Source organism: Sorghum bicolor, chromosome 3 (genome assembly GCF_000003195.3).
Source record: "Sorghum bicolor cultivar BTx623 chromosome 3, Sorghum_bicolor_NCBIv3, whole genome shotgun sequence".
Lineage (NCBI taxonomy): Eukaryota > Viridiplantae > Streptophyta > Magnoliopsida > Poales > Poaceae > Sorghum > Sorghum bicolor.
Window position 1 is genome coordinate 6,069,729 of NC_012872.2, and position 69,169 is coordinate 6,138,897.

At 41.3% G+C, this 69,169-nt stretch overlaps 8 protein-coding genes across 11 annotated transcripts in view; 5 read left to right on the plus strand and 3 right to left on the minus strand.

Annotated features, from left to right (window-relative positions):
* On the minus strand, window positions 3,491-6,412 carry LOC8060798 (very-long-chain (3R)-3-hydroxyacyl-CoA dehydratase PASTICCINO 2A). Its single transcript, XM_021455714.1, has 9 exons — window positions 6,284-6,412; window positions 6,069-6,180; window positions 5,092-5,110; window positions 4,783-4,871; window positions 4,475-4,528; window positions 4,200-4,270; window positions 3,981-4,062; window positions 3,823-3,871; window positions 3,491-3,680 (listed from the first exon to the last, which is right to left on the minus strand). Exons 1-9 carry the CDS (start codon window positions 6,388-6,390, stop codon window positions 3,604-3,606), a joined length of 660 nt encoding a protein of 219 aa, XP_021311389.1. The 5' UTR covers window positions 6,391-6,412; the 3' UTR covers window positions 3,491-3,603.
* On the minus strand, window positions 7,745-15,739 carry LOC8060799 (geranylgeranyl transferase type-1 subunit beta). The gene is made up of 20 exons (XM_002457320.2): window positions 15,424-15,739; window positions 13,931-14,006; window positions 13,770-13,828; window positions 13,549-13,688; window positions 12,980-13,035; window positions 12,819-12,895; window positions 12,686-12,731; window positions 12,426-12,550; window positions 12,076-12,143; window positions 11,901-11,988; window positions 11,669-11,809; window positions 10,410-10,558; window positions 10,169-10,280; window positions 9,700-9,718; window positions 9,383-9,471; window positions 8,904-8,957; window positions 8,684-8,754; window positions 8,506-8,587; window positions 8,317-8,413; window positions 7,745-8,227 (listed from the first exon to the last, which is right to left on the minus strand). The coding sequence occupies exons 1-20, from the start codon at window positions 15,577-15,579 to the stop codon at window positions 8,157-8,159; spliced, it is 1,776 nt and encodes a 591-aa protein (XP_002457365.2). The 5' UTR covers window positions 15,580-15,739; the 3' UTR covers window positions 7,745-8,156.
* Window positions 18,087-22,625, plus strand: LOC8060800 (very-long-chain enoyl-CoA reductase). The gene is made up of 4 exons (XM_002455150.2): window positions 18,087-18,288; window positions 18,472-18,511; window positions 21,421-22,175; window positions 22,255-22,625. The coding sequence occupies exons 1-4, from the start codon at window positions 18,220-18,222 to the stop codon at window positions 22,321-22,323; spliced, it is 933 nt and encodes a 310-aa protein (XP_002455195.1). The 5' UTR covers window positions 18,087-18,219; the 3' UTR covers window positions 22,324-22,625.
* LOC8073300 lies at window positions 26,406-32,087 on the plus strand. Of its 4 annotated transcripts, XM_021457806.1 has the most exons (6): window positions 26,406-26,842; window positions 28,567-28,826; window positions 29,090-29,169; window positions 29,592-30,834; window positions 30,943-30,981; window positions 31,173-32,087. In XM_021457806.1, exons 2-6 carry the CDS (start codon window positions 28,670-28,672, stop codon window positions 31,784-31,786), a joined length of 2,133 nt encoding a protein of 710 aa, XP_021313481.1. In that variant the 5' UTR covers window positions 26,406-26,842; window positions 28,567-28,669; the 3' UTR covers window positions 31,787-32,087. The 4 variants fall into 4 exon arrangements, with proteins under 4 accessions (XP_021313481.1, XP_021313482.1, XP_021313479.1 ...); XM_021457807.1 differs by lacking the exon at window positions 30,943-30,981; XM_021457804.1 differs by having other exon boundaries at window positions 26,407-26,842; window positions 29,592-30,981.
* LOC8073301 (metallothionein-like protein 2A) lies at window positions 38,913-40,783 on the plus strand. Its single transcript, XM_002455152.2, has 3 exons — window positions 38,913-39,109; window positions 39,590-39,676; window positions 40,295-40,783. Exons 1-3 carry the CDS (start codon window positions 39,045-39,047, stop codon window positions 40,395-40,397), a joined length of 255 nt encoding a protein of 84 aa, XP_002455197.1. The 5' UTR covers window positions 38,913-39,044; the 3' UTR covers window positions 40,398-40,783.
* LOC8073302 (receptor kinase-like protein Xa21) lies at window positions 42,398-46,007 on the plus strand. The gene is made up of 2 exons (XM_002455153.2): window positions 42,398-45,507; window positions 45,610-46,007. The coding sequence occupies exons 1-2, from the start codon at window positions 42,723-42,725 to the stop codon at window positions 46,005-46,007; spliced, it is 3,183 nt and encodes a 1,060-aa protein (XP_002455198.2). The 5' UTR covers window positions 42,398-42,722.
* Window positions 53,096-55,681, plus strand: LOC8073303 (G-type lectin S-receptor-like serine/threonine-protein kinase LECRK2). The gene has a single exon (XM_021456077.1). The coding sequence runs from the start codon at window positions 53,096-53,098 to the stop codon at window positions 55,679-55,681; it is 2,586 nt and encodes an 861-aa protein (XP_021311752.1).
* LOC8073304 (E3 ubiquitin-protein ligase PRT6) overlaps window positions 58,430-69,169 on the minus strand; it is a 14,218-nt gene continuing 3,478 nt past the window's right edge. Inside the window, exons 3-19 of the mRNA XM_021457486.1 lie at window positions 68,872-69,169; window positions 68,595-68,735; window positions 66,644-66,887; window positions 65,808-66,566; window positions 65,271-65,465; window positions 64,409-65,052; window positions 63,784-63,835; window positions 63,058-63,703; window positions 61,679-61,887; window positions 60,843-61,378; window positions 60,648-60,752; window positions 60,493-60,559; window positions 60,211-60,288; window positions 59,701-59,769; window positions 59,334-59,431; window positions 58,802-58,891; window positions 58,430-58,710 (exon numbers count right to left, since the gene is read on the minus strand). The exon at window positions 68,872-69,169 is cut by the window's right edge and continues 928 nt beyond it. Coding sequence (XP_021313161.1) covers window positions 59,363-59,431; window positions 59,701-59,769; window positions 60,211-60,288; window positions 60,493-60,559; window positions 60,648-60,752; window positions 60,843-61,378; window positions 61,679-61,887; window positions 63,058-63,703; window positions 63,784-63,835; window positions 64,409-65,052; window positions 65,271-65,465; window positions 65,808-66,566; window positions 66,644-66,887; window positions 68,595-68,735; window positions 68,872-69,169 — 4,112 coding nt within the window. The 3' untranslated portion in view covers window positions 58,430-58,710; window positions 58,802-58,891; window positions 59,334-59,362. The remainder of the gene's footprint in view (window positions 58,711-58,801; window positions 58,892-59,333; window positions 59,432-59,700; window positions 59,770-60,210; window positions 60,289-60,492; window positions 60,560-60,647; window positions 60,753-60,842; window positions 61,379-61,678; window positions 61,888-63,057; window positions 63,704-63,783; window positions 63,836-64,408; window positions 65,053-65,270; window positions 65,466-65,807; window positions 66,567-66,643; window positions 66,888-68,594; window positions 68,736-68,871) is intronic.

The window sequence follows — 69,169 nt, forward strand, 5'->3', positions numbered from 1 at the left end:
AGGAAGAGGGCACTCGTCAACAGCTCTAGAAGCAATAAAAGCATTACTCACCCAGCCATGTAGCTAAGGCCTTGTTTAGTTCCCTTGCAAAAACTTTTCGGGTTACTATAGCACTTTCGCTTATATGTGGCAATTATTGTCCAATTATAGACTAATTAGACTCAAAAGATTTATCTCACAAATACAGGTAAATTGTATAATTAGTTATTTTTATCTATATTTAATACTCTATTCATGTGCGGTAAGATTCTCGATGTGACGAGGAATCTTGAAAGGTTTTTGGCTTAGACCTTGTTTAGATGCAAAAAATTTTGGGATTTTGACACTGTAGCATTTTCGTTTTTATTTGACAAACATTGTCTAACTATGGAGTAACTAGGTTTAAAAGATTCATCTCGTGATTTACAAGTAAACTGTGCAATTAGTTATTCTTTTTATCTATATTTAATATTTTATGTATGTGCCGTAAGATTCGATGTGACGGAAAATCTTGTAAAGTTTTAGGTTTTTCGGTGTATCTAAACAAGGCCTTAGCTTTTGGAAGGAACAGACCTAAGGCTTCTGGAGTCCACTTTTTTTTTTGTGATTTTTAACAACCAAGGTGAGATTAAATCCTTACATGCTGCTGGAGTTCGCTGCCGCTTCCTGTTGCTGCCCGGGGTCTTCTCGTGTACGTCTGGTGTCGCCGGCAGGAGCACCGGGGCCGCATGAGGTCATCTCGGGCACCTTCCCCGTGGAGCCCACGCCGGCGCAGAGCGCTCAGCCTGGGGTTGGTAACTGCCTCGGCACTCCAACGCCGCGGGGGACAGTCACGCCAAGGCGGCTAGCGTTCGATGGCCCCGAGGATGCTGCATCGCTTCTCGCGTGCGAGCTGGACTACCCACCGGGCTTTGAGCCGACGTCTGGGGCCCGTTCGAGCCGCAGGGAGACAACTGCAAGACCACCATTGTCGACGACGACGACTTTCAGCGACGCCTTCTCCAAGAGTGTGCTTCGCAAGCTGGAGCCTCCGTTGGTTCCTGTGCCTCCCCAGCCGCCGTCTCCACGGCCGCCCAGGACGTGCCAGAGCAGGAGGCGGAGCAGGCGGTTGGCAACTCAGCCACTCGCTCGGGTGCCTACTTCCAAGCGTGGCGAGGTGTTGATCATGCAGCGCATGGGATACATCAAGCCGGGCCAGCCTCCTACTGCAGCGGCGATCGAGAGGCTCGATAGGCAGCTCGGAGGCGACATGTCGGCGAGCGAGGCCGAGGCGCTGGATGCGCTCTTCCCAGCGGTCCAGACACGTAGGCGTAGGCGCAAGGCCGCGTCTTAGGCAGGTTTAGGCCGCCGCGTAACACCGGTTGTTCATTTGTGTAATAGCAAGCTAGGGTCTTTGTGGTGGGTTGGTCCAGCTACGGCTTGTTGACCTCCGGCGCTCTAACCAAGCGCGTTGTATGTTCGATATTTTCTTCTTAAATACAATGATACGCAAAGCTTTTGCGTATTCGAGAAAAAAAACATACATATGGGCCACTATAGGCCAAGCGTCATAATAATACTATTGAAAATTAATAAAATATTCCTATGTCAAGAAGTATGTCAACAAGGCCACAGTAGCGCCGAGCAGTGCTCTCCAGCGGGCACAGTGCTCACCCAGGCGGCCAGGCCACGGTGCTCGGTCAGCAGCTTTGCTCGCCCGCACTGCCAGCCGGCCAAGCCGGTTGTTCAGCAGGCTGCAGCCACACAAAATTCAGTTAGGCCGGTCCTCTAACCAGCCAAGCCAGCTTGGTTGCTCCGGCTGCTGCTCGTGTTTTTCGTTTTTGCTTGATCTTGAGCTCCAGTGTTCCGTTTCGCGTGCCGTTTCTTCCATTGGACTCTGGCTGTGTTCGGGATTGTTTCCTCAGTCCTCTAACCAACAGTTGGTTTAGGGGATTTCGAGTCGAGCTCTTGCTTCTTTGTGATAAAATTGGAGAGCACCGTTTTTGGTGTGTGTTAGCTTTTCGGTCTTTGTGCTGTCCCGCTGTGTTCTTAGTGAACATTCAGCCATGCCTAAGGGCTGTTCGGTACTTTTGATGGATGATCTTGAAATAGTGACCATTTCAAAAGATAATATGATTCTCACGCTACTTGCCCGCTGGAGAGCACTGGGGACACCATCTCATGCCTTTTAAATTGGCTCTCATTCACCCTCCTCCAGTCACCTTGTTCAGTCCTTTAGGTAGTTAAGATAATATGATTCTCACGCTACTTGCCACTTGAAAAGGCATGAGATGGTGTCCCCAGATGGGCAGGACAATATGGGAAGCACACAAGTCGCCTGAAGCAAATGGTGACTGTATCCTTCTTGCTTTTTGCTATTCATGTCAAGTGACTCCATTAACAGAAATTTTACCTTTTTTATCAGGAAAAAGTATACATAACCCCCCAAACTATCTAGTGTGGACTACTTAACCCCTCGAACTATTAAACCGGATATTCTACCCCCTGAACTTTCAAAACCGGTCAAATAACCCCATCGAGTGGTTATAGAGGGTGGTTTTGTCTTTTTATTTTTTATTTATTTTCGCTGAATCTTTGAAAAATCATAATAAATCATAAAAAATCATAAAAATGAAAAATTTAATTTTGTTAGACTCCTGATGAGTTGATCTATACAGTGAATATATAATATGGTATACTTTACTACAAAGTTTTTGCTGTACCTTTAAATCTATGTTTTTCTATAATTAATTTTAATAATTCATATATGCAGTTCCTGTGGTCCAATTGTGGTGAAATTTTTATGGTGGGCTCATTATTATATGCTTGAACTATGGTAAAAAGTTCATACTCATTGGATCAGATATAACAAGAATAAAACTAAATAAATTGATAACTAAGTTATACGTGATCCACTAGGTAGGAAACTTTTACCATAGTTCAAGCATACAATAATGAGCTCACCATAAAAATTTCACCACAATTGGATCAAAGGAACTGCATATATCAATTATTCGATTTAATTACAGAAAAACGTAGATTTAAAGCTACAACAAAAACTTTATACTAAAGTATACCATATTATATATTCACTGTGTAGATCTACTCATCAAAAGTCCAAAAAATTGAAATTTTCATTTTATGATTTTCTATAATTTATTATGATTTTTCAAAGATTTAGTGGAAATAAATAAAAAAAAGACAAAACCACCGTCCAAAACCACTATAGGGGGTTATTTGACCGGTTTTGAAAGTTCAGGGGGTAGAATATCCGGTTTTATAGTTCAGGGGGTGAAGTAGTCCACCCTTAATAGTTTGGGGGGTTATGTAGACTTTTCCTTTTTTATCGGGGGGGGGGGGGGCCGGGAATGGAGAGAACTAGACATGATCTGAAAAGCCTGGCATCAACACCAAAAACCGAAAAGCTTTGTACAAAAAGTATCCACTTATATATGATTTTATAACGTTTGCCAATGGAAGAGCTATTTATTCAGTATTCCTTTCGTACAACCACGGTGTTATTGCCACCTGATAAGAGCAGTGCATTCTAACATTCCGTGGTCTATAAAGAACCGGGAAGCGCGTCCTCCAGAGAGGCAGAGACACTGGTTACTCTGTCTGGTACAGTGAGGCTCGTCTGGAGCGTCATGCGGCTTTCGCCTTGGACTTGGACAGGTTCTTCTTCCTCTGGGCGAGCATGTAACGGTACATGCGTGGGAATCCTGAGAGCCAAAAGAAGCAGCATGCAGAGCATCATGTCATGTCAGATCCTACTCTGCTAGGATGAAGATCGGCTGCTAAATGGGCAACACAATGATACACAATTCTCTTGCGTATTCGAGAAAAAAAGCGTGGGAGATGCACCTGGAATGTAGATAGTGGTCAATGCAGCGCAGATATAGAAGGATCTTCCCTGTAAAGTTGTTGCCAAGAGATAGGTCATCAAACTAGTTACCCAGTTGAGCTCGAGCAACATATATGGGCTCCCTCCTGGTTTCTTCAGTTTACTCAGGTTTACTTACCTTCATGTGAGGCATAGCAGTGAAGATTAAGCCGACCTCACTGATAAGCCCGATAGGATAGAGTACAATGAACGTGCTGTACCTTCAGAAACCAAAAGGTTGGGCAAGCAACAGGGAGTGGTTCAATTTAAACAGAAATTGCAAAAAGGTGTATCACCGATTTGCTTCAGGTCTGTGTGGAACAATAGTGGGATGTGTTCAGAAGCTGTAAGTACCAACCTGAGCCATAGGAGCCAAAAAGGTGTGATTCCAAATGCCTCCCTCAAACCAAAGAAAGGATATCTGATGACCTGCAATCAGTCAGAGATTTCTTGCTTTTGTTATAAAATATACTCTGAAATTTAGGAAACACTAAGTTCATCATAAGAAACTCAGGGGTACTATACAACATAAGAAACTTCACAACATGCCATTTTTTATATTTTTATACTTTAGGAACTCAGGGGTACTGCAGGTCATCTGCTCAACGTTTGTTGCAGTTAATATTTACGTACCTCAGTAATGGACCAGCTTAGGACCAAGGAAGTAAGACAGACATGAGACTGTGTCTGCATGACAAACGTGCACATTGATCATAAAGTATTCTTAGCTTGAGAACCCAACCAAGGGAGCAGTCTCTTGTTTTTTTAAAAAGAAAAAACAGAGCAGTCTCAAAGATGCACTCATGCGTCTTATCTGTGGCATAATTAACATTGTAGTCTAGGAGTTGAACAGATCACTATGTTCTCTTTATTTAGAACGTCCATTAAAATCCAGAACCTGTCTAATGTTTATATGAAAAAAAATCAAGAGCTAATGATACCTCAGGAAATCTCCACACGATGAACCAGAGAACTGATGTCCTTATACCAACTTGTGGAAGAGTTGCACTGATTGGAGAACTCACAAACCCTTTGAGCAGTACAACATATTATCATTGCAATTTTTTTTAAAAAAAAAATCAAGAGAGTCGATTTTTGAAAATTAGTACTTTCATGTTGAAATCTTTGAGGAATTATTTTCATAATACGGAAAGTAAGTTCTGATAAAGATTGCATGCAATAGCTAAAATATCATGACTAACAAGGATAATGAAAAAAACATAAATGGGGGAGGAAGAAGAACCACTTACCTGTAATAGAATGAAGAATCTGTGCTACCAGAGACACCATCACCAGTGAAACTCAATTACTTAGTAAATTAGTACAGATGTGCAAAGAAATATAAAAACTGACAATCCACGGTTAGGATGATACAAGGAATTCCACAAAGTTTCTTGTAGGACCACAAAGCTATAAGTGCATAACAACTAAATTGAAAGATTGGATATAAAGCTCTCTTTATATTGTTAATAAAGGAATGGATAAAATGCTTTGAGCGGCCTTCTCCAAATATTGGCATTAATACATAAATTATATTGACAAAATTTTAGTCTCAGATGAAAACTTGTCTAAGTATCTAGTTTACCAAAACATGGTCATGTTAATGTTCATCACATATTAATTAAATGCAACATTTTCTTTTTCCAAAAATGTTCATCACATGTATTAATGATTCAAACAGATAGATTTCCATTGACTAATTTTTACACGTACGTGCAAGTGGTTGGACAATACAATCTTTCTAGCAAAATATGTACCTGATCTGTTAAAAACACAAACAGAATCTGCAGCTTCTCCTAGTGATGTAGGGTTCTCCTAGTATTTAGCATTCAACATTTAGTATGAGCTTTTCCCGACCAAATGCCTCTAGGGAGGATTCCCATGTGCTAGGACTGGTGATAGTGTTCTTATTGCACAATTAATCATCATGCCATATGGGCAGTTTAATGCAAGTTTTAAAAATTTTAATCTAGTGATATAATTAGCAAGTGTAGCATGACAAAAATGCATCTTAAGAGTAACGGGACTTCAATGAATATCAACGGCTGTTGACAAAATTTTCTTTTATCGAATCTATGTGGGCATCATGAGCCAGAGAAAGCTGCTCATAACACTGAATCCATTTCGAAATGACCAACGGGATGAGAGAGTTTCAAATCCTAGACTTGTGATCTTCTCTAGAATTACATTAAGATGTTCGATAAAACATGCGGCTAGGCTAGGTTACCTCTGCTAATGCAGCAGTTTGTGAAAACAGGAGTGGAAGCTTGACAGCATCATAGACGGCCTCATGGCCACCGCCTAACAGCGCCAAGATTGCATGGTATAGCACCAGCAACCTGCAGAATTCAAATCCAAGAACCCAAATCAAACTAACAGGCTCATGTCCAATCCAAGAGAGACCTGATCAGGAACTGAAAATAGGCGAATCTATCTACTAACCATCCGAAGAAGCTAACCCAGTTGTACACAGAGAGGTAGAGCCGCCGAACCACCGACCCGTTGTCGCCCGCCATTGAAGAGTTTTTTTTTGAAGGAACACCCTCCATTGAAGAGTTGCATGGAGGAAGACACTGAGCCCATGGCTTTAAGGAGGTGGCTTTTGACCTAAAACATATGAATCAGACGCATCAAAAAACTGAACTTAGTTGGTCAGTGCAGAATGGCAATAACTGTCGTTGCTGCTACTGCTTACCAGCCACCACCCAGGCACCCACGCTAAATCCAAGCATATGACCTGCAAATTTCCTCTGAACAGCTGGTAGCATATGGTACCATACAACTTATTTGTTCAAAAGAAGTTTGAGCTTATCAGCTGAATCTTCAAAAGTGTTTTTCTCTCACAACAAATCAGCCAACAGTACTTTATGCCGTAGCTTATCAGCCAAAATCAGTCAATTAGTCATATGTGAACTTGCGAAAAGGGTTAACACCACCCTTTTTTTACGCTAATGACTGATCAGGAAAGTAACAGCCATATTCAAGACAACTCAAGTTTGAATCAATACTCAGGTTGGTTATAACTTGTAAAAAAAGAAAATGTGCATAGATGCCACAAAATATCAGCTGAAAAACATGCAGTGGTGTATTACACTAAGACAGTGTTAACATCAGTCATCATTCAGTAATTCAAGTCGAGACTAGTGATCAAGGCTGTTAGGATTTTGATCCAATCATTAAACCTTACGATATTACAATCCTATCAAGCAAAACAATATCGATCCTATGATGTACTGTAGATTTCATAATATCTTGATCTTAGGCCTTGTTTAGTTCGTAAAATTTTTTTGGCTTTAGCTACGGTAGCCAGAGTTCTTAAGGCATCGCCTAGGCGTCCAAGCGACCTCCCAGTGCCTTGCAAAATGGTCGCCTAGGCGGGCAAGGCGGGCGCCTAGGCGTCCAGGCGGTGGCACATTGTCATATCTCGCCTTTACGCCTTAATAACTATGCTTGTAGCACTTTCGTTTGTATTTGACGATTATTGTCCAATCACAAACTAACTAGACTCAAAAAATTCGTCTCACAAATTACAGGCTGTGCAATTAATTTTTTGTTTCTATCTTTATTTAATCCTTAAGGCATGCGTCTAAATATTCGAAGTGACGGAGAATATTGAAAAATTTTGAGATTGTGGGTGGAACTAAACAAGGCCTTAGCGATGGGGTTTGAACTAGAAGTTGACTGAGGCCTGAGCAAATCCTCAGTGCCAAATGATATTCATTTCCTCCAAAAAAGAGATACTAAAATGACACTCATCTCAACTTATCAAGAGAAAATAAGTACTATACAAAAAATAATACATCAACTACTATAACTAGAGCATGAAAATGTTCATGGCACTAGATTATCAATCATACATTGTTTGCTAGAAACAAGAGAAGTAGAGAACACAGTACCAGATGAGAGAAGGATGCGAAACATATTGCCATATAATCAACATGGAAATTCACCCAATTGGGGGTCGGTCGGAGCAAATTACAATTTAACCATGCAACAGCCGATAGCTGAAATGATTCCAGCACAACAATCATACATTATTTGCTACAAATAAGAGAACACAGTACCAGATGAGAGAAGGATGTGAAACACATTGCCATATAATCAACATGGAAACTCGCCCAATTGAGGGCGATTCGGAACAAATTACAATTTAACCATGCAACGGCTGATAGCTGAAATGATTGGGGCAGTTCATATGAAGAGCTCCATTCTAATAATATCCCCAATCACTAGATTCTACCGGAAATGTCGAAAACTTGAGCCGTGAGGCACATTTCGACATCACACAAACCATCTACAGAGCCCTTGAGCAGCATTAAGCCGCTTTGGCCTTTGATAGTGCCTTCTTCCTCTGTGAGAGCATGTAACGGTACATGTGCGGGCTTCCTGCAGTGGTCCAAAGTGAAACAATGCACCATCTTATAAGGCACTAATGAAAATAGCAAAATGGAGAAGATTGAGGAGGGAAGGCTTACCTGGAACATAAATCAGGAGGGCAAGAATAGACGAATAGAAGTAATCGTATGAAAAGTTCCATTTGTTGGGCATCCTAAGACAGTATTTCTCCGATGCCTGAAATTGGTCCCACAAAAAAACAGTTAAAAACGATAATTATAAGATGAACAACATGTGCACCTCTTAGTTTTCTTGTAAGATCAGTGTACCTTCATGTAAGGCAAGGCAATGTAGATCAGACCAACTTCACTAGAGATACCAGTAGGATACAACAACATAAAGGTGCTGTACCTGCAGGCAATCAGTGTACAAAAACACTTTTAATGAAAACTTCATTAATAAAGGTGGTAAGATTACTTTCCAGCTTCGGAGCAAATCCAAATTTACCTAAGCCATAATAACCAGGAAGGTGCAAAGCCAAATGCCTCCTTCATTCCAAAGAAAGAGTATCTGATGATCTGCAAGAAACCAGCAATTCCTATTAATATTACTTTTAAGTTCAAATCATAACAAAATTTACTCTAGGTTTTATAACATATAATAAAGTACTGAATTCAATGGTGGTTACAAGTGAGCAATTTAGAGAATTACATCAAGTAAATTGTACCTCAGTGATAGACCAGCTTATGACCAGGGTAGTAACAAGAAGATGTGACTGGGTCTACAAAACAAGGTTCACATTGTTAAGAAATAATACAAGTGTTTTACTCACAATAGAAAAAAGTTGAAATAGGATGCAAAAGGTAAAGGTAAAGGTGCTATCTATCCTTTTCTAATATGCCTAGTGTAGAAACTTGTACATGCCCACTCATAGTTGCTTATTCCATTATCAGACCTGAAAATTAAATAATTGGCTAACCTTAACTTAGTCCTGAAAGTCACAAAATCATCTCTAGTTCTAGCAAATGCTTTTAAACCTAGAACCATGTCATAATTCAAGGTCCCAGCAAAACAGCAACACATAGATATGTATCTAAAATATGAAATTATAAAAGTGAAACTCTAAAGTTCATGAAAAAAAATTAAGACATATTCCAAAAAATGGATGTCATATATGAAAACATGAAGACTTGCTAGTGATGATACCTCAGGAAAACTCCACAAGACACCCCACGTAAGGAACAGCCTGGATCCAATCTGTGGAAGAGTTGCAGAGACCGGAGACCTCACCAACCCTATAAAGAAGACAAACTTATCAGAATAGTGAAAAAAAAGGCGATAGCCCAATAGTGAAGAAAGCATATTTTTCTTATATCTAACCCTCCTTGGAAACTTTCTGACAAATAAAATAAAATGTCTGATGTGTTGAAAATCTAGACTGATGTTTGTGTATCATACTGCTTTGAGTAGACAGACTATATATAACAAGAAAAAGAGATAAATGTCCACCAACATCACCATACCTACGAGCCCATGAAGAATCTGAAGCACCAACATCGCCACCACCAGAAAACACAGAAAGGTCAGTTAGTACCTCACAATCTTCATGTGTGTAAAACATGGACTTGAACTACGGCACTAGTAATTTCAGAGTTTATCTAGCACAGGAAAAGCATATTACTGAATTTGAACCACTACAAGATTTTGCTGCGACCATAAGCAGAGTTTATGTAATTGCACACATCAATCTAGTTGATTAGCAGTTCTTCCTCCCAAGAACCACAAGACAATTTTGCTTGTAGTATCCTTACTCAAACTTCACAACAGCAATCATTTCTACTAGGATAGATCCAGACTTCATGAGCTGAGCAAAAATATGAAATTGAGCCCAAGTTTACAGCTTTACTGTGACCGTGGGACCGAGAAAACTGAAGTGTCCTACCAAAGTACTGCAGCTAAATAAAAATGGGTGAGGAAAAAGAAACAGCTGACCTCCATGATGGCGGCTGTCTGCGCGAACTGCAGCGGCTTCTCGACGGCGGCGTAGACGGCCTTGTGCCCGCTCTCCCGCAGCGTCAGGACCGCGTAGTACAGCACCTGCGCCCTGGGACACCCCCAGATCAAAGAAACACCAAATCAAATCCCAGACACGGCCAACGGAGCAAGAGGAGGAAGATCCATCCGGGACCCAACAAGAACAGAGGAGCACGCAGCGGGGGCAAAGGCAACGGACCATCCGAAGAAGACGACCCAGTTGTAGACGGAGAGGTAGAGCCGCCGCAACGCCGAGCCCACGCCCGCCATCGCCGGAGCCGCGGTGAGGAGGGAGAAGACGCCTGGATGTGCTCTGACCAGGCTCCTGAACTGGGTACTACTGATGATCTAGTAAAAGCAGAGACGCCACACGCATCGAATCAGATCAGATGGCATGAAATATAGCTTCGGCGTCTCGGTGGTGGGCTGCATGTATTGAGAGTCCGATTCGATCTGGCAGCGGCGGGCCAACCACTGGCCGGATTGAATTTGGTATTGAAGGACAGGTGAGCCGGTGGGCAGCGGGAGTTATTGCCGCTGCAGCTGTGTAACTGCCAGCCCGCCGCCCGCGCCAATTCCATCCGTGTGACCAGCAAATCTGTCACACAAGTGTAGAGTACTGGACTAGTACAATGAACATGCCCTTTCTATTTTCTTCCCTTTTCAGTTCTCCATTCTCCAAGAAAAGGTACATTTTTTAATTTTTTTTTCCATCGGCAGTCGTCAATCTTTTATCTATTTGATAATTATTGTTTAACCATAAACTAATTAAGCTTAACAGATTTGTCTCGCGATTTACAGATAAATTGTATAATTAATTTTTATTTTCATCTATATTTAATACTCTATGCATGTGTCACAAGATTCGATGTGATAAAATCTTGAAAAGGGTTTTGGATTTTAGAGAAACCTCAGTCACGGTAACCCTGTGACCAAAACAGTAGCTGCTGTTTGATCCAGAGCTCCAACTGATTTTTCACCTCAATTCTGAGAGAAAAGCGAAGAGTGCAGATGTCTAAAATGCGTATTAACTTAAACAAAATGTAGTGATGAAGCATGGTATATAAAACTGTTCCAAGTCAGCAGCCGCAAGTCATTTAGTTATGCCAAACAGACGCAAGAGAAACATCAAACATTCGAGTAGCTTTCCAAGTGACAACAAAGCCGTTCAGCTAACTCAACTGTCAACAATTAGCTCAACTAACTGGGAAGAAGACAGTTCGGTTAGCATGCTCATCGCACTTCTTTTGCAACAAATTATCACACATCTTTAAAACTCACAAAGTAATGTTACATGATCTGCCCAGCCAAACAAGCACACTGACAACACAGACCAACTTACTCTATCCATAAATTAACTTCCTTGGCTTTCAGTTTCAGCTGTATAGCCTGTATGAGGTACTGGATTACCCCCAAACATTGTAGACTAACTGGATTTGGTAGAAATGCGAGTTTCTATAATGCAGCGGACAGGATCCCAAGATCGACGTGGAGGGGTTCGAGCCCATCCTCTTCCAACAAGGAAAGGGCTGCCAGGCCATAGTAAGAATGGTAGATGTCTGGTATCCGATCATCTGGGAATTTTGTGAAGCCTCCATACTGTTGCAACAGTGAACGGAAACATATCCTGAGTTATCTGACAATGTGATTAAGGCATTATAAGCTGATACAAGAGATTGAGATCAATTACAGGTGACTGGCAGGTGAGCAAAAATCCCCGCAGAGCACAGCGATCGATCAAGTGATAAGCACCCAAGATCTTCAAGACACCTCCAACCCTGTACAGTGAAATGAAAAGCAAGAAAATTACTGAGGTCTTGTTCACTTGTCGGATAACTAGTACAGAGATCGCAAATTAAATTTACCAAAAAGCATAGCAGGTATCATTGGGCTTGTTTCTTCTCCCTTGAAACCCTCCATTAGTGACTTGTCTCTACACAAGTAATAGAGAAATCAGTTTGTAAGGTTCACCATTGGGTAAAGGCGATCTAGTTCTATTTTTGCTATTCTGCTTATGTTGATTTCAGATACATGACATGAATGGAAATGTGTGGCACAATATTCAGATGCATAGAAATACTACATTTATCCAGCATGGGTAAAGAAAAAATGGTATGTTTATGTAGTAGATAAAAAACTTCTTATTGCTACAGAATCACATGAGAGGGCAATCTCGATGGCTAATTGCAGAGACATGGTTGAGCACAAGTTTGACCTGAAGACACCATTCGAGGAGCATGCATATGTTGATTGACGAGGAGTCTCTTAAGTTAGATGCCAAATCAACTTGAATGAAGCCCATTAGATGGAGAGCCGCAACAGCACAAAAAGTTCCTCCACCTGACTCGCTAACACAAAGGCAAGCAATGAGAACCTAAAACCCATTGCTCAGTGGCAAGCAAAAATTAAATTATCCAAATGAAGCTGATAAAGTAGGTAAAGCAACACATCAAAAGGTCAAATAAAATTGCTTACCATGAGATTCAGAACCAGGAACCATACCAAAGCCTCCATCATATGACTGCATATGGTAACAAGAATTAGGCAATAGGCATATGTACGTATTTCAATGCAAAAAGTGGTGCATTCTAAATTTTCAGAAATCAACCTGGCAGTTAAGAATGTATTCCTCTGCCTTTAACTTGTCCATTCCTGTCCAGTCATCTAGCATTGAGCAGATTGCAGCTGCAAAGACACATCATATGCACTAAGTTAGATAAATAAAAATACCGAAATATACTAATGTACATAAAGGACAGTGCTCCTCACCTGCACAGTATACAAAGCGAAGGTCTGTTTCAGCACCAATATGAGTAGGCATGAAGCTACAAAAATATGCTTGTCAAATAAAAAAATGCATTAAACAGGACACAGTATTCATAAAACGGAAGCCTCCTAGGCTGACTAACAACTGACTTGTCCAACCAAAAGCTCACTGATAAGCAAGATCACATGTAACAGCAGTATCTGTAGCATTGGCATTTACTCATATCATAGGATCTTTAACATTCTGCTTGAACAGGGTCACTAAGGCACCCAAAAGTGTAAAGATATGTAAAGTAGTAATGTATAAAGTATGTCTCCACAAGAGAACATGACTTGGGAGTAGCAAAAACTGAGCGCAGTAAATAAACAAAGTAGCAATCATAAGTTCCTGAAACCCTAATACAATTAGAGATGTGAACAATTACATCATGATACAAAAAATCACAATGGAGCAAGTAAGGTGTGTGAAACTTTTCTCTTGAATTGTAAGCAGATCTGCAGATGTAAAAGTAGAGATACATTGAGGGCCAATTTACAAGCCTAATGACCATGATATGGGAATAAATGCCTACCTTCCATCTGGTTGTTGGAGTTTTTTCAAAGATAATAGAAGTGCCTTGCAGTCAATATTTGCTAGATCGTAGCCAATTATCTTGAGGATAGCAAGGGCAGAATAAGTGCTTGCAAGATGACTAACATCGCAGCAAGGATCCTGAAAAGGAGCATGCTTTCATATTTCAAACTATCACAAAAAACATATATAAAAGGTAGAATCAGCATTTGCCATTCATACCTTCGTATTAGGCAAGGGAAATTGAGTCGATCTAGAACCACAGAATCCATAGAACAAACCTAGAAAAACATGAAATGTTACATATCAAGAATATTACAGCTGGAAATAGGAACATTAGATATCATGGTAATTATTTTTAACATAATGTACAAGAAACTTACCGACACCTATATCATCATTTGCTTCAGGATGAACTTGAAAAGACAAAATCCATTTGGCTATTTCATCCTTGTTAATCTAAAGAGAGAGAGAAAGAGATGCACAACTTCTCAGATCACTACATCAAATCTTACTTTAAGTTAAGGTATCACAGAGTACTACAAGCTACATTTCACTCCTTTAGCAAACTATATGTCAAACCTGAGGCTACCATGGTAAGCAATAAAAAAGACTAGCATAAACTTAACCGGTAACCATATAAGCAGCAGCCAACTGTATGAAAGCATTTAGACAACTGCCCAAACTGCCTAGATAGAGGCAAGCAAAATTTAGACTATGAGCTCCGCATTAAGAGCACTAGTGCCACTTGGCTACTACACTGTCAACATCACATGGGTTTTGGGCTCCCATTCTCCTAAAGACAGAAACATAGTATTTACATTTTATATGGAACAAAACCACGGTGAACATAATTGTGGCATGTATAGGCAAGAAGAGTTATACCTCCTACTAGTCTGTTGTTAACCCCCTTGACTAGATTAATAGATTAATTAATTATAGGTCAGATGTTAACATCACTCATAGAAACATTGAGAAGTCCGCTATCTCTCCATAAGTGAATTCTGCTATCCCTGTATTTGCAACCTCCTGCATTTATCATCATGAATACTACTTGTGCTTACCGGCATGAATTCTTCAACTACTTTTTTAATACTATAATTGCTTGCACCCGTTGCCCCAGCTGAACAAATTTAATAGCGTTAGCCAGAGGGCTACGGCCTTGTTTAGTTCACCCCGAAATCCAAAAAGTTTTCAAGATTCCCCGTCACATCGAATCTTGCGGCACATGCATGAAGCATTAAATATAGACGAAAACAAAAACTAATTACACAGTTTGTCTGTAAATCACGAGACGAATCTTTTGATCCTAGTTAGTTCATGATTGGACAATATTTGTCAAATAAAAACGAAAGTGCTACAGTTGCGAAATCCGAAATTTTTTCGTAGCTAAACAAGGCCTACGATTCTAGCAGCTTTACTTGTCACGACCTTGGGATGTTCCTCTTCTTCCTCCTTGTCTCAGGTACTCCCTTACTAACCAGCCTACCATCTAAAAGCTACTCCTAAAATAAGTACAAATTCCCTACTTTTACAAAGGAAATGTGTGTTTAGGATGAGAATGTTACAATTCTAAAGCGTGTTAGCTTTTCTGAAAAGCCATGGCAGCTGATTTATTGTAATAGAAAGTTCAAATGAACATGACCTAGTGCATAGATCTACTGCAGCCTTAGATCTATGTTATTTTTTTTGCATACAATTCGGATTACACAAACTGCAATGAGAACAAGCGCACAGAGCCCCTAACAAGCAATAAAGATCCAATTTTTGCACTCGGGTGAATCCAGAACATGACAACCCGCCGGCAGAATTCTTCAAGCTGATCGATCGATAAAAGACGCGTCACGGCGGAGCGGCCGAACGGGCGGGATCTTACCCGGTCGAGCTCCCGGAGAAGGGAGAGGCCGCCGACGGCGAAGTAGGCGAGGGTGAGGTGGTTGACCTCCTGCGACGCGTATTCGTCGGGGAGCTCCGTGGCCATGGCGTCGAAGAACGCCACGTGGCGCAGGCGCTCAAAGTCCCGCTTCCCCATCTCCGGCGGACGGCAGCCGAGCGCCGGCGCTAGCCCCCGAGATCCTGTCTGCTGCCTGGGTCCGCCACGAATCGAAGGCCGGCCACGCGGACGCGGCGACGAGCCCGGCTGTGCGCGAACTGTTTGGGGGAAAGTATCTCCCGATCCGACTCGCACTCGAGTGCACATACGGTTGAGTGTTGAGTTCGGGGCAAATTTGAAAATCACATACAAGACTTTTTTTTTTTATGTTGTCGTATTCATCTAAATCCACATGTGTTGAGGTGGATTGGGGTGAAATTTAGTTTAAGTTACACTTCAACTCACCCCAACGCATGTAGATTGATACGAATCTGACTACATCCAAACAAGCCTCAAATCTAAGAATAATTCCGGCGAATATACTTTTATTTCGAACCGGGAGTGGGTAAACTGTCAGATACTGCACTCATAATGGAGTGTCTTCCGACTCCCATACATAAAATTAGGAAGTGTTACAAAATCATGCTACCACGTCACATGCGTTGGCATAGCAAGATCTGTCATATTAGAAGATGTTTCCGACGAAAAAATTGTTCATTACTTTCGTTGGCGTGAAAGTATTATTTGTCACGCATCAAGAGAGGCGCGACAAGACTCAATTTTATAAAAAACATAACTCTTCGATACGACGTCGAGAAAGATGCTTTTCATATAAAAATTATAGACTTAGATGAAATCTATAACTTTCTAATTTTGACTTTTCCATTTGAAAACGTTAAGATTTAAAAAACTAAAATAATTTTTTTAGCAACACATTAATCGTGTACTAACACTTTCACATTAGAAAAAATATATCTTTTTGTATAGTGTCAAACAAAGATACTTTCTATATTAAAGTTAGCTCTCAATGAGATCTATACGATTATAGTTTTGAGTCTCTACATTTAAATCGTTAAGATGCTTAAAAAATAACATAAAGTTTCAACATCATATAATTGCGAATCAGGGCTTATCACCTCAAAAAATCATATCTACTTTATATATCAAAGTTGTAGCCTCTCATTCGAGAATACTAAGATGCTAAAAAATAATATAAATTTTTAAGGGGCATATTAATCGCATAGTAGACCTTACGTTTTTTAAAAAAAATCATATATTTTCATATGATGTTGAATAAATATATTCTTTATATGAAAGGGTGTAGCTTTCAAAAATAAAATTTTTGATTAGTCTAACGCTATTAAATTCTTCTAAGATCACATCGTAACTCAAAAGATCAAACCGGATACCGACCTTCATTTCCACGCCAAACTCTGCAAGTGCTGTGCTGGGTAGTAGCAATTCTTTTTTAAGGCCTTGTTTAGTTGGCGAAACGAAAAAATTTTGGTCACTGTAGCACTTTTGTTTGTTTGTTATAAATATTATCTAATTATAGACTAATTAGGCTCAAAAAATTCATCTAGTGATTTACAAACAAACTGCATAATTATTTTTTTAAAATTATATTTAATACTTCATACATGTACCGTAAGATTTGATGTAACGGAGAATTTTGAAAAGTTTTTTGGTTTTTGGGTGAACTAAACAAGGGCCTTGTTTAGTTCACCTGAAAACCAAAAAGTTTTCAAGATTCCCCGTCACATCGAATCTTGTGGCACATGCATGAAACATTAAATATAAATAAAAAAAACTAATTACACAGTTTAGCTGTAAATCACGAGACGAATCTTTTGATCCTAGTTAGTCCATGATTGGATAATATTTGTCACAAACAAACGAAATTGCTACAGTACCAAAAACTTTTCATTTTTCGGAACTAAACCAGGCCAAGGCCTAACTCAAAAAAGCTCACAGCGAAAAGTCGAGAGTTGACGTGCACGGAATTCGGTGCCGGCGAAACGACACTGGCCGTGCGAAGCTGGGTGCCGCCGGTACCGTGCTGGTGTGTACGGAGGTGGCCGACGGGCGGCGCCAAGGACGGCGGCCGGCGAGCACGGGGCCGACGAAGCGGGCACGGCAAGAGCGTGTGCGTGCGGGTGCCGCGGGGCCCGGGCGGTCGTTTGGGGGGAGCCGTTGGGCCGCCCGCGCTACTCCCCAACTAACTGCCAGGCCCTCTTTACTCCGGCGCCCTCGGTTCGACGGGCCCTGCCGTGAGCTTGCCATGGACCCGGTCCATGCACCGGCCCCCGGCGTTTCCACTGGCCAGGCTGGCTTGGGGCAGATGAGAGAGACACCCATCATCCATCCATGGCGTTTCCAAGCTTTGGTTTCTCCGAAACGGGATCTTTCGCTTCAAGACGTCGTCGTCGTCGTCGTCCAATTAGTATCACCTATCCGTTGTTTCACAAGCTTTGCGCCGGTATGCCGCCGGTATCTGATCCGACTCCCAAACCAAGATCTCGTACACCGAGTTCTGCTGCTGCTGGGACGCCATGGACGCGGTCCACATCAAGATGCTGAGCCAGCCACATAACTCCGGTGGGTCCAACGCCCCCCACCTGCACGCGGGCCCACCTCCCCGCCGCGGGGATCAAATACGCCACCTCCGCCCGTCCACTCCCTCGCCGTTCCGTCTCCACTTCTCTCCACGTCTCCACGGCCACGCCCGCAGGCAGCAGCAGTCCTAGTCGTCTCTCTCTCTCTCTCCCCGCTCTGCCTCGGCTTCCCGCCGGCGGGAGGATGAAGGTCACCGTCGTGTCCCGGAGCGGCCGGGAGGTCGTCAAGGGCGGCATCGACCTCAAGGACTCGGTACGTTGTGCTCCCTCCCTTCCTCCGGCCCGCCCGCTCGCTCGCCGCCGCTGCCTCTTGATTTGCTCCGGGGGGCTGGCTGGGGTTTAGTGCCGTCCGGGAGGTTTCGGTTCTCCGTTGGGGTTCGAGATCTCTTGCAGAGGTTTCAGCTTGGACTGATTCGTTCCTGGGTTCCTTTCGCAGGCCAAGGTCGCGGATCTGCAGGAGGCCATCCATGCCAGGAGTAAGGCCTTGTTTAGTTCCAATAAATTTTGGGAAATGGACACTCTAGCACTTTCGTTTGTATTTGACAAATATTGTCCAATCATGGACTAACTAGGCTCAAAAGATTCATCTCGTCAATTCCGACCAAACTGTGCAATTAGTTTTTATTTTCGTCTATATTTAATACTCCATGCATGCGTGTAAAGATTCGATGTGACGGGAATGTGAAAAATTTGCAAAATTTTCTGGGAAGCTAAGGCCTTGTTTAGTTCTAAAAAATTTTACAAAATATGAATAGTAACGCTTTCGTTTGTATTTGACAAATATTGTCCAATTATAGACTAATTAGGCTTAAAAGATTCGTCTCGTCAATTTCGACCAAACTGTACAATTAGTTTTTATTTTTATTTATATTTAATACTTTATGCATACGTCTAAAGATTCGATGTGACAGTAAATCTGAAAAATTTTGCAAATTTTTTGGAGAACTAAACAAGGCCTAAGTGGATTCCCCGCTTAAATTTCGCCACTTTCTTCTACTCTCCGCAGTTTCTGTATTCCATTCCTTTCTTGCAACAAAGAACTATGGGGTGTTCACAGTCACAGTGCGCGGTGTGCCACTGTCATTCAGCAAGCGGGGAATCTAGGGAATCTATGGGCACTTTTATCTTCCATTGCGCTAGTAAACGACCTGTGAGAGTATAAAACCTTTATTCGCGTCCAGCTGTAAGTAGCTATTGCTTCGTGTTGATTGCTGAAAAGGTTGGAGATTGGTTCAGAATTGCTTTGCCAACAGTTTTGTTCTGCATCCTTCTAGAGCTCATGTTTGTATTAGAAACTGTTCTATACGTCCTGTCCTGAGAACTACAAACTTTGCTAGCAAATTCCAAAGTTTAGTGCTTGCGTGGCCACTATGAAACTGCAGTGCAGGGTGCAGCCCATGCTTATGTGATGTCGCAGGTTTACCGTGCTCTCCTGAATTCCATGTGTGCGCGCTAAAGGGCCGCAATCAGTGCCAGTGGATGTGGTATGCAGTTTGTGTACTTTTCATCCTCCTCCCCGTTCAAGTCTCGACATGAAAGTAGGAAAAAGTGAGGGAAGCTGCTGCAGATACAAGATGCTTTAGGCTAGCATTCATAGGGTTGAAGAGGCTAACTTAGCGAACAACTGGTTCAGTACTATGCTGCAGCAGTATAGTATTTGCAATTCAGTCCATATGACCACATGTCAATGACTCTAGTCAACCTGGGATCGTTTTGATTGGTTGCTCTCCTTGTTTGCCCTGTTTGGTAGGGATTCTTTTTGGGGTTTCAGTGCTGCAGGTCGTTAGGATCTGTTTAGGTAGGAGGGAGTTGGCCATCAGCCTCAACTCACACCCTTTGTGTTTTCTTTTCTTTTCTTTTTTATATGAAAAATACATACACTTTTGTCGTCCATGGGATGTGGAGAACTAAATCTTAAGGGAGAAATTAGATGTGAGCAGGAAGTATAGTTGAAAAGTACTCCCTCCATCCCAAAAAGAGTGTCGTTTTAGGTTTTTGTGCCACAAGTTTGACTCGATTTGTAGAAAATATTTGCAATATTTATATCTCTAAATAAATTTGTTAAAAAACTAGACTTAAAGATCTTTCCAATGATACTAATTATGTACTAGAAATACTAATATTTTTTACTATATATTTAGTTAAAGTTATTTCTCGGGAAGCGAAAACGACACTTATTTTGGGAAGGAGGGAGTATTTGGAAGTTAGCTCTGGGACATGTTATTTGGCTTTTCAACTTTATTTGCAAATAGCATCCATACTGCGTTCAGTAAATGTTTATTAGTACATTTATTACAGTTTATTTCAAAGTATGTAAGCATGGTTGTTTTTTTTCAAAAACATACCTATTTAATAGGAAAATATGTACTTAACAGTTTGCACAACTCCTCTCTTTAATATGTTTGTGTCTCGGGTAAATATAGTTAGAACTTTCTTGTTATTGGCCTATTGCTTGACGGAACCAGAAACTGTTTCTAGAATCTGCATTCCTTCAATGTTGCTTTCTGTTTTTCAAGCTCCAACTGACGTTGGGATTCTAATTTTGTATGTTAATCTTCTTGAAATATCACATCTTAGCTGCATCTGTGATGAAAATTTAAGAGGTGGCTTGTGCCATTGTGACATTTATTGTCACATTCATAGGCACCGCCTTCTCAGTTGTACACTCTGCAGATTAGTTGATCAGCATGCTATTCTATTTACTTTCCATAATGAGGTGGTGTGCACAAGCAGTTATTGTTCCTGTTGGACCACTAAAGAAGTTTTGCTGGCATGTTCATGCTGCCATGTGGTGGAGTGGGACTTGAGAGTATCTCATCATGTATGGTTTGTTATGCAGTGCAGTTTAAATGCTCCAAATGCTACTAACATGGATTGCTTAGCTGCTATGGCAACCTGGTGGTGTGGTGCTCTCCTCTCAGCTTTTAGACCTGTAGCATAGGCAGATATTGGCCGAATGTGTTGGAATAGCCAGCACTTCCTAAACTGGCATGCTGATTTTGCAGCTTGTTTACATATCCTAATGTAGCTGCATGTTGCTCTACCAAAAGTATACATACCAGAATAGGTAGACTGAGAAGTGAACTTATAGTCTTTCAAAGTAGAGCTAGTAAACATTACAAGAGTGCTAAAATCGTTTTACTGGAAAGCTAAGTGTAGTAGGTTTTATTGGATGCAAACTAATGCTATTCTAACTTTGTGATTGTGCCATTAGTTGGTAATATTGGGAATACTACTAGAATGTTTAGTTTGGGTTGGATGGAAATATTTGATCGTTCCGTTTTGTAGTTTCACTTTCTCCTGTCACATTTTCCTTCCTGTGGATGTAAAGCTTTTCTCCTTATGTGTGTTATTTGCTAACCGGTTCTCTCTCTGTACAATGCAGCAAAGAAGTATTATCCTTCTAGGCAGCGGCTCACCCTCCCTCTTCAACCTGGAAAAGGTGGGAAGCCAGTTGTCCTCAATCCAAGGGCCAGCCTGTCAGAATACTGCGAGAAGGGTTCTGGATCATTGACAGTGGTCTTCAAAGATTTAGGAACACAGGTCTACTACAGCACACTGTTCTTCTTTGAGTACTTGGGTCCTCTCATCATCTACCCCATGTTCTATTATTTGCCCGTCTACAAATACTTCGGGTACGAGGGAGAACGGATCATCCACCCTGTTCAGACCTACGCCATGTACTACTGGTGCTTCCACTACTTCAAGAGGATCATGGAGACATTCTTTGTGCACCGTTTCAGCCACGCAACATCACCCCTGTCAAATGTCTTCAGAAACTGTGCCTACTACTGGACCTTCGGCGCTTACATTGCTTACTACTGCAACCACCCGCTGTACACCCCAGTAAGTGATCTGCAGATGAAGATTGGGTTCGGTTTCGGGATCATCTGCCAGATTGCAAATTTCTACTGCCACATCCTGCTGAGGAACCTCAGAAGCCCAAGCGGCAGCGGCGGTTACCAGATCCCTCGTGGCTTCTTGTTCAACATCGTGACATGCGCCAATTACACCACTGAGATCTACCAGTGGGTCGGGTTCAACATTGCTACGCAGACTGTGGCAGGTTACATCTTCCTTATCGTTGCAGCAGCTATCATGACCAACTGGGCGCTTGGCAAGCACAGCCGTCTGAAGAAGGCAAGTGTTGTTCTTCCCTGCATACTGACCATTACCTTTGGAAAATTTCATAGCTTTACTGAAACATCTTCTTCTGCAGCTTTTTGATGGCAAGGATGGAAGGCCTAAGTATCCTCGCCGCTGGGTGATTCTCCCTCCATTCCTGTGAACAGGTGGTGGCTGTTGGTCGGCCCATTGGGATTCAATGTCTACAGCATCCCCAGCACACAGAAGTTCCAATTCTTGAATGTCATGCGAACAATTGTACTAATCACGCCTTTTTAGGGGTTGAACTTCGACTCTGTTGTCCAAAATTTCTAATCCGAAAGATGGATTTTATTTTATTGCCTTGGTATTTGTTTCACAACGTTACGTGGTCCTGTCTTAATATGATCGAAGGTTCATGTGATGTTATCATCTTTCTCGCCCCATTTGTCCAAGCAGAAGTGAATGCAGACATAATTTCGTTGACATTTGGCGCTGCTCTCCTGTCCTATAACCCTGCTTGTCTCATCTGAATCTTGTGGTGCTTGACATTGTTGCCGTCAGTTTTATTGCATGGCATACAGCTTCAAGGAATCAAGGTGAATGATGACTTGCAGACTTTTGTGGCCCCACTTATGTTTGATTCCTGGATGGCACAATTAACAGTTATCATGTGGAGTACCAACAGCATTTTACTTTTGAGGTTGCCATCCTCGTTAAAAAAAAAAACTATTGCTATGATTTGATGTGAAGAAAAACTGAGATCTCCTCGCAAGCAATGCATGACCTTTTCCTGAATCCTGTCTTTTTCTTGTGAAAATGAATTGATCCCATAATTTTTTTGGTATGATTACTGCAAAATTCTTGTGTTCCAAAGGGATCTGAATGTTCATCATGCAATGGCAAGTTCGTGTATTTTGAAATGAATGGGCTGGCAGAAATTTGTTGAAATGAATGAATCCCCTGAAATTAAGATCAGAGTTGGGCTCGGCCGAAATCCCTTGAAGACAACTAATCCTCTGATGATCAATGCATATTCTGGAATATCCATATCCAAGTCATATACATGAACTGCACATTCATGGCCTAAGATGGTTGGTGGCATTTCACCAAATTAGACCGGAAACTTTCTTGTTGACCGCCACTTCCGTGGCGTGCTCTCTTGTTGCCGGTCTCTTGCGACCATTGACCTGTACTGCTCTTATCGTCAGCTACGACCACAAGCGGACAAGCTCGAAGAGCAGTGACCAGTCAATTGCAGTGTCTCCAGCGCCAGCCTTTCAGCTGTCAGTTCCAACATCTGTACTGAAAGTTTTCCATGCACAATTTGACACTTTAGGTCATCTCAAGCAATCCACAGCCACACGATCTTGGGATTTTTCCCCCTTGATTTTTAAACTTTTCTTTGTTGATTGATGAGTTATATATGATCGTCGGAGTTTGACCGGATTGACCAGTTGAGCTGGCCATTTTGCGTCTGCCTGATACTGCCTTGCGGATGGTACATATTTAACAATTGGCACTGAAAAGGTCAGCTTGAGCCAAACATCATGAGCCTCTAGAATTTCTCCAGAAATTCCAAGGTTGACTTTTTCATTATTTTTCCGTTATACCCATCACTGGTGTGGTAGCAGCAGTCGGTGCCCAAAAGATGGTGCAGCATGCAAATCACAATGTAGTCATGGATCAGCGAGAATTGTTTAACTATGACATCAGTGTGGCAGCAATCTCGAGGCTGACTTCACATGATTGCTGGACCTGGGACGCTAATCGTCTTCCAAGGAAGATACGGATGCAGTTGCCATTCAGAAGTTTTGGCCTTGTTTAGTTCCTAAAAAATTTTGCAAAATTTTTCAGATTCTCCGTAACATCGAATTTTTAGACACATGCATAAAGTATTAAATATAGATAAAAATAAAAACTAATTGCACAGTTTGGTCGAAATTGACGAGATGAATCTTTTGAACCTAATTAGTCCATGATTGGACAATATTTGTCAAATACAAACGAAAGAGCTACAGTGTCGATTTTGCAAAATATTTTGAAACTAAACAAGGCCTTAGTAGTATTTCCTGCATGTTTCAGAAGTAGAAATATCCGTGATCCCTCTCAACTCTGATGATGAAGACTCCCCACCTGCAAACTTTTGCAGGATATAATGTGGGGTCTAATAGCTAATTCTTTTACACATTTTAGTCTCTAGAACAGCCCGGAATATATGCAATTTATATGGAAGAAGCAAAGGATCTACATAAGTAGAAGAGGTCAGCACAAGGACACCCCAAGTTTATCCTTTCCCATCACTTTCTTTTCTTTTCTTATCTTTTTCATGATGATTATGACGCACTCCAATGAAAATCAGCCAAACATCATGCGAGGGAACCGCACCTGCTACTCCATAAGCATTGACCAGGTCAACGCAAGCAAATCGATATATTTTCTTACACTTCAATTTCTTTCTTTTTCCCCCTTTTTGATGAAATCATTGCTCACTGAACTTTTTAGATGTAAAAATATCTTGGGAGGGGTCAGTCAGTCAAATTCACATAAGCTTTCTTCTCCATGGCCCACCACGACGCCAATGGGGCCTTGTTTAGTTCCCAAAAAATTTTGCAAAATTTTTCAGATTCTCCGTCATATCGAATCTTTAGACACATGCATGAAATACTAAATGTAGACAAAAATAAAAACTAATTGCACAGTTTAGTCGGAATTGACGAGACAAATCTTTTGAGCCTAGTTAGTCTATGATTGGACAATATTTGTCAAATACAAACGAAAAAGCTACAGTGTCTATTTTGCAAAATATTTTGTAACTAAACAAGGCCACGGTGAAGTCCACGGAAACGGAGTCTGAAATCAAGGAGAAACATGAGGCTTTATTTGTTGGAGCACACACAAAAGCACACGATTGTTTTTATTTATATCACTGTAAAAAAAAGGCATTAGCTGGACGACAACGCCGCCCTCTGTACTCTCACCACATCGATTTATGCGTGTTGTTGGTGGCGTCCGCCTTAATTTTGCTCACTAGGCGGTTGACAACGATGACAACCGTCATCTTTTGGATTCACTATTAATTCTCAGTAGTACTCTTACAAGATTAATAAATCTAATCACATAGGAAGATGATAGCCTCCGCCCCCAAACATAAGGCATAGACGTATTTTAAAATTTAAATTTTATTATCTTTGACTTACAATTAGTCTAATTACATCAACAATTTATATTACAAAAGTAGTTACATTTAATTTGTATTTAGAAATACTCTCTAAGGAGTAAGGATCAAACTTTTATTTCTAAGACGGCATCAAGACAAATCGTGTCTTATATTCATGGACAAATGGAGTAATTCCAGTGTCCATAGGTAGAGAGAATTTGGATCATAGACATTCAAGAGTACATATATATATATAAAGGAAATACACATACATTTCTAGCCTATTCAGTCATTCTACACAGTAGGACCTTGCTGGCTACACCGCTCCAAAATGTAGACATAATAACCCAGGTTCGAGGCAATCCTAGACCAAAATGTTTTCTATGTTCATCAATAAATTAGTAACTAAAGTAAAATAGTTACGTGGTATTAGAATTAAAAACCAAATAATAGGAAATAGTTTCTCAGAGTCCGAAAAATATAATAAGTCCGCAGATGATAGGAGAGACACGTAATTAGATGACAGTTTATTTTCAAAAAATCATCCAATAAGAATATAATTTCTATGTATGATTTTATAGTATAGAAACTACTCATCTATCTCAAATTGTAAGTCGTTTGACTTTTTTAATATAAAGTTTGACCACTTGTCTTATTCAAAGTTTTGTACAAAATATCGTTTTTTTGTTGTGTATTGGTTTATTAATAAAAGTTCTTCAAGAATGACTTAAATTTGACTATATTTGCACAAATTTTTTGAATAAGACGAGTGGTCAAACTTGGAATAAAAAAAGTCAAACGACTTACAATTTGGAATGGACCTCAAATTTTCTATTTTAGAAGTGTGTTAAGGTCCGAGTGATTCGTTCTTCTACCTTTCCTTTACCTTCCTATTTCGGCATTTCGCCACTAGCGTCGGCAAATAACCAATCAAACCCTTATTGCATCTGTCATTTATTAATTATTATTATAAGACACTGAGATTTCAGATCGCAGCACAATTTTTACTTCTTTGCCAAAAAAAAGAAAAGAAAAAAAACACTCAACTGTCCAAGCGGCGGAAGTTTTCAACTACCAACACGACACCCGCCACCAGGGGGACATCCAGGCAAAGGCCGCCACGGACCGGAATTTAACGGAAACCCCCTCGCATTTGCTCTCCCTCGCTTCTCGGATCCACCGTTTCTTTCCATTCCCGTTTCGTTCCTCACCAACTCCTCCTTCCAGAAGAACTCAGTCTCCGATCCTCGGTTCCCAAAACCTGCCGGATTTGCGGCTGCAGGCGTCGCGGTCGCCGCCGTCGTATGAAACCAACACCAACCAGGTCAGTTCCAGAGGAGAAAGAGGAAATCTTTTAGGCCGCCGTTCCGCTGCGTGTTTCATTCGCGACTACTTCTTGGTGCCATGGCGGCGCAGGCGCTGCTTCGCGCGCGCGTTTAATCTGTTCGTGGAAAGGCGTCCATAGGCCCCTGTTGGTTTCAGGGACCAACAGGAGCCGCGGAGAACTGCATGCGAGCGCTGTTGTTAGCTCTGGAGTCTGCAGGTGATTTGTTTGTTTGTTTCCGTCCCTGTTAAGTTCTTCAGAACGCGTTTTCGTCCTGTGCTTAATTTGGTTGCGTTTTTTTTTGTTCCGCGCTGATTTTATTGTTATGAAGGAAAAAGATGCTTTTTTTTTTCTTTTCATCGTTTTTGTTTGGATCGGTAAGAGAAGATGTGTAGCGGATGCCACCGTTTGGGCTTTGTTGACTGAAAAATACTGCTTGTTCATATCTGTTTGTATTTGTATGCGCATCAGGATTAGTGTTTCCCTCTGTTTTATGATTGTTTTCGAGTTCCGTGCCTGATGGGGACATTAAGCACTAGTAACCAATAAATCTGTCACGTTTTACGGAACCTGTTGGAGACGTGGGGCTAAAAAGTGATTTGTTTTTTTTTTAAAAAAAATCATGGTTCGAGTGACATGTGGAGTCATGTAATTGCTCCATCAGTGTTTCTCCCACTTGTGAAACTTTGAGCAATCATACTGGTGTGTGTATCACTCTCCCTCTTCTTGGCTTTGTTTTCTTCTGAAGATAGGTTTCTAGCGGATCATGATCTGATTGATTGAAGAAATGAAAAGCTTATGTTAGTCAGTAGAGTAATAAGAAGTCGGCAATTATATTTCTCTTAGAAGTTGAAACAAATTTCCTAGCTTAGCACAGTTTCGATGGACTTATAACAAGACATGTGATTTGAAGGCTTTCCTTCAATTGAACTGTCACAGTTCTCGCTAGTTGGTCTGGTTTACGGAATTAGACCAGCGGTGTGGTGACATATTAGTACTTCAACTCATTTATTTCTGGATTTCGAAATTTTGTACGGGGTAACTCACATTTCGGCTTTGCCCCTTTTTTCCTGGCACTCTTAAATTTTGTAGTGATGGACATTTTTTTTTGGGTAGTTCATAAGAAAGGTATGCGCTTATGTTTGCTGCTTCATGCTCATGTTCATTTCCTAATTATGCTGGCAATAAAATACTGGATATAAGCTTAGCAGTACATGTTACTTAACACGTGGCTAATATTTCCCAAAATTTGCTTTTCCCCATTAGAAGCTTCCTCGTTCCCATGTTTGCACCGACCGTTTCTTTTCTTTTCTTTTGTTTCTTTAGAAACGTGCAAGAGAATTGCCGACTGAAATGCACTGAGGATGTTTGGCCATGGCCAAGTACTTAGGTAAAAGAAGGCCTGAAAATCACAAAGTTTTTCTTCATCTGGGTGGCTATACTGGTGTATAGTTCATTCCTCTATAACCATCTTATCATTGATGGGCATTAGAGACACTAATCTGATTATTGATTAGCAATGGATACACGAACTAACACGGATAGGGAAATATATCTTATAATTATCCTGCCTTAATAAATGCCTCCATTGCAGTTGGGGATTGCTGTCTTCATGTTTCCGGAAAGCAGAGTGTTATGTCGGCATCTTTGGTTCATTAGTCTAGAAAAGATGGGGGAAAAAAAGCTTTGTTAAGTTGGCTTTTATTCGCACATTCATCGATTGTGGTGCAAATTATATTCTATCTTACTTTATGCGTTTTCTCAGGATTAGCTTCCTCCTTTAGCTTACTGAATTTGTGGACACTTGGTTGGAGACCATCTTTTCCTGTATTAAGTTTGTTCGGCACATAATACACTTTTCGTATATGGTTTGGAGACAATGATTTATATGGAGTTGGATTGGCATTAGGTTTGTTAATCAGTGGACAGTCTGTTCATGACAGGTGGGAAAGTGAGCAAAGCTGAAAGCGTGTCCCTTATTTTGCAAGGGTGGTGCTCATAAGGAACCACCCCCACCCCTCTTCTTTGCTGGCGAGAGAACACCAAATGGCCCAGCTGTTGCACAATCAGGATTCTGCATTCTATGGCAAGGAATTGCATGGGTGCCGATGGGGTATTCTTCAATTCTTTGGATTTCGCCGTCGCCTGCGGTCCCCAAAGATGCTATCTGACAAGAAACATGGTCAGGAAAAAAACAGTCGTGGTAAGTTATTGAGTCCTTAATTCTCTGTTTTTTTTTTGCGAAATGGATTTGAATACTATCATAAGGTAGTGGAGTGCAAGAAAATCCATGCGTCTAAAACTATTTTTGTTTGATCATCAAGATAACTGGCGAATCTAATGATTCAAAGTAGCTAAACTGTTTACAATTTGGCTTTTACAGTGTACTGATGTTGGTTTGTCGTATGCATGAATAGAATAAGACAAATTATGCTCAGAATCCATACTATTTATCGTATGATACAGGAAGTAGACGCCGAAGCCACTGCTATGCTCCATTGACAAACGAAGACAGTGGAATTCTGGATGATAACAAAAATACTGAGGTATATCAGAACCCATCCTTGAATTTCAAATTAACTGTTTTTTCCTTGAATAGTACTTTTTTACTGTATTCATCTCCTGGTCTGTCTTGAATAAACCATATCTTCACTTCCTATATGTTGCTTGATGGTTAAGCACTTGAATTTAATGCATTACCATGCTCTGGCTATTTGTTTCCCTTTCAGTTCAAACCAGCACTAATTTTTTTGAACTGTGTCTGCCTTCTACGAATTAGTTACTACTTGTATGCATTTTTTGTGGTTTTTTAACTGTAGATATGGTATATCAGATGCTTATTTGAATATAGTGTTCAATACAAGCAGTTTATAGAAGTTCCTCCTTCCAAACCTACATATAGTTCTACACGGACAACTAATTCATTTGAAGATGATTCCCCTTATTCCTTTGATTTCTTCTAATTCAGGTCACAAAAAAACAGAAGGCCTCAAAAAGGAAGTCTGGTAAGGCTAGTTTGAGGTCCTTGATTCTAAGGAAATTATATGGAAAGGAAGGTCAGAAAGAAAAGATGCTTCCAGTTGCACCAAAGCTACTCCGCACTATTTCGATACACTATCTAGAAAGTAATGAATATGTTCTTGATGGTGAATCCACTTCAAGTGGTGATGGTTCTTCACATAGTACTAAATTGTCAATGCAAAATGCTACCGATATGAATTTGCACCATGCTACATCTAGCATCCCAGATGGTTGTGATAGTGATTTAAGTTCTTCACTTCTCCTAAAGAGAGATGACATCCGTATGAAGCGAAAGAGCCACCGTAGCATTTCAATGGATGGGATTCTTCATAAGGTCCCTTATGGACAGAAGGTGTCTGGAGATGTAATCAGTGAAGGTCTCCCCCGATCAGCCTCTGCCTCATATGATAGGGATGGTGTGAAACCTTACTTTGGTACTGCTACAAAGAGGCATGTAAATCAAGGCTTTCGGCGTTCACGTTCCCTAAGTGAATCTTGGGAAAATTACTCACGCTTACTTGATTCCATTTCAAGTAATGAATCCAAAAGAATACTGACCAACTCTAAGTCTACTAGGGATCATTCCCTGGATGGCCCTAGAGTGATTACTTCATTGCAAAGAACTTCTGAAGCTTTCAGGTCTCAAGGTTTTGATAAACATGATGAAAATCTTGTAACTGCAGAAGATGCATTGGAACCACATGTTCAAGAGAAAACTGACATCAATATAATTGTGGAAGTTGTTAAGGATGAGAGTTCCTTAGATATGGTTGCTGGTGTCTCTGAAAATCCTGCTTTACCTGATGAGTGCGTTGACGACAAAACAGAAGAAGACACATGCACTGCTCCTTCACCTTCAGAGGTTGATATCTCAGAAGAACAGACACTAAGTTGTGGTCAGATTCCCTCATCTGAAGTCGAGCTGTATGACATACAAGAAGAACATGCAGAAACTTATGATGATGATCAGATCCACTCATCAACACAGGCTGATGCCTGTTCTACATCATCAGAAGTTGACATACCAGAAGAACATGCAAAAACTTATGATGATGATCAGATCCACTCATCAACACAGGCTGATGCATATACTTCTCTATCTTCAAAGGAGTTCACCATTTCAGAAGAACACACTCCAATTTCTCATGACAGCCAAATGCACTCATTCCAGATTTCAAAACCAATAGAAGGTACTTTTTGTGTTCCTTACCCCAGTCACGAATTTGAAGCAGACATAAGTCTAAGCTGTGAACAAGAAACTGAAAGCCCAATGTCTGTTCTTGACGTGGCCTTCTCAGATGATCCTGATCTTCCGGTGAAACGCACCCTGCTGGATGGTGAGAATTTCATTTTAGATCCGTAAAACCCTAATGTGCATTATTCGTGACCAATTTATATTAAATTATGACCCAAAATCATCTATTGCACTAACACTTCAACTTCTTGAATTTACTCTTGCATTGTCTTCTCTTGCTTCAAGCACTACTTGCAATCTTTAGTTAATTTTCTTGGTTTTTGCCTCTTGCAGATACATTGCTGAACCCAAGAATTCTCCATCTAAATGATGCTGATGCTTCAACTGGCACTTCTATCGTACAAGAAAGTGACTTTGATGGTCTCCAAGTAGATCCAAGGCAGGAAATTGAGTTCAACTATGTGAAGGATATATTCAAAAAGTCTAGTTTCAGCAACGAAATACTGTTTGATGAATGGCATTCACAGAACATTACAGCTCTCCAACAAGTGGACTGCCAACACTACGAGGCCGCTGCAGCATCATTTGACTTCACGGATATGTCCGCTGATCAGCTACTTTTGTTCGACTTGACAAATGAAGCCCTGCTGGACATTTACAAGAAATACTCTGTTTCCAAGTCTAGATTCTCCTGGTTCTCATCTTTGGATAGACCAAAACCTGTGGGAAACCGTGTCCTCAATGAGTTGTGGTCTAGAGTGAGCTACCATCTGGATGAACGATCATGGTCCAGCATCGAAGTCGACACGATTTTGTCGAATGACCTAGCCAAGAGCGATCCTTGGACGAATTTTCCAAGAGATGCTGATCATCTGGGGAACAAGTTGGCGGACTTTGTATTCGACAAGCTTCTGACTGAGCTCGTTCTTCAGCTTGCAGAGTTTTGAGTGCAGGCATTTATTTTTGTCCCCCTTTTTTTGCGTTTATTATGAGTTCTATATTGTGCAAAGGCATGGGGTCATTCTGTTGTACATAGTACAATTTTTTTGTTTTTTTTCCAAGGACGAGATAATCTGGGGATTATTGTTGTTGTTAGGTCCTAGGAATTCAATTTATGTGCTGGAAAGTTTTGCCTGATGAGTACTAGTATAAGTGAATGGAAGAGCAACATTTTGCTCCACTATTTGTACACCTTCAAAAAACTATTTGTATATATAATCTTGAAGATGGAGATTTTGAAATAGAATCTGTCATGCAGGCAAATGTGAAAAGTGGCACCTCATGCATCGATTCTAGTTACAGAGCTAAACATTTCTTGGTGATTTGTGGAAAATAAGTCAACGACCTTGGAAATGTGAATCGTTTTGGGTTAGGCCTTGTTTAGCTCCGAAAATTTTTTGGATTTCGTAACTGTAGCATTTTCGTTTTTATTTGACAAATATTATCCCATCATAGACTAAGTAGGCTCAAAAGATTCATCTCGTGATTTACAGGCAAACTGTGCAAATTAGTTTTTACAGGCAAACTGTGCAAGTTTTTGGTTTTCAGTGAACTAAACAAGGCCTTATTTACCGGCGCGGCTGCAAATTTACGAAGCTGCAGTATTAATTTGTAGGAGCCAGATACTGTAGCCGACCAGAGCCGTTCAGTGACCGAGACGTGTGGGCTTTACTGGGCTGGTCTACAAAGATGGGCTGGGCTGGGCTTCAATCAACTGATCGCAGCAAGTCCATGGAGCTGAGGTGCTCCTGGATTCGGCCCAGCTAATAAGCTGCTAGGGTGCAGACGTGGTCCAAGTCATCTGCCAAACTGAACATGATTGGTCCAAAAAAAAACGCGCTGTGGTGTAGATTGAAAGATCCCACTACTTTTCTTTTTTAGAAAAACTAATTAATTAAGCTTTTTTTTTTTGTGGATGTGTATAACACATGTTTTATTAATTAAAAGTAGAATGTTAAAGTTATAATACTCAGTAATTAAACTATACTCTTAGTTCGTCAGATGTACTCCCTTCGTTCCCAAATAAGCGCTCATCTCATATCGAGGTGATTAACCTGAAGTGAAGAGAAGCCTCTAGAGAGATGATGATGCACATCTCCGATCTCAAAACACTTCTGAAGTTAACATTTCAGAGGAGTGTCCTTCCAAGGAGAGCTCGAACCTTCTTTGGTTAACATTTTTTTTTCCGAATACTTTTTTTTTATAACTCCGAATACTTTCTTTGGTTATCTAGCGCACGGCTCCAATGTCTTCAAATCTGTGAATTTTCATAGGGAAGAGACCGAAGTGCTGTATATGATCGATGATTGAATGCAGATATTTGTGGATGATGATGATGATCAGGATGACTCGAGAGCCTTCCTCACTCATGGTGGCCACGAAAGGTGACGATACCTGCAATGCACGTGCACAAACACTGCAGAGAGCCAGAGGCGACAAACACCGTCGCCTAGACTCTAGAACCTCAAGCATACAATACGAGCCTTTTCGCTATTTAAAAAGTCATAGTTGAATATATTATTTGTTAATTTATTATAAAAAATACTTTTTATAAAACAAACGCTCGTTACGTAGACTAACTTCTTTGCCACTGACTTTTTTTTTTCTTTTTTGGCGGGGCGAAGTGTCCTGGGTCCGTTTGAAACAGAGAAATACAAAGTAGAGGAAAAATAAATAAAATATAGAAATAGAAATGAGTATTATAGATAGAAAATAAATATTGTTTTTATAGAAATAGGTGTTTAGAACACTAATATCCATTCTAGTAAACAAGGGCATGCACATCTCTCTATTTACGGCCTTGTTTGAATATCTATATATCACATCAATCTACACATTAATCCACCTCAACACATATAATTTTACGTAGATATATAGATATCCAAACAAGCCTATATAAGAGTTTCAAGTGGATATTTTATTTCTTTAATTAATTTCACAAATAAAAGCAAAAATTTCTATAGAGAATAATTCAAGTTCTTCATTCCAAACATTATGTGTTCGGAGTATACTCTCTCCGTCCCAAAAAAGTGATGTTTTTGACTTTCAGACATCGTGTTTGACCGTTCGTCTTATTCAAAAATTTTATGTAAATTATAAAATAATAAATTAATCATGGGTAAAGTATCTCTAATGATAAAATAAGTGTTAACAAAAATATATAATATTTATGTAAAAATTTTAAATAAGACGAATGATCAAATAAAATGTCTGAATTTCTAAAACACTCTTTTTGAGACGGAGGGAGTAGAAACCAAATTCCTTTAAAATTTTCAAAAAAAAATCTACCAATCCAAACAAGCCCTAAGCGCAGGCACGTCTGAGTTTGACATGACATGCATGGTTTCTTCTCCTGGAAATAATTAAGCCCACAACAGGAGGGAAAACCAAGAACGAAAGCAGAAGGGATAAGGCCATGCCCATGACGCGTAGGCACGCGACGCACATGTCTACCCAGCACCGTAGACGGTGCTACGTGAATGCTACAGTTGATGGAAAAGATGGCGCAAATGGCGATGCCCATATAGAAAAAAAAGAGAGAGTGACATTTCGTAGCTAGGGCACCAAGGTCTTGTTTAGTATAAAAAATTTCAAGATCCCCGTCACATCGAATTTTACGGAACATGCATGGAGTATTAAATTTAGACGAAAACAAAAACTAATTACACAGTTTGTCTGTAAATCGCGAGATGAATCTTTTGACCCTAATTAGTCTATGATTGAACAATATTTGCAACAAACAAACGAAAGTGCTACAATACCTAAAATCCAAAATTTTTGCCAACTAAACAAGGCCCAAGTTTCTGCCATCACTATAGGTGCCGCCACCGCACTTCAGGCCTTGTTTGGATGTAGTCGGATTCGCATCAATCCATATGTGTTGGGGTGGATTGGAGTGGAACTTGAACTAAATTTCACCCCAATCCACTCCAACACATGTGGATTAAAGTGAATTCGACAACATCCAAACAAGGCCTCAGTAGTAGAATTGGACATTATAACCAATTATCATTGCACTGGTATTTCTTTCTCCCTTTATTTTTTTCATGTTATATAGATGCACCACTTTTTTTCAGTATAACCTCGGTCCTAAAATAAGTATCTCTCATTTCCCAAGAACACTTTTAAATTTAAACAAAAATATAAAAAGAAAATATTAATATTTATAGTATATAATTAGTATCATTATTAGATAGATCGATCAAATATATTTTCATAATAAACTTAGACAGAGATAGAAATATTGATAATATTTTCAGTAAAATTAGTTAAACTAAAAAAAATGACCGATACAAATATCATAGTGGCACTTATTTTAGGACGGATAGAGTACCTCTTTGCCAAAGTCACTAGTAGTAGTCTACTCTATGTCCCAAAAACTTGTAATTTGTGATTTGATCTAAGACAAACCATGTTAAGTTAATTAAATGCTTGGATAATACTCCTATGTCAGTAGTAATACTTATGACGTCAAATAGATAAATTTAGAAATATATTCCGTGAATGGATTTAATGATAATCATTTGGTATAATTTTTTTATAACTTTTGGCTATGTTTGGTAGCAAAAGAATAATTTTGGTTCTCAATTGAATCAGTAGAATAGCTGCCAAACGGCAAAAATAGAGAAACATTTTTCAAGATAATCACTTAGAACCGATCCTTGTTTCTTTACTAATCCATAGAAATATAAAAAACCTAGTTTTATCTTATTCTAGTTCTATAAAGTGATTCGATTCAGTAGAAACATTTCTAGAGAAAAATTGGATCTGAAACATTAAAGAGCACAACTTGGTTGTGGTATATAATTTTACATTAAACTTATAAATATTGATATAATTTTCAATATACTTAGTCAAACTAAAAGGAAGTTTAACTACTTGGTAAGCAAGAGATGCACTTTCTTTGAGATACAGGAAGTTCATCTCTCTGCGAGTGCGGTGATGCCCTATCCATAATGTTTTAGTCCAATTTGTAGACATTACGTATGGGAGGAGGGGTGTTATTCCTGACACTCCCACGAGGGGACACTAACTTCGGATCATCGATTTCCTCATCAATTGTCGTGGAGAGGAAAATTTTAATATACATGGTGAATAGTCAAAGGTTAGGGTGACAAACCTACAGCCTATAGCAACAAATGAATACAGTAGTTTTAGATGTGTTTTAGACCACATCAAAGACATTAGATCTTGCAATGTCCAATGTTTTAGATTAATCTTGGATTCAACATACCGACGGTATACTTGATTTCGGTGTTCAATAAAACTTCTTTCCCCATCGAATAAAGCTATTAGGAAAGATAACAATCGAAGAATCTAGATATAGAATATTATATCCTTTTATGTCATTTTTTTTTCATGTACAATTTGGAGATTTACTCCATCAAGTTTTAATAGTATAATAATCCAAAAGGCAATCTTTTATCTTTAATCAAGTTATAAGAAACAGCATCAATATTTATGTCTTTAGGTAAGTTATAATTACAAATATTTAAAAAAAACAAATTTAAAAATGTTTGATTTTTTTCAGAAAACAATAATTATTTTGAACTGAGAAAGCAAGTAATAAAAAAAACAAAAATAGAAAGGTAAGGAAGGTGGACAACGATGATTGATAGATGGTGCACGCAAACAGCAGTCGAGAGCAGTAGCATGCTGTATCCACCACCATCCGTCCATGTACCCTACCTTACCGTGTGCTGCCATTTTCGGGGTCCATTTCAATTTTGCCAATATGGTGACCGCTCGAGGTGGAGATAGGACGATGATAGGAATAGGGATAGGAAAGGTCGGTCCGAAACACTAATATCCGCATGCATCATGATATTCTGATTCCTCGCTGCCTTTACTAAAAGTTGTCGATGCACGGGGCACCACCAATCTTTTCTTTTGCCAACAAGCAATAATTTGCATCAACATTTGGACACATACACCACCGTACGTGAAACATATACTACAATGTTTTGTGTAGTTTCCACCGAAATTCATTTGTTGCTATAGCAATCTTTTTCGCTCTGTCTAAAGATTGGTAGGAGCACACCATATTATCTGAGAGGGAGATGCAATCTAGTTTTACACGTCACTTATGTCTTGACTACTTCCTCCGTTCCAGATCATAAATCACTTTGATTTTTTTATATATTCACTAAGTCAAAGCGACTTATAATTTAAAACAGAGGAACTACATCACGCTGAAATTAATTTATGGTGCTATGACAATCACACGTTGTTCATGCATCTGAGACGTCGCCCTACCCTGAGCATAATGCTACTAGTTGCTAAGGACACCCTTGGTAGGGAGTTTGTTTTTGAAAGAGACGCTAGAGTACTGCCCAATCACTTAAACGTCTTGTTTAGGACACATATTCTAGATCGATTCTGGTGAAAAAAAAAAATCATATGAACCCTCCAAACGTCGTGCTTTTGCACTGGGCTTCCTCCCCTCAATTCTCTCCACGGCATCATTTGCACAACAACATGGAACGGGCTAGGAGAGGGTTGTGGGAAAAATCACTTTAGCTCTTCTCTTCCCTCGGCCTGTGCCTTTTCCTCCATCATGCATGGTTGCCCCTACTCACCTTGTGCTCTCCTATGGTGGCCGTTCCTGTGGAGCTCCTCCTTTGGCGCCCTCCTTCTTCATCCCCGTTGTGGCCAAATCTGCTGGCGAGGGTGCACCAATGGAGATGAGTACCTTTGCTTCTTCGTGCCGTCAGATTCTCCTCCGTATGCTCAGATTCCCGACGGCCAAGCTCACCTCTATCCTCTACACCGTCCAATTCCTCCTCCCCACACACCTTGTTGAGCTTCGGTAGCTATACCATCTCGTGCCTCCCCAAGGTCCCGGGTGGCCTAAGGGAGTGCGTCTAGTGCTCTATTTTTTTTTTTTTTTTTGTGCTTTGTGCTTAATAAGACAACCTTTTGTCCCTTATTTTGTACGAGTCAACTTGGTAGTTGAGCATCTCCATTGGATATCGTATCCAATCTCCTATACCTGAACATAGTATTTTACAAGATGAAGGTACGTGGCACAATAGATCTCTTATCTTATCTCCTTTGCTATAATCTTTAAGTGGTATCCTAAAAAAAAAGCATCTCTCTATCTCTGTTTTTTAATTAAAATTTTGTGCACTGGTAGGGATCTCCCCCACAGTATTTTTTGTAAAAAAAAAATAAAAATAAATCAGGTGGAAATGCTCTAAGTATCTGATCAAAGGGGACGTGTGGGGTCGTTGTTTCGTATCCGTTTTCAAGGCGCATGATGAAATGGTTTGGTTTCATTTTGTTTTCAAGGCACGAGTAAACATACCTTATATCTAGGTGAGATCCACTCATTCCCTTATGGCCTTGTTTAATTCCAAAGACTTTGTAAGATTTCTCATCACATCGAATCTTGCGGCACATGCATGATGCATTAAAAATATATGAAAACAAAAACTAGCGCGAGACGAATCTTTGAAGCCTAGTTATTCCATGATTGAACAATATTTTGTTAAATAAAAACAAAAATGCTACAGTGTCAAAATTTAAATTTTTTTGCGAACCGGACCATAGTCTCTTACGCAAGTCTTGTAGTCATCTGAAATCAAATCAATTCAGTCGTCGAAACGTGAGCGAACAACTGAGGATAGATGCTGGCCTTAGAAAATTAACATATTGGTCCCAGCAAATCTAGTCTAGAATAGTAGTGTGTGAGATACACTAGGTGTAATTTATGAGTGCTTAATTAAAAAAAAACAACAGCAATAATAGTAACCAAAAAAAGAAAAGAAATCAGAAATTGCAGTAGGTGGAGGAGGACTCTGGCCGGCAGTAACGGGCATGCATGCAAACGCAAGGCGTGGACGCCGCCGCACCGAAATCCCGGATCACACCGCCCGCAGTAACGGCTCTGGCCGCATAGGACGACTGCTGAACCGCATTTGTCCGCGTCTCATGGCATCATCATGGACGGCTACGGCCAGAGCCGTGCACTCGACGGCGACCGCAAGCGGGGCAGAAGCGTAACTCCGCGCACCCAGGCGGCCCCCACGTCACGAGGTGCATCCAGGCCCCGCGCCGCGTGGATGGCCAGATGGCCCTGCCTGCGCCATGGGCCTATAAAAGGGAGGATCGGAGTCGGAGCAGGGCAAGATTGCATCTCCATCCTGATCGATCGTTTGATTATTGGCGAGCTTCATTCCATTCCATCAGTTCCTTTGGCGGAGGATGTCGTGCTGCGGAGGCAACTGCGGGTGCGGCTCCGGCTGCAAGTGCGGCAGCGGCTGCGGAGGGTAATAAGCCTGCCTGTGCCTGCACTTCTTCCCTTCCCTTATTCCTCTCTCTCTTTCTCTCTCTCTCTCTCTCTCTCGGAGTCAGATCTGATGATGAAATGGTGGGTTCCCTGCTGATCTGGCTCTGTTTTCGCCTTGCGGCTTCATCAGACCTGTGCTTCGATCCGGCAGGCTGTGCTTCCGTAGAAATGTTCTCTCTCTTTTTTAATAACATACATAAAAACAAAAAACTTTTGGGGGGGGTATACAAGTAATAGAATATGTCATGATTTTATTAGCCTGTGTGTATGGATCTTTGATGCTGGAGGGAGGATTATGTGCAGAGATAGGAGATCGTTCTCTCCCTCCCTCCCACGGCTGCGGGCGGCTTGATTTTCTTATGAAAGTTCTTGTTTTTTCAAGGTCGTATATGATGATTTTTCTGGCCGGGTTGTTCGTCGTGCTCATCGTCATCCTATCGATCTGTCTGTGTGTATGCAGGTGCAAGATGTACCCGGACATGGCTGAGCAGCAGGTGACCACCACCGCCAAGACTCTCGTCATGGGTGTCGCACCATCGTCCAAGGGGTATGTATATATGCATGCTCCCTCATCCCTCTCTCGTTTTCTGTACAGTTCTGCTTTCTTGGCTCCATCGATATGACGGGCTCCTAGCTAATAATTAATAGCCAGCAACACATGTGGTGATCTCTACTCTACTATTTTTGTCCTATTTGCCATCGATTTTTGTACTGCTAGCAGCACTGGAGTAACGTGTAGTGAAAGTTTCATCAGCAACCGTAAAAAGGTGACGACACCGAAATCACACGCTGCGATGTCATGTGCCATCGTCAAGGAATTAATTAAACACTGAGATAGACATGCATGCTTCTGCTGCTTTTCTCTGCGCCAGCAAAGAAAACCTTGAAAAACAACACTGATATGACGATAGTCTTTTTTTTTTTTTGTTGGCACTTGTCATGTACTGAAAAGTCTTGACACGGCATACGTTCTGGTAGGGAACATGACAAAGATCGATCTCTGGTCACTCGTCTGCTCCCCCTACCTGCACGTTGTATCATGTAAATCCACAGTATATATGCTGCTGTGTATTGTTATACATGTATGTATGTAGCTAGTACTCCTGTGAGAGCACGCATGCGCACGTACTGACTGTGTTTGCCTGGTACGTGACGATGGATGCAGGCACGCCGAGGGCGGGTTCGAGGCGGCGGCCGGCGCCGGAGCTGAGAACGACGGGTGCAAGTGCGGCCCCAACTGCAGCTGCAACCCCTGCACCTGCAAGTGAGCTGTATAATAACCCCCTGCACTGCACTGCAGCCCGGAGGAAGGACGGATTCCCTTAGCTGTAGTATAGCAGTGTCGTCACTGTGTGTGTGTTTGAGTCAGCCAGTCAGTCGAGTGCCATGGCACCATATGCTAGTGGTTCTGGTACTGATGGGAACCAATAATAATTGTACTGGGATGTTGGCGTCGTGTCGTCCTTCCCGTGCTCCTCCGGGGGCTCATCTACTAGCAGTCGGTGTTGTGTTGTGTGTTTGTGGGTGCAGTGCAGCACAGCAGCAGGCCATGCCCCCTGCTCTGTGGGCACGTCGATCGTGTGCGACTTTGTTTGTGCTCTGTCACCATCCATCTATTACCTATAATATCCCCCGTCTTTGTGTACTGTGCGTACCCTTCTTATCTTGTTTGCGAATGTGTTTACCTTTCTTCTGTCAATCATCCTGCTCACTGCTTCAGTAATATTTTTTTCATAATAAATCAGCATCAATCGTCTTACTATTTTAATTATACTATTTTTTTATAACAAATCAGCATATGTAATGTGAGTATTAGCACTACAACATTCTCCAAAAATCTCTAGAAATTCTGAAAACAAAAAGGAGCCCAATGCGGCCTGCATTATCTGCAACCTCTAGTATATCGCTTGATGGGCCATGGCCGCTGCATTCACTAACATTCTACCTTAGATGGGCCACGTTTGGGCTACCTATTTTCCCCATCCTTTCCCGACAGAAAAGGAGCCCTTGGGAAGTGCACGATGGCCTCGATACAGCCCAGTAAATACTTCGGCCCGCAAAGTTTGGGCTCTGCCAATTCCCCTCGGCTCCGCCTTCCCCGTCTTGTCGCTGCCGGGTGCCGGCGGCGGCGCTCCTCCGAGTTCTGCTGCCACTGCAATGGTCGCCGCTACTCCGGCCAGGCATAGGCAGCAGTGCAGCGGCTTCTTCTGCGCTGGCCATGGCCTGCCACTGCCAGGCTAGTCTATTTAGCTAGTCTACTGGAGATACTATTACTAGATCTATAGGCTTGGATTATATATTATTCATCAATTTGTCGGAGAAAATTTCCACCAGTTTCTTGATTTGATGATGACATTGTTTATTTAATGAGATCAAAATGAAGTTAGTCTTCCTTGCAGATGCGAAAAAGTCCGTCAAGAAGGTGATTCTGTCCAACTTTTTTTTTTCCCCTTAAGTGTAACTCTGGTTTTCTGTACTTCTTTTCCTGTTTTTTTATTAATGCATTTTCTGTAGGGGCTTTTGCCCCTCTAGTTTCCAAATAATAATAATAATAATAATAATAATAATAATAATAATAATAATAATAATAATAATAATAATAATAATAATAATAATAATAATAATAATAATAATAATAATAATAATAATAATAATAATAATAATAATAATAATAATAATAATAATAATAATAATAATAATAATAAATGCGCTTTAATTTATATATCATGATCGCCGGCACCGGCAACCGCGCGTGCGAGAGGTCGCCGTCAATTTCCTGCAGCACGTACTCGCGGCCGGCCTAGCGGCGAGCCGGCGAGGAGTTGCCGAACGAGGCGATCAGCATCGGCCGGACGTTCCACGTCAACATCGTCAACCCCTCCTGAGGTTCTGCCTTGTGGGCTCCTGGCGCTCGCGACGATCGAGCAATCAACGACGCAGTGGGCGATCAGTCAATTTATCGATAGTTAATTAGTCTGCCGGCTTTTGTTTACAGGGGAAGGAATTGGCAAACTTTCCCTAGCTTGGAAGGTTTCAACGAGGTCAGCTTCATTGATTTCGTAGTTAATTCCATAAATTTCTGACTTTTTTGAAGACCTGTGACCTCTCCAAATGTTTTCAGAATCTGCTGCAAGTATCTGAGCTGCAATGTCGGATGAACAGTGCTACATCGTCAGCGTATATAGAATTGTTGTCATGCGGATTGGGTCAGCTAACGATTGGACTCAGGATTCAGGAATCCTTGATCTGTTGCCATTTGTAGTGCTCGTTTGTATGGGGGTCCATTGCCAAAACAAAAAGCATAGGAGAAAGTAGGTCACCTTGTCGTAGTCCAGCCGGTGCTGAATTGGTCTTCCGGCCTTCCCATTGAGCAGCAGTGTACTCTAGCACCAGCACTAAGATTATGGGGAGCAATTATACAAGTGAGATGCATGTCATATCATGGTGACACAAGATAGGATAAATCAGCTGTTATAAATAGCACCAGCACTAAGCACAGGTTGCATGTATTAACACAGCTAGTCTTACTCTTACACACCTGGTTGAGACACATACTACACCAGCACAGCAGACGCAGCCCATCAATCCTCCAAATGCGTAGCTATAGAGCAACTTGCACGACGGTGCTGCCCACGGTGTGCTTGCTGCTGCTAACCGCCTCGATGTTGGGCTTCGGCGCCACACCGGTGGCTGCAGAAGCCGGCGACGAGGCCGCTCTCCTGGCCTTCAAGGCCGCAGCAGCCGGTGGCAAGAGCGATGCTCTTGCTTCGTGGAACCGCAGCACCACCGGTGGGTACTGCAGCTGGGAGGGGGTGAGGTGCCGGGGCACACGCCGCCGAGTGGTGGCGTTGAGCCTGCCGTCTTATGGGCTCACCGGCGTCCTCTCGCTCGTCATTGGAAACCTATCATCCTTGAGGATTCTGAACCTGACCTCAAACGGGTTTAGCGGGAACATCCCCGTGAGCCTTGGTCATCTGCGCCATCTCCATACTCTCGACTTGAGACACAATGCCTTCTCTGGCACAATCCCAACCAACTTGAGCTCTTGCACTAGTCTAATGATCATGGCAATTGGCTTCAACAATATCAGCGGCAACGTGCCCCTTGAGCTCGGCCACAACCTGAAGCAGCTCAAGGTGCTCAGCCTGACCAACAACAACCTTACGGGACCGATCCCGGCGTCATTGGCTAACTTATCATCATTGAGTATCCTAGATCTCTCGTTCAATCATCTCGAGGGTACTATCCCGACTAGTCTTGGCGTCCTGAGGGAACTTTGGTATCTTGATCTCAGCTACAACAATAACCTCTCTGGTGAGCTCCCAATGTCCCTTTACAATTTGTCTTCCTTGGAAAAGTTGCATATTCAGTGGAACATGCTCAGTGGTAGTATGCCTACGGATATCGGCAGTAAGTTTCCAAGCATGCAAATCCTTGACTATGTGGCAAACCAGTTCACTGGGCCCATCCCTGCTTCGCTCTCTAACCTCACACTACTTCGGCAACTCCACCTTGGACAGAATTTGCTTAGTGGATATGTGCCTCGCACCATGGGGAAACTACGAGCACTGCAACATCTGCACTTGGTCAACAACATGTTAGAAGCTAACCATGCGGAGGGGTGGGAATTTGTTACTTCTTTGTCAAACTGCAGCCAGCTCCAAATATTAGATATCTCTAACAACACCGCTTTCACTGGACAGCTACCAAGCTCAATAGTGAATCTCTCAACAAACCTGCAAAGACTCCGCTTGGACAACACTGGAATTTGGGGAGGCATCCCCTCCTCGATCGGCAATCTGGTTGGCCTTGAAATCCTTGGTATTTTTAATACTTATATATCTGGAGAAATTCCAGATAGCATTGGCAAACTAGGAAACTTGACTGCACTTGGTTTGTTCAATATTAACTTGTCAGGACAAATACCTTCGTCTGTTGGCAACCTCTCAAAATTGGCTATCCTTGATGCATATCAGACCAATCTAGAGGGACCAATTCCACCAAACATAGGGAAGATGAAGAGTATATTTTCCCTTGATTTGTCACTGAACCACCTGAATGGATCAATTCCTAGAGAGATTTTTGAACTGCCACTTCTAACTTTAAGTTACTTAGATTTTTCATACAATTCATTATCAGGATCTATACCCTATGAAGTTGGTAACTTGGTGAACCTTAACAGATTAGTTCTATCAGGGAACCAATTATCTGGTGAGATACCTGAAAGTGTTGGGAAGTGCACTGTGCTGCAAGAACTTAGGTTGGACAGTAACTTGTTTAACGGAAGCATACCACAACATCTAAACAAGGCTCTAACTACACTCAACCTGTCAATGAATGAATTATCTGGTTCTATTCCTGATGCCATAGGAAGTATTGTTGGTCTAGAAGAACTGTGCCTGGCACACAACAATTTGTCTGGACAAATCCCTACAGCTCTGCAGAATTTGACATCATTGTTGAACTTGGATTTGTCCTTCAATGATCTGCGAGGGGAAGTGCCAAAAGATGGGATTTTCACAATGTTGGATAACATATCAATCATTGGAAATAACAAGCTTTGTGGAGGAATACCCCAGCTTCATTTAGTTCCATGCAAGATAGATTCTGTGCAAAAGAACAGAAGAGGGAAACTGAAGCATCTTATAATAGCGCTAGCAACAACCTTTGCACTCTTATTATTAGCTATTGTTATTGCACTCGTTCACTTGATCTACAGGAAGCAAAGACGAAAGCAGAAGGGCCCATTCCAACCACCAACAGTTGAGGAACAATATGAAAGAGTTTCTTATCATGCATTATCGAATGGAACCAATGGATTCTCAGAAGCTAATTTGCTTGGTAGAGGGAGCTTTGGGACAGTCTATAAATGTCTTTTTCAAGCTGAGGGGACTGTTGTGGCTGTAAAGGTTTTTGACCTTCAACAATCTGGCTCTACTAAAAGTTTTGTTGCCGAATGTGAGGCACTGAGAAGGGTGCGCCACCGCTGCCTTATGAAGATCATCACATGCTGCTCAAGCATCAATGAACAAGGTCAGGATTTCAAGGCATTGGTTTTTGAGTTCATGCCAAATGGTAGCTTGAATCATTGGCTCCATATAGAATCTGGCATGCCCACTTCGAACAATACTCTCAGCCTTGCACAAAGGCTAGATATCGTTGTTGATATCATGGATGCACTGGGCTATCTTCATAATCACTGCCAACCACCAATCATCCACTGTGATCTCAAACCAAGCAACATCCTCCTTTCACAAGACATGAGCGCCCGAGTTGGAGATTTTGGCATATCTAGAATCATTTCAGAAAGTGAAAGTATAATTGTGCAAAATTCCAATAGCACAATTGGCATAGGCTCCATTGGCTATGTTGCTCCTGGTAAATGCTATGTTTTGGATTTTTTTTTGTTTACACCAAATCCTTTCATAAATATGGCATGATGATCATTACTTCCCTTTATTTCTTTTTACATGATAATAGAGTACGGTGAAGGTTCTTCCATCACAACTTTTGGCGATGTTTATAGCCTCGGCATATTGCTGCTCGAGATTTTTACAGGGAGGAGCCCAACAGATGATATGTTTAGAGGTTCAATGGATCTACATAAGTTTTCAGAGGATGCTCTTCCAGATAAAATTTGGGAGATAGCTGATACGACAATGTGGCTACACACTGGCACCCATGATAGTAATACAAGAAACATAATTGAGAAATGTTTGGTTCATGTCATTGCTCTAGGGGTATCTTGCTCAAGAAAACAGCCTAGAGAGAGGACACCGATACAAGATGCGGTCAATGAGATGCATGCTATCAGGGATTCATACCTCAAGTTTGTCAGACCTCTTGTGGTGGAACATGGAGCAGGAACGATCTTGTAGTAATTTTCAAACAACACTGAATAAGTAGAGCTAAAAATGGCAAAATGTGATCATTGCTCTAGCGCATGTCTTACTGCATATATGTTGTCAACTGAAACAACTGATCATTGTTGTAGCATGTGATTATATATGCAAATTGGTGTAACAACTGAAGCACATGCATGTGAGGATTGAAGTCTCTTTTGGGTCTGTTTGTTTATCATATATGAGTGTAAAAGGGAAAAGTAAAATGACAGGGAAATTTACCTCCTTAAGATAATAAATGCTTGAGAAGGCACCAACTGCAGTTATTTGCAAGAGCAATGATCACAGCTGAAGGTGTATTAGCATATGTTGTGGATGTATGCAGCCACCTGCAATATTAGAAATGTACCCTCTTTAGATATGAAATGTTTGAGTCTCTATAGCAGCGATGATTCATAGCATACTCTATGCTCCACATCGACATATTGATTATGGATCAAAACATTTAAAAAAATGACTGTATTGAAAGATTAAGCATATGCATTTCAATTTTCCAAAGACTACAGCCTACAGGTTCATACTACAATACAGTTCCTGTAGAAATTTAATTATATGTAAATGTAAGAAATTAAAGCAGCCTCTAGCTCAAACTATGTCTTTGTGGCAACCAGGCTGCACAGATGAGAGAAATACAAGATGTAGCAGTTCAGAAACCCAATTGAATTTGGGATTCCTAACTGAGCGTCCATCCAATTTCATTCATAATTTCACTTATACTGCTGCCATACCAAACAGAGGCACCCAACTATCACTGCAAGTACGGCTGTACGGGAGACCAGAGGTAGGCAACCTAGGAGAAGGAGAACCTGGTGACGACCTCGATGCCCGTGGAGACCCTGGCGAGCTCGCAAGTCGCAAGGTAGGACGACGAGGCTGGCAGAGGTCTGGATGCGCCGCCTATTGACCGAGTCAGGCGGCCTCCGCAGCTAGCTTCTTCGAAGATGCCGTTGGTGAAGGAGATCGTGATGGAGATGGCGTTGGAGCAGAGCGTAGTGTCTCATCTCACCTTCTTCTTCCTCGCCGCCGCCCTTGTTCGGTTCTCGCTCTCACACGCGGCGGGGCGCCGATTCTACGACGACCGCCGCGGCGGCCTCCTTCATGGGCTTCGTTGGCAGCCAGTGCGTAATTGGGCCTGCAAAAATCATTCACGGCCCATTCGATTCCTACAAGGACAAGTGCACTGCAGTAGTGGGCTGAAACGGCTGACCTCTGGAGAGACTTCAAGTTGGAGATGCAAAAATCAATCTGAGATTTATTTGGTTTTAGCTGAAACAGAGAAGAACTACTAGTTCTTCAGATCTGTAGCACTTTCATTTTTATTTGACAAACATTATCCAATCATAGAGTAACTAGGCTTAAAAGATTTATCTCGTGATTTACAGGTAAACTGTGCAATTAGTTTTTATTTTCGTCTATATTTAATACTCCATGCATGTAGCGTAAGATTCGATGTGGCGGAGAATCTTGAAAAGATTTTGGTTTTTGGGTGAACTAAACAAGGGCCTTGTTTAGTTCACCCCAAAATCCAAAAAGTTTTCAAGATTCTCTGTCACATCGAATCTTGCGGCACATGTATGAAGCATTAAGTATAGACGAAAACCAAAACTAATCACATAGTTTGACTGTAAATCACGAGATGAATCTTTTGAGTCTAGTTAGTTCATGATTGGATAATATTTGTCAAATAAAAAGGAAAGTGCTACAGTACCAAAATCCGAAATAATTTCGGAACTAAACAAGGCCAAGGCCCTAGTTACAACACATGGTGCGGATGTCCCGGATATCTTTCCAGATGAATCTGTCTACAATTAATCACCTGAGAAAAGTTCGTTTATCATATGATGTTCTCAATATTTGGGCTTTCCCAGTATCTGGTCATTGTGCAACCTCTATTCCTTTTCGGAGTTTGCATGCTGTTCTGTGATACGAATCATATATAGTTATTTTTGGATTCTCCTTTTCCTAACCCAAGTTCTTTTTGTGGCCCATAGATAAACCTATTATAGGCTTATAACCACAGAATATGAGAATCTCTGTAACATCCATTTCTTTTTAGCTACCTGACATAATGTAACTTTGGTTAATACATTTATGTTTCTTTTTAAAAATGTTAGGATTACTCTTTTTATTTATCTATTCTATGTTTAACAACAGCCAACCTATCTATCCTTAAATGCTAGTACTCTTCTTACAGCATCAGAGCAGAGCTGAATAGCTGATGTAGGATATGATGGTTATACTCAAAAGTCAAAACCTTCAATCACTCAGAGACTCTGCAGAACCATGCTCTTGTTCTGACAGGACAAGGCAAAAAATTGTTGTTCAATCTTTCCATTTTGTATACGAACAAAGGGGTACTGTGTTACATAAGTTTAGTTGATGCTTGTGATTATGGTCTTATTTTAAGCCATCAAATAATCTTGTTTTGGCCTCACAGTCACAGACATGGAAGAATCTATGCTACAGAAATGTTAAACATTATCTACAATTAGCAGCTCCACAAATTTGTTGAAATGTATATGCCTCCCTTTTGTTACAGTTCCCAGTATGTCTATGTACAGAACCAGAGCGTATACTGCCAAATTTAGCTCACATGCACCTAAGCTGGTGCATATCATGTTCACAGCTTCCACCAGCAGGCCAGATGACAGAATTACTTGTGTTCTTCAGATTAGTGGTGCAGGCGCAGTAGTCAATATTGGTTCAGAACTACTGCAATATTTCGTACAAATAGACTGGACGATATGATGACCGCAATCTTGCATCCCTGTTCGGCTGCTCCTGCCCAACCAGTCTGCTAGCATCACACAATGCTCTTCCACTAGGCTTGGCTCTTTAATTTTGACTCAGCTCTGAGGACCAATGTGCTAGAGCCATCATATAGTGCCCCAAAATTGCGTTTGTTGACCACTGACATCAGAAAATGGCCGAATCCCCGTCTTCTCCTTCGTTCACCGCCAAACACGCCAGCTGGAGACAAATCTCTAGCTCTGCCCCTGCCAACTAGTATCAGACCAAGAATTTTTCACATCAGGTGCTATCGAGCAATTTCTTTTTGAGGAATCTGTAGGGAAGCCCCCATAGCTTATATTAGGGCCTTGTTTAGTTCCGAAAATTGAAAACTTTTCGGTACTGTAGCACTTTCGTTTGTTTGTGACAGATATTATCTAATCATGGACTAACTAGGATCAAAAGATTCGTCTCGTGATTTCCAGCTAAACTGTGTAATTAGTTTTTGTTTTCGTCTATATTTAATGTTTCATGCATGTGCCGTAAGATTCGATGTGACGAGGAATCTTGAAAACTTTTTGGTTTTCGAGGTGAACTAAACAAGGCCTAGATTCAAAAGAAACCACCAAAGTACAGTAGTTCAAGATACAAAGAGAGAAACAAAAATAAAGAAAGATATAGCAGATTACACTAGATTTTGTATGCATTGATCAAAGGTTGCTGAGAGCCTTGACTTTACTCTAAAAGAGAGCAACGACAGCTCCTTGATGAAGAGAAACTTGCAGTCCATAGCTCACTCTGAACCTGACTGGTGAGGCTTGTTTAGAAAACCAAAAAAACTAAGGTTTTAAGATTTCTCATCACATCGAATCTTGCGGTATATACACGAAACATTAAATATAGTCAAAAACTAAAATTAATTACACAGTTTGTCTGTAAATCACAAGATGAGGCCTTGTTTAGTTGGCAAAAATTTTGGATTTTAGGTATTGTAGCACTTTCGTTTGTTTGTGTCAAATATCGTCCAATCATAGACTAATTAGGGTCTTTAGGGTTTAGGGTTTAGGGTTTTAGATGAGGCCTTGTTTGGATTTTAGATGAGGCCTTGTTTAGTTGGCAAAGATTCATCTCGCGATTTACAGTCAAACTGTGTAATTAGTTTTTGTTTTCGTCTAAATTTTATACTTTATACATGTGCCTTAAGATTCGATGTGACGGAGAATCTTGAAATTTTTTGGGAACTAAACAAAGTCTGAATCTTTTAAGCCTAATTAGTATATGATTGGACACTAAAAAATTTTGGGAACTAAACAAGACCTGAGTCGACCCGAAGTCCCCTTTCCTGTGGAGAAGTATGTAGCCCAATCATGGCCCAACTAAGTTCGAATGCAGTGGCCATGGCCCATGGCCCATCAAGTGATGTTCTAGAGGTTGCAGATAATGTGGGCCGTATTGGGCTTATTTTGTGATCTACATAAGGTTTTTTTCCCGTTTTTGGAATTTCTAGAGATTTCTGGAAAATTGATGCTGATGTTGATTTATTGTGAAAGAAAAAACTATTGAAGTAGTTGTTGATTTTAGTTGATAAACTCAAACGAGCAAATTGATTGCATCAAGAAGGGTAAACACATTCGCAAAAATGATAAGGGTACGCACAGTACACAACGCAGATGTTCATGTGGTTACTCACCCAACGCAGGATTCAGTTCTGAACCAATCTACACCGCAAGGATGTGCTCTCTAATGCTATCTGTGAAGTGTGCAATGAGCATGATGAAACCCCTGAACACATCATGGGTGGATGCCTTCTAAGCACGGAGTTCTAGCAGAGGGTTGGCCTTAGCGCCATGACTGACACTCGATGAACAACATTCACACCCTAAGCCCGCCATCTGAATTCTCAGCTTTCATTGCTCTCTCCTGTTGGCAGTTTTGAAAGACGAGGAATGCGGCAATATTCAGAAATGAAACCCAAACAATCGATCAGGTTATAGTTGCTTGTAGAGCAACGGCCCAGCAATGGCGTTGCAGGTTCCCCAGGAAGAATCAACAGATAGCTGATCAATGGTGCCAATTCCTTGAGATATATAGCTAGAACCTGACACCGGTTGCGGATGTATTGCTTTAAGTTTTTTGTTTTCGTTTTCATCACCAACTGGGTGATGTTAACCAATGAGTCAGTCCTCTAAGTCTTTGTAAACTTTACACGCTATTTCAGACCATAATATAATAAAATTCAGGTGGGGATTGTCCTCCCATTGACTATAAATGTTTGAGCTATGGGAAATTTTGAAACTGTGCATGAAGTCTGTGTGAAAAAAAGTGTTACGTCTCAGAAATTCTAAGCTGAATTTTAGGCCTTAGAAATTACATGTAGACGGAGCACACTTGGTCAGAAAATTTCTCTGAATTTCTGATCGGTTGAAATATAGAAAACACTTATATTTTGTAAAAAAATTTAGTGAACTTCTGTTTTGTCTAGGTTTTTAGTTAGACTTTTGAACACTTAAGACACTTGCTAGTAATTAGTTTTCGATTCCCCGTTATAGTATGCGTAACATTTGGTAGTAATTAGTTTTCTGTTCCCCTTTTATAGTCTGCATATGGCACACTTATTACAGAAAGTAAATTCAAAACATGCTAATCTATTGAAATAGACACATGTACCTCTCGGTTCCTAATCTATTGAAATATGATTCTATTCCACATGATTAAAGAGTGAACTCTCATTTATGATGACAAGTACATAAATTAACTTTCTTATACATAATAATCATATATTTTATTAAAGTAAACATTGCTCTCTTGTTCCGAATGTACTATATTTCACGACAACTTTTGAATAGCAGAATGCACTATATTTTAGAACCGAGTATGGCACACCTCTTATAGAAAGTAAATCCAAAACATGCTAACCACACCTTTATTAGGCCATGTTTGGTTCCTCTTGCTAAATTTTAGCTAGCTAAAATTATTTTAGCTACTCTTGAGTCACTAGTGGGACTAAACTATTTTAACTCCTTTTTAGTTAATGTGTTTGGAACTTTAGCTACTAAAGTGACTAAAATTTAGTTGGCTAAAATTTAGCAAGGAGAACATAACGGGGCCTTAGCTTCCAAAGCCGGAATGTTATTAGGTCAAACCCAGTCAGCGGTCATGGTCAAGCATACTCTAGTAGCATTTGGAAAGCATGATCTGTTCGCATTCATAAGCTAAAGTGACACTTTCCTTAGCTTGCTTTACTCGTTGGGCGGCATGACGCGTGCGCCGTGGCCCTCGGACAACGACGTAAGTCAGAAACCGCTACCGTATCAGTGGCGAAGCTAGAGCACATTAAAGGGGTGCACTTAGCTTATGGGTGCATAGACATCTTCTATAGAGGGTGCATATATGATGAAATTTTGGATCTAATCACTGTTTTTATAAATTTTGGGGGGTGCATTTGCACCCCCTAACTAACATGTAGCTTCGCCCCTGACCGGTATAGTTCATACTACACGGCGGAGAGCTCTGCAACCATGCATGCATGCATGCATCTTGGATATGATCTTGTTTTCTGCTTGAGACAAATTTAAAAGACCGGAGAAATTGCCAACTTGATGAGCGACATTTACCGTGTAATTTCATTGCTTTGTTTCGTGCGTCGTCATAGACTTGTAGGTTCTGGTGCTTTGCTATTATATAAGCTTTTCTTTTTTGATATGAAAAATTTTTCGACACCTAGCGGTAAATAAGAAATTTCAGAAATTTCTGACTAAATTTAAATAAATTTAAATTGATTTTTCAAAAAAAATAGCGTCAATTTATAAGAAAATTTTTTCTAATCTATCACTCATCATAAATTTATATAATATCAACGAAATAATATATTATATCAGCGGACTAACAGTGGGCGTGCTAGTGTCATGAAATATGTGAGTGAAAAAATTAAATAACTTTGAAGAAATTTAAGACTTTGATAAGAATAGAAGATATGGTGGGTCGTTTTATTGTGGTTTAGAATAATTTAAAATGAAAACATGAATTCAACTGAAAATTTTCACTGATATAAATTTTTTTTCAGACAGCGAAAAATGAGAAATTTTGAAAATTTCGTCAAAAAAGAAAACCTTATATAGTCGTCTCCGAGCACGGAAGGCATAAATAAGGTGGCGCTGTGGGTCTAACCTTCCGAGTTCCGATCCTAGCTCGATCATCGTATAGAGAGCAATTCTACTATTAGCATAGCCAGCAAGCTGATGTACGAGCCAGCAATGATCTCCGCTGTTCATCTCCTACACCTTTCCCTTTTCCTCCTTGCCATGCTTCTTCTACAGCCCTACGTTCTTGTAGCCATGTCAACAACAACCCGGAGCAGCTTAGCCGCCGGCGACAGCCTGACGCCACCCAACTACATCACCAGCCCCTCCGGCGACTTCGCCTTTGGTTTCCGCGCCCTCCTCGACTCCAACTCCTCCTTCCTCCTAGCGATATGGTTCCGATTCGATGCCGGGAGGAAGGTGGTGTGGTTCGCCGCAGACGCGGCGGGCTCAGGCTCCGCCGTGGTGGTTGCCGCCGGCCAGTCCGTCCTGAATCTCACCGCCGCCGGCCAGCTCTCCCTACTAGCAGCAGCTGCTAGCCCCAGCAATGCGGCCTTGTTGTGGAGCCCGTACACTGACCCTAGCCAGAACTACGGCTCCCTTCTCGCGCTGCGCGACACCGGCAACCTCCAGTTCCTCGCCGCCGACGGCACCACCGTCGTCTGGGAGAGCTTCGGACACCCCACGGACACTCTCCTCCCCGGGCAGGTCATGCCCCCTGGAACACTCCTACGGTCTAGGGCCTCGGACGACGACGACACGGACTACTCGTCTACCGGCCGCTTCATCCTCATCGTGCAGAACGATGGCAACATCGTCTGGTACAGGACGGACCTGCCAGGAGGTAGCAGCACCTCCAGCAACGCCTACTGGAGCACCCAGACTTGCTGCGTCGCCAATGGCAACACGACGCTCTTCTTCGACGCCGAGCTCGTCGGCCACCTCTACTACCAACTCACCGACGGCACCAGCCGGAACCTGACAGCCCCTCAGCGCGTTCCTGCTTCCGCCGCCGGCACCGGCAGTAGCTTCTTCTACCAGCACGCCACGCTCGACCCAGACGGCATCCTTCGTGTCTACATCCTCCCCAACAACACCGGCGGCCACGGCGGCGGCGGCAACGCCACCACATGGTCCGTCGTGAACCCGCCGGTACCAAGCGACGGCTGCCAAGCGGTGACCAACGGCCGGCGTGGCATGTGTGGACCAAACTCCTACTGTGTCTACGACGCCGACAACCGGCTCGACTGCGAGTGCCTAGCTGGCTACACCTTCTTGCACACGCAGTCTAGGTACCAGGGCTGTGCTCCAGCATTTCTTCAGGACACCTGCAACAACAATGATCACCGGCGGACGAAGAGCCATGCTTCTGAGTTCCAGCTCGTGGAGCTGCCCAACACGTACTGGGTGGACACGATATTCTACGAGCAGCACCAGTCCGTGACGGCGGCGCAGTGCCAGGACCTGTGCTTGCACAACTGTCACTGCGCAGCTGCCTTGTTCAATGGAAGTAGCAACAGCTGCTTGGAGGCTCCTATGCTCACAGCTGGGTGGCAGCAGAATGGCACGAGCATCAGCACACTGGTGAAGGTCCGGATCAGAGGACCCCCTGCTGTGATCCTGCCTTACGCAGTCATTGCTGGACTGGGCATGTTATTTCTGGTCACTGCTTGCATCCTCCTAGTGCATTGCTACATCACTAACAGGAATGCAAGAAACAGGAAGCATCTGAGCGCGACGGTCTTCACTCGCAAGGAGCTCCGGCGAGCGACCAACGGGTTCAGCAAGCTTCTTGGCCAGGGAGGATTTGGCAAGGTCTACCATGGCATCGTCAAGTCCCTAGAACCACACGATGTCGCCGTGAAGGAGCTCAGGAGCGGCGACGAGTACCAGGAGACGGAGTTCGAGAACGAGGTGCAGTCCATCGGCAGGATCCACCACAAGAACCTGGTCCGAATGGTCGGCTACTGCAAGGAAGGCGTGCACCGGATGCTCGTCTTCGAGTTCATGCCTGGAGGCTCCCTCGGCGACGTCCTCTTCAAGCCCTCCGGCGAGAGGCGGCCGTCCTGGAGCTGGCGCGCCGAGGCCGCCGTGGCCATCGCCAGAGGGTTGGAGTACCTGCACTACGGCTGCACAGCTCAGATCGTCCACTGCGACATCAAGCCCGACAACATCCTGCTGGATGACAGGCGAATCCCCAAGATAACGGACTTTGGGATCGCAAGGCTCCTCGACGGCGACAAGCTGAAGCAGACCATCACCCATGTCCGAGGCACGCTCGGGTACCTTGCGCCGGAGTGGTTCAGCAGCGAGAGGAAGGTGGACAGCAAGGTGGACGTGTTCAGCTTCGGCGTTGTTCTTCTGGAGATGATCTGCTGCAGGAAGCACCCACCACCACCACCACCACCGGCACCGGCACCGGCAGACGATGGTGGCCAGGATGGGCCGCGATGCAGCGACGACGACGATGACTCGGAGGAGGACATAGGCATGCCCGTGACGCTGAGAGCATGGGTGTCGGACCTGGTTAGGGAAGGCGAGGTTTGGCGCGCTGTGCAGGGAGACAAGGAGGCGCTGCAGGACCTGGAGAGGGTGGAGAGGTTCGCGCGCATTGCGAGCTGGTGCGTGCAGGGGGAACCATCGATGAGGCCAACGATGAGGAGCGTAGTGTGGATGATGGAGGGCGCCATGGAAGTGGATGTTCTATTACCAGCTGATGACCCTCCGGCTCCAAGAAGGGTTCATGACTTCTCTGCAGCGGCGGGTAGTAGTGGCACTCATGACGATAACTCCAACTCCAACTCCAGTAGTATATATATGACTGTGATTGAGGACTGTTGAAATATCTGGTGTGACAAGATGTTTTGTTAGCCAAGGGTTCATGACTTAGGTCTTGTTTGGATGTAGTCGGATTCGCATCAATTCATATGTGTTGGGGTGGATTGGAGTGGAACTTGAACTAAATTCCACTCCAATCCACTCCAACACATGTGGATTGAGGTGAATCCGACAACATCCAAACAAGGCCTTAGTTTGTTACGTTTCCGTTGGAGATATAGCCTTTGGGTTGTTGTAAACTTTTGTTGTAAGCTATATTAGATATGGATCTTTTATCTGTGAATCAACTTGTTGTACAAGAGATGTAAGCCACACTAGGGGTTGTTCCTAGCATTATATCAACACGAAGCCGTGAGCTTGAGAAGGCATGTCAATTTATTTTTTGTGTACTTTGATTTGTAAGGACTTAGCCAATCAACTCGTGCTTAAAAGTCCTATAATTTTATCTTACAAATGACTGGAAACATCGTTCTCCTAAGTTGGAGTGGGATATTTAACTTTTTACTATTATAACGGAGAGCACCTCTCCACATAGCACTCTTACAGTTGCTCATACATATTTGCCATCCTTAGTGAAGACTTCATAATATTAATCCATTTTTGTATACATGGCAGAACACCTAGGCATGACAACATGTCTGTCGGATGCAAACTGACGACTTTGTTACCCCTTTCTTCTTCGTCTGTCTCTTCCTCTCGCTTAAGCTCCAGCCATGCCCCGCAATGGTCAAGATATATCTCGGTTGTGTGTGGGCACAATGCCACGGACCACCCTTGGCCACATGGCGAGCACCCACGGGCGTAGCTAGCAGCTACCCGGCTTCTACTCCCGCCCCCTCTTGACGGTCGCCTCCTCACCTTGGCCTTGTCGGTGTCCATCTCCTACTGTCGGCACTCCTCCCTACAGAGTGGGGTGTCGCCCCTACATCATTATCATCCAAACGCGTGCACTGGAGAACTCAGAAACGAGGACGGTGGCTACTTGCCGACATTCCTTGACACTAGTCATGCTCCTGCGCGTAGAGCATGGCCGTCGTGGACCTGCAAGCCATGGCCCCCACTGTCTCGTGCCCAACTTCCCCTATGTCCCATCAGCTGCCACCATGGACCCGTTGTCGGCTATAGCAGGAGCTCAAGCAAGGAAGGGATAGAGAAAGAAGAAATAGATGAGGGGCAAAATTGTCATTTCTCGTGGCCAGTCCATGTTGTCAGGTCGAGTTAGCTTGCCACATCAGCAAAAATGGTAAGAATATAGCAAATGTGCTCTCTCTAATGGTAAATATGTATAAGTAATTGTAAAAGTGATGACTGAATAGGTGTTCTCCGTAATGATGGTAAAAAGTTAAATATCTCAATTGGACAATTGGTTGTCTGAAAGGAATTTGTTGAACGATTGCATCCAGCATCATTTACATCGGGCAGAACAGAGAATGAAGGCTCTGTATTTACATCATTTTTTTTATAAAAACCGATGTAAGAAAGTCTATATACACCGGTTTTTTTATGATTGTAAACCCTAAACCCTGATTGGGCACAACAGAGAATGAAGGCTCAAGCTGATTCATTTACATCGGTTTTTTACGATCACGGTTTTTTCTTTCCTTGCTTGCTATAGTACAGCGCTATCTTTTTCTTTATTTGGTACCTGATCCTCCACATCTCCAAAAGACTTTCTTAAATTCATTCTCTAAATTATCATGTGGAGAACAAATTAAACAAGAATCACTCCTATACCTTTTTATCTCTCAACAATTTCTTTTATATCTTATACGTATTCCAGAGTTAATCTCTGGCTCTTGTAATATTTGAAGATCTATTTAGAGAAAGCTATTAGAAGACACTAAAATATTTATTGCTTAATCCGACTCTTGCAATATTTGGAGATCTATTTTAAAAAACTATTAGAGAACATCTTTTTACTATAAAATTACTATTACTATAATAAGAAAGGATATAGAAATACGTGCTCCATGTGACACTGTTCTACTAAACGATGCGAATTCAAACACAACATGGTACGTCGACTTGGTGAAGTCAATTTTTTGGCTACTTGATGCAAACTGGATCCTGCAGATCCCACTCACCCCGGGAAGAGAAGACTATGTTGCATTTTTTTTGGCTACTTGACGTTCTCGATGAAATCAGCTTATCATTGCCAATGGAGAAGTAAATATGGGCCAAGAACTCACACGTTGTACACTAGTGGTGCGAGTAGAAGTCAAGCATGGAGACAATTATGGAAATTAGACCTGCCAGGTAAAATCAAGATCTTCAGTTGGAGAGCTCTCCAACGGTTTTATTCCTGGCAACAATGAAGGGCAACAAATGTTGGCAGAAACCTCTGGAAGGTAAACATTTATGCCTCCTTTAATGAAAGAACAGGATGCGGAAGCGCATGAGTTTGGATGACGTTGTTTGGATGTAATTGAGAACACACCAATCCAAGTGTTTGGGTAAATTGAGGTGAAATTTAGATAAATCCAACAACATCCAAACTCAAGTTGACGAAGGATGTGTGGGTGGGAACTGCTGTCCTGCTGATCGAGACTGGTGGGTGAGGGAGGCAGTGAAACTCAATGGAGGTGGACGGGGATTTGGGCCCCAACCACCTGACCCCTCGAACCGTCCGTCAAGCAATTGCTAGGTAAGGAAATACCGTGCCGAGTATCTTATCTCATTCAAATGTACCCATAGCCTCGCTTCCCGCTGAACACGCAGGTTCAACAAGATTCACCAAATCACAGGGTAACATGGTAAATAAAACTCGGTGACGATCAAATGGCACCTGGATGACTGCATTTCATACTGACAAACTACACCAATCCGATGCTATGCACTGTACATACAGATCATGCAGTCGATCGTTAAACGTTACAAGGTCAGCAGCTGTAGCCATTTTGTGAGCACCGGCCATAATAACAATAGTAAAACAAAGAAAAGAATGAAAACAACTGTACATTAGGCACATGGGGGCAGCAGGTCCAGTGCACCACAGAAGACGAATGGCGTCAAGCCTGCAGGATCTACACCACCTGGAAGAGAGAAACGGTCACAGACGAAAACAGAGCAGGCAGGATATAGCATCGAGCATAATAATTAGCAAAAAGAACTTGCGGGTGTAACCTTTGGTTGAGGTAATACTTTCGTTAATCACCGGAGAGGATCAACACCAAGTTGCACTACAGTTCCCACAATATTCACAACCACAAGATCCTGAAAAAGCAGACGACAAATCAACAACAAACCATGTAGAAATCAATACAGCATGCCAGAGAATGGACACTGATGAATACAAATACAACCATTCTGACTAATGGTAGTGTGTGGCTGGGTGATCTGACAGCAGATTACTTGCTCAATTGGATCTATCTAATACACATGATAAGATCATTCCTTCTGTTCTTTCCATATTTAATGATTTAAGACTTGTGTAATAAGCCTACTAAGAGAGGCAAATAGTGACCACATAATAACCTAACCTGGGGAAAATACGCCTATTGCTACCCAACTACATCTTTTTGGCAGGCAAACTAAGCATTACAAGTTTGAAGTTTGTGAGCAACGAATATAAAGAACAAAGGGGGTACTGGGGGAAAACAAAGATGCCAATCTTTCCATATTATAGAATCAAACGAGGCATATAAATAATCCAAACCTTTGAACATTGTTCCTTGGAAAATGGACTCAATCATAAAAGCTGATGGTCGTTTGCCGAAGAACTTCAGAAGTTCGGTCAAGGCTATGAGATGCCACCTATCACACAAAAAGGACATGTATGCATTTATAATCAAGGTGCAAATTCCAAATAACATCAAGTCAGGAAGTGAGCCTAGCTCTAACTGGTTGGGTGGGAGGTGTGGTCATGCACCCAACCACCCAGGTTCAAGTCCTCTCGGCTTGAATTTGGGTGCAAAATTTCTTAATGAAAAAACACTTAGTTCCTCCTAAGTTGGACCTCGTTTTTTTGCTAATATAAAACATCAAGTCGAGAAAGCATAGAGGAAAGGGTGTGAACTGATTACCAAATACGTCAGGGCTGTGTATCTTTCCTGACTTAGATATAAAGGCTTTCCTCTCTGCATTTCATGATCCTGCATCCAAAGTTCCAAACATCCCAAAAGGTAAAGACTAAAGAGCATAAGCTCACATTGTCATGAAAGAATGCCCATTTTCCTCAATGCACAGTTTTCAATTGTAAGAGTTTCACTAATTCTTGAGGATAACGGGTGGTAGTTTATGACTAGATACAAATGATATCTGTCACATCCATTGATGGTCATTCAGCTGATTTGAAATCAATTTCGCTCTCGAGGAAAAAAATCAAACATCTAAAGATTTCACATATGGAACATTTTATTTCATTTTCATCATAGAAGCATACATCTGATTTTGAGGACAAATGAACTGCTGCTGTGTGGTGGAGAAGCTCATAAGTGGATTCATCAGCAGGAGGTAAAATTTCAAGCGGAGAATGTAACAAACAGCTATAAGTCCATATAAGAAAAACAAAACATTAGGAAATTAAGCAATACCTCCTCTCCAAAAGCATCAAGGTATAGAGACGGCCAAAAGGCCAGACGAGCAGATCGCTGCAACAGGATTGTTGTTTTCTGCGCAGAAGACCAATCAAAATTGAAGCATATTCACATAAGAAAGAACAGAGGACGTTATACTGGACAAAATAGTATCATGTGTAATGAGCTAGGGTGGTTCTTTGTTATTTGGGGTTTCTCATGTCCCTTTTCTTCTTAATATAAAAGATATGCAGCTCTCCTGCGTGTTCAAGGAAACAAAAGTAATGAGCTAGGACGTACCCTCACTAGAAGAAATATGCCAATACCAGCACCACATTGCAATGCATGATTCTGGCATTTACCAGACCTACAAATAAATAAAATTAGGATAGGCATTTGATAAATTATGGCACAACACAAGGTAATAGGAACTTTTACAATCAAAGTTCTATCACCTGCAGCATGGTTTCCAACTAGGCGAACATAGTTTGCCACAAAGCAAACACAATGCCGGTTCATCAGGCACTAAGCCACAATCAGGGCATTGCATCTTGACATATCTAGATGGAAAAATAATAAGCCATCAGTTCCAGGAAAAAAGGCAGAGCTCGCATAAAATCTTATCCCAGCTTACAAGAACCAGAACAAACCTTTCTAGGAGAACCTGGTATACATCTGGTAGTTGCATCAGCCTAAATGGAACTGCAGGGGTAGAAAAGAGAGTGCCTCTATATTTACGGGGATTGTAATCTTCACAGAAATGTTGAGACCATTTTAAGGCCAGCATGTGTACAGATTCATCTTGGAGAATCAGATCCAGTGACTGAATCTGAAACAGGTCTTCCAATTCTCTTAATCCGTTCAGTTCCATTGCCAGTGAAGAACTGCCGTCTTGTGTGCTATTACTCAAGTAAAGATGTGATCCTTCCCAAATATTGGAACCGTCGTACAAGGGCGATGTGGCAGACGATCTTAGCAGCTCCCAAAGCAATGCACATCTCCGAAGATATGGATATGTTAATCTGCGGACCATGTCTTTTGGATGACAACAGGGATCGATATATTTGGATACAAAATACTCTCTGGCAACATCAAATCCTGACATTGTCTTGCAAACATCATTAAGAAGGCAGTCATTGAAGTTTGATCGATCAAAAGTTTCCTCCCCGTAGCATGTTATCAGGGCCTACATCAAAATCATGTAGTTGCAAGCTATAAATTGTTCTTGAACCATGATGGAAAGCAACTATTCACATGCCTGAACCATGAACAGGCTTCAGACCCCCTTAACAACATCACTATTATTCATGCCTTACATATACTTATTCTATTTTCTCTAACTTTTGCCTTTTCGTTGATAGCTCTAGCCTACCCCAATGTGCTTGGGACTAAAAAGCTTTGCTGATGTTGAAACAAGCTAAGAATTAATAATAAAACTAACATACAAACTGCAAACATAGAGAGGAAGCAATGCAAAACAGCATACCTGAATGGCACAAACAACATAGAACAGATGGACAAAAGGGATGAAGAATTCAGCAGATGACAGAAACTGAACAGGCAGACAGAAAAGTGCTGACATCAAAGAAGAAAATGGATCTTGAGCAAGAACTGGATCAGCACATTGTTTCCAAAATTGGATATCAGGGAAGAGGCCCCCCTCACTGGCTGGATCAATCATCGATGGCAAAGAGCCTGTTAAGGATGAAGACGTGAGAAGTGATAACTAAATAAACATTCCACAAGTGATTAGGAGACATGATCTCATAGGATACAGAATAATTCCTGTTTCTTCCAGGATACCCGATATGACATTTTGGCATGTTCAGACCATTAAGACCAAATACTACAATCAAATGTAAGCATTTTATGATAAACACATTAGAACTAAGCAAGAAAAATGGCTTTAGATTAGGCCACATCTACTCTCACATACAATATAATAGAGCCTTCTTGACAGGTACACAACCTACAAGACCTGGTATGCACCCTTTTGTTTTATTTTTCCTTTAATGAATGCTTAGGTCTGTATGAAAGTATCTTGAAACCTCTTTACCTAAGCATTTGTTTTACAAACATAAATTGAGAAGATGTCATGATGTCACAAAGTGTGGGATGCAAATTTAAGGTTATAAGGCTTTATTGGTTACTTCATGCAAATGTAAGCAAGCCCTAGACCAGAATTCTTCGCTTTGCATGTTAAATCAACTCAAGGATCTTGGTTAGATAAAAATATAAAACTAACAACCACCGCCAATATCAAAAAAGGAAATACAGCATTAGGGCTTCCATAAGGGAAAAATAGTATAATTATTATACATAAGATAAGAACTGAAATAACTAAAAAGGTTCAGTTATATTGCCTGCTCTGCTGTATACAAATCAGCACAATAAAGCAAACAAGGCAAATGGTAACACAAGCAAAAAGAAACCTGTTATGTTCTAAGACAGAAACTGTTACAATTAACCAGCACAGCACAAACAATTATGCCCAGTATGCCAATCAGCAAAAAAAGGGAAAGCAACAAGACAATAGTAACACTGCAAACAAGCAATTTAATCTGTTCTACAACAGAAATAGTAACAATTAAGAACCAATGTATCATTATAATCAGCTCAACAGAAATAATAACAATTGAGAACCAACATATTACTCATAAGGTCACTTTATTATTTATAAAAATCCCTGGAGTCCACTTGTTTTATAAATAAATCATAAATTTTATCAAAGCCCACTGAAAGAAATAGAAAGCTCATGATATTCATTTAGAAGTGGAAATAAGAAGACACTCCAAAATGAAGGAAAATACTATCTAGATGCAGGGAAATACATTAAACAAGGTAAAGGAAAAGGATGAGCTATACCTTTTCGCTTAGTGGCATTCAGAATGTCTTTATAACCCGAAATACAAGAGCAAATCGAACCTGCTAATAGTTGGATACCTTCAAACCTCAGAAGAACCTCAAGACAATTCAAATTCCGTGCAGCGTGAGCAGCATGGAACAAGAGGGACAATATGAACCCACTTGATGAATTAAGTTCACCACGCAAAGACTCCAAGCAGGACTTTGATTCAGCAGAGTGGCTTGACATCCTACCACGAGAAGCGATTTCTGTAGATACCAGAGAGTATCTTAGTGTATCCCAGAGAAATAAGGATGGGTTCAGCCTCTTAGATGGTGAAAAACTGCTGTGACTGCGAGGATAGTAAAGCATAGCCAATCTTCGAATACAAGGATCAAGGGCTGGATTTGTAGTTTCATTAAGCTTCCCAGATATAGCTTTTAAAAACTTGCTTTCTCCAACGATTTTTCCAGCACTTTCAAGAAGAGATAGTGCGCGAGGGAACTGTAAGCAATTTCTATTCACATCTGATGTAGTTGTAACAACTTGAGGTGTCAAGGTTTGAACAAATGGTCTCACCATCCTTGATGTTTTACCAGAGAAATCAGGTGATGCTGGAAGAATGGAATTTGCAAATCTGCGACATACTGGACAAAGCAATTCTCCCTGCAAAAAGAATTATCTAAGCAAAGGATCAACAAAAACCAAAAAAAGTCAACTTTATAAACACAAATATATACACATACCAGATCAGGATCAACTATATGACCACCTTCAAAACCAAGTCTCCGGACATATCTGTAAATAAATAAATGTGCAAGTTACTGCAAACAGATATAGACTCAAATCAACAGAAGTTTTCCAGCCAGTAATATGTATAATCATAAGTTATGTAGGCCTCCTAAATATTAAGTTTCTGCTTTCCAGATCGCAAACACTAAATAGGTATCCTATTAGAGTGCCATAAATAAAAAGTCCACCATATACCATATTTACAATTTTGCCATCAAACAAGTCAATTTCATTCCATGCCATAAGGACTTCAATTTTTTATTTTTTAAAAAACATGGCATCTGGCAACGGCATGGAGAGAAAAAAAATTAGAACAAAGATGCTGGAGTGAAACCTGACTAAATTAATTGTAAATCGTGAAACTATCCGATGGCAAACAATCAACTATACCACACAAATTAAATGAATCATCTAAATGTTATAAATTCACCATTTTGTGAATTTGTACTCCTATAACTGAAAGATTTCCATTGAAATGTAACACCCAACCAAAAGGCACAGTGTAACATACCTATTTCCTAACTAGTAGAACTAGTTACAGTTACAAAAAGGGTATGTTATGGGGGTGGTCCAGCATACCTTTGTTTCAAGGAGAACAAATATCGATCATGACATTCCTGATGCACGGCGTGTCCACAAGAAGATATATGGATGCCATCACAATCAACAGGACCAAACCTGTTTCTTGTAGTTACAGAGGCAGAAGATTTTGAGGCTACATCGTACAGAGAAGAATGGCGGTGTTTTGCTGAAAGGCAACTAACATATGTTCCCAGCACTGAACGCTTGGGGCTTCTAGTTCTCTTGGTATCAACTGTGATGTTTGAAGTATTTGATGGCAACATTTTGTCACTATCCTGAATATGTGCATTGCTGGATCCAAATAAATCATTTAAAATAGAACTGTAAATGTCAGCCTCAATTGCCTCAAGCGAGACATTTTCATCTGCATTGCTGTTGCTATGCCCAGTTGGGAAAGATGATATATATCTAATCAGTGGATGTTGCTCATTAGAAAAATCAAGAAAGGCATCAACTTCCATGTTGTCTATATCAAATGATGGCTCTACTGTTGTATCATTGACAAGTTCCTCAGAAGTTGAAGAACCAGAGGCTGAGGAATCGGTTGAGTCTTCCCTTTTGACTGATACAATTTTGTTGACTTGAGCTGGATTTTCCCAGGATGGATTACCCATCTCAACAAAGGTTGCAAGCCGAGATTTCTGAATTATAGAACACACATGAAAGATTATTCTATGGTACTTTGACATATATCAGCATAACAAAAAGAAAAATAAGTAGAATTAACATGTGTTTTAAATATAGGTCAGGAAACATCTTATCATACACCAAAAATACTGCAGAAAGAACAATCGATACTTTAAGAACCTATGAGGTATCACAAGATAAAGCAAGATGTTGTCAAGTCAACAGTGATTACCTGAAGAAGGATTAAGTAGCAGAGAGGGCTTTTGGAATCTGACTCCCGGCACAGAGAGCAAACTGGTAGCGACTCCTCAGACACAACTCCAGTTGAACTGGACACATCTGCCTCCAACATAGTAACATCATGCCCCTCGTTTTCTGATGACTTCATACTTTCAGCAAACTTGGACTGCTCTGCCCTCATTTTTGCCTAAATAAATATGGTACAACAGAACAAAATTGTGCTTAGTGTAACTTAGGAGAGGCCAAAAGTCAACAAGTTTTTTTTAGGAAAGTCAGCAAGTAGCTTCAAGAACCTAAGAATGAGACAAGTGCAGAGTGTAGGCATTATATTGTTTAAAAACCAAATAAAAATCTAACTAGGGAAACCACAGAACTAGCACCTTGTAAATTAAAATAAAGTGATAAAGTTCTGTATTTTTCGTAAGCCCATCTCCAAAGATCTCACAATTAACTAAGGGTGGAATATGAGACAAGTCAAAAGGATAATTAAAGTATTAAACTATGTGAATTTTGCAAATAAAGATCTTACCATAATTGCAGCTTGGCGTTGGCGTGCTTTTGCTTTCTTTTCCATGGAATCTGAAGTTCCTAGGCTTTCTTTGGTACTGGTATGATCAGGTGTAGAAGGCACTATTTGTGGTGCCATTTGTCTCAATGTAACCATGCACTCCTTACTTAACTTGGCAAACTTCTTTAATAAAATTTCAATGAGAGATGGGATATTACAGTACTTGGATCCAGAAAAGGTGGCATCATTCTCTTCTTTGTATTTGTGCATTAACGAGACAAGCAGAGTTAACATGCTTTCTTTCTTTACTTTGTCAGACACTGGGGAAACTAGTTCAGTGGAGTAAGTCAAGATGGGGAAAGCCTCTTCTGCAGATGACAGAACAACCCATGATTCATCATCATGTTGCACCACGTTCATGCCATACTGACCAGCATGTATCTGTCTTTCAGATTCACATATATCAAGTGCCAACCAAAGCAGATGCAAACCCGTCACAAGAACATTATCAGGGGCACGTGATGCCGATGATGCATCACTGTAAACAGCATAAAAAAGAACTGCACGAACAATCTGAAGGACAGCCTTCGAGGTTGCAATGTTAGAAATACTTCTGAGGGGGTTAAAAACATGAGTCCAGCGAGGTAGCTGAGCATTAAGGGCAGAAATTTTGCAGAAACGGTAATATCTCTCCTCAGCAATTTGCAATTCCCTAGAATTCCAGCGTGGGTGATACAAGTCCAATTCCTTCCAGCATGATTTGCGAAGTACATACTTACCCTGTGATAATGTTTTATGTTAATCCTCCATTTTAGGATTATTTTCAGAAACGTGTTTTAGAAATTGAAGGACAGTACCTGCTTCATGCCAGATGGATTAGAATAAGCTGCCAGCGAATCCAGAACATTTTGAAGTTGGTCACTTGATGAAAGATCGCGAGGAAGAGACTTAACAATTTGGCTATGAGTGGCGTCTCCAATAGCTAACTTGTAAATCAGTTCTCTCCTCAAGTTGTCTGCTGTGGAAAGCCCACAAAAACGACGTTCTTTAACCAATTGTATAAGAAAAGTCAGCATTTCTTGCATTAGAACTGACTCAAACCTGAAAACAAGATATCATCAGAACCTAAATGTGGCAAACATAAATCTTCAGTTTTATGAAAATGTAAGTAAATGATTAGTATATGGATAAGACAAAAAAGGAAGCAAGGCTTACACGTTGTTTTGATGTCATGGATTACATTAACCAAACTGAATAACAAAGACCTCGTCAATACCTTAGATAATTTTGAATTTGAATACAACTAAATGCTATCTCCGTTCTTTCATGAATAACGATTTTTTTTAGGGGCCACTTGGTATTCCAGCAAGCTAGCCTCGCCTAGTGTGGCTGGGCAAGCCAAACCTCGCCAGCCCAAGGTAAGCTTGCCAACATGGAACCTGAGGTAAGCTTGCTGAGAATCCAAACGCCTTGCTTCTAACAAGTTCTAGCTCAGCAAGATAACACAGTGCCTGGCAAAGATGTGTTTTTGACTAATAGTTTCCCTAACATAATGCCAATTGATACTAATAAAGTAATACTTTTTGTGAAGACAATATTCATGTAGCATAGCATACCATGATGATCTTAAACAACTAACTAATTTTAGAAAGTTTGATGGCACAGATTTTAGGACTTCATACAAAAAGGAAGGGAGTGGTTTCTTCAAAAACAAAAAGGAAGGGAGTGACTGCCATCAATGGACATATAATTTTGGATTTCACAGAAACAAGTGCGGCTCGTTCATAACAGATCGAGTACATGGTATCCTACTTTCCTTCTAACCATGTTTTGGAGACACTAAGACTTTCTCGTGTACTCCTTCCGTTCAAAAGTCCTAATAGTTTTAGCCTCACGCACATAGACCAAGGAGGTTTGGAGAATCGCTAAAATTCATTTAATCGCTGCTGTTTACTTAACTAACCAGAGGCTGTTCAGTTTTCCGAAATAACCACGTGCTAACACACACGAAAGTCTCCAGCTCAGCTCCTGAACCGCGCATGCCTCTCGCAGACTCCAAATTGCACCGGCCACACGACATCAAAACCGGCCAGCACGTACAGCTCCAATTTCATCTCCCGCACGCATATAGATCGATAAAAAATTGATCAGTTTTGCAACGGCTCAAAAATCTACCGCGATCAATGAGAGCATAGAGAGTTTCATCCCCATGAAACTCTTCTGCACTGTTTCCAAAATCAGATGCGTTGGAAACTGGAACATGAAACTTCCCATTGAGACTGGCCTAATTGTGTCCTTTTTCATGTTACAGAAAATCTACTGGCAGAAGGAACACTGTCTAGCGCCCAAAGACAGAACAAGCAATACATAATTACATTGCCACAAGAGATGTGAAGATGCAAGGCAGATGCAATGAGTTGTGCTAACTTTTGTCACCATCATACTTTACTTAGTACTCCCTCCATCCTGTAAAATAGTGCATTCTAAAAAAATTAAGACAACTTAAGGGAACACTCAAATGACGCATGTATCCATGGATTATTTCAATTAAGGAGTTTCTCCTCAAATTATGGTTTCCCTTTTTACAAATTTTGCCAAATCTATACCTAGCCATTATATAGAATATATTATATTTCAGTACAAATTTTAGAAGTTACAATGCACTATATTTCAGGACAGAGGAAGTCGGCAGTGATGGAAACAGAAGTGACCACAACAAACCATAAATATTATACATGGAAGGTAATGCCATAATTGAAGAAAAAATACAAAGCACAAACAGAAACAGGCAAGCAGCTTTGGGCTTACTCGTTTTGCTCTGCGAGTCCCAAATCGGTATAACTGGACAAACCAAATCGCTCTTGAATTGTCCGCACAAAGGACTCTGGAGAAGATAGGGCAGCACAGCATTGAAGCAGAAACAGATCTGACTCCAAACCTTGTTCAATCCTGAAAATGGGGACCAGATAACTTCAGCACTATTATTTGAACATAGAATTGAAATGAAGTCTAATATTTGAACATTGAATTGACATCAGGTCTGATATTTGAACATTGAATTGACATGAGATCATTATGAAATTACCATTGCACAGAGCGGTACCACTCGGCACTCAGGATAGCTGCATCACCGTTCTTGCGCCACATTCCAGCACGCACTTGTGCGCAAAATACTCTCACTCTCAGTGGATGCTCCATAACAATTGAAGCAAACCCATAGGGCTCACAACCTCTAAGTATTTGAGAAAAGAACTCATTGGATTGCACATCTGAATGTCCATCCTCTCCAAAACATTTCTTCATTGCCTTCCGCAATAGTAATGAAAGCATACGGTGCAAAGGGATATGGAAAGATGTTTCTTGTGAACTGACATCGAAGACAA

What these genes read in the sequence shown, in the direction of transcription:
- LOC8073301 (XM_002455152.2), top strand. Translation starts at nt 39,045, where the DNA reads ATGTCGTGCTGCGGAGGCAACTGCGGGTGCGGCTCCGGCTGCAAGTGC. An exon ending in TGCGGCAGCGGCTGCGGAGG is followed by an intron (nt 39,110 to 39,589) that starts GTAATAAGCCTG and finishes GTGTGTATGCAG; the next exon opens with GTGCAAGATGTACCCGGACA. An exon ending in GTCGCACCATCGTCCAAGGG is followed by an intron (nt 39,677 to 40,294) that starts GTATGTATATAT and finishes CGATGGATGCAG; the next exon opens with GCACGCCGAGGGCGGGTTCG.
- LOC8060798 (XM_021455714.1), bottom strand. Translation starts at nt 6,390, where the DNA reads ATGGAGGGTGTTCCTTCAAAAAAAAACTCTTCAATGGCGGGCGACAAC. An exon ending in TGGGTTAGCTTCTTCGGATG is followed by an intron (nt 6,181 to 6,283) that starts GTTAGTAGATAG and finishes TGAATTCTGCAG; the next exon opens with GTTGCTGGTGCTATACCATG. An exon ending in TCGTGTGGAGATTTCCTGAG is followed by an intron (nt 4,529 to 4,782) that starts GTATCATTAGCT and finishes TTTGTCATGCAG; the next exon opens with ACACAGTCTCATGTCTGTCT.
- LOC8060799 (XM_002457320.2), bottom strand. Translation starts at nt 15,579, where the DNA reads ATGGGGAAGCGGGACTTTGAGCGCCTGCGCCACGTGGCGTTCTTCGAC. An exon ending in TTCCCTTGCCTAATACGAAG is followed by an intron (nt 13,689 to 13,769) that starts GTATGAATGGCA and finishes GCTCCTTTTCAG; the next exon opens with GATCCTTGCTGCGATGTTAG. An exon ending in CTCCAACAACCAGATGGAAG is followed by an intron (nt 13,036 to 13,548) that starts GTAGGCATTTAT and finishes ATATTTTTGTAG; the next exon opens with CTTCATGCCTACTCATATTG.
- LOC8060800 (XM_002455150.2), top strand. Translation starts at nt 18,220, where the DNA reads ATGAAGGTCACCGTCGTGTCCCGGAGCGGCCGGGAGGTCGTCAAGGGC. An exon ending in GCATCGACCTCAAGGACTCG is followed by an intron (nt 18,289 to 18,471) that starts GTACGTTGTGCT and finishes TTCCTTTCGCAG; the next exon opens with GCCAAGGTCGCGGATCTGCA. An exon ending in GGAGGCCATCCATGCCAGGA is followed by an intron (nt 18,512 to 21,420) that starts GTAAGGCCTTGT and finishes TGTACAATGCAG; the next exon opens with CAAAGAAGTATTATCCTTCT.
- LOC8073300 (XM_021457804.1), top strand. Translation starts at nt 28,670, where the DNA reads ATGGCCCAGCTGTTGCACAATCAGGATTCTGCATTCTATGGCAAGGAA. An exon ending in TCAGGAAAAAAACAGTCGTG is followed by an intron (nt 28,827 to 29,089) that starts GTAAGTTATTGA and finishes CGTATGATACAG; the next exon opens with GAAGTAGACGCCGAAGCCAC. An exon ending in ATGATAACAAAAATACTGAG is followed by an intron (nt 29,170 to 29,591) that starts GTATATCAGAAC and finishes CTTCTAATTCAG; the next exon opens with GTCACAAAAAAACAGAAGGC.
- LOC8073303 (XM_021456077.1), top strand. Translation starts at nt 53,096, where the DNA reads ATGTCAACAACAACCCGGAGCAGCTTAGCCGCCGGCGACAGCCTGACG.
- LOC8073302 (XM_002455153.2), top strand. Translation starts at nt 42,723, where the DNA reads ATGCGTAGCTATAGAGCAACTTGCACGACGGTGCTGCCCACGGTGTGC. An exon ending in CATTGGCTATGTTGCTCCTG is followed by an intron (nt 45,508 to 45,609) that starts GTAAATGCTATG and finishes ACATGATAATAG; the next exon opens with AGTACGGTGAAGGTTCTTCC.